Source organism: Micromys minutus, assembly GCF_963924665.1.
Source record: "Micromys minutus genome assembly, chromosome: 19".
NCBI classification, from domain to species: domain Eukaryota; kingdom Metazoa; phylum Chordata; class Mammalia; order Rodentia; family Muridae; genus Micromys; species Micromys minutus.
Window position 1 is genome coordinate 14802205 of NC_137954.1, and position 72089 is coordinate 14874293.

Sequence of the window (72089 nt, forward strand, 5' to 3'; positions counted from 1 at the left end):
GTAAAGACGAAATAAAATAGAAACCGAGGCCAAGCTCCATGGAAAAGCCCAGGCAGGAGCTTGACCTCAGCACTGACCTAAAGAAAACCGAATTTTCAAATGTTCTTTACATATGATCTTTGAATGCCGATGATAAAAATGTTAGGGATACAGGCTATGGAGAATAAAATCAGCTTCGGTGTGTCCCATATAGCAGCTTATATTTACACAGAACAATTAGCTCTCTTTCCTCGAAGTGCCTGGGAGGGAATCAGCTGCTCCGGAGCTCCGGCCCAGACACCTGCTGCCAGGAACTCATCCTGGCAGCACTCAAGGGACAGCCAGCTTGTACTCTTTGAGTGGTATTTGGCTACAAACATTGCTGCCACCGCTCTGAGTGAAAAGTGGAAGGAAGGGTTGTGGGTTTAGTCAGTGGTGGGAATAAGCAAACAAGGTTTCCACGGGGATAGCAAACAAGAAAGGTTTCCACCAAGCAGGGCATCATCCTCTTCTAATCTGTAGGCTGCTGAGTAAGGGCAATTCCTGTTGGAGACAGCAGAACCGGAGAGGACAGAAATCCATCTGAGGTTGAGTTTTGAATATTAATGTGAATTTTGTTTGTTTTGTTTTGTTTGAAATAGGGTTTCACTGTGTAGCTCTAGCTGCCCAGGAACTCTCCACGTACGCCTGACTGGCATTGAGCTCACAGAGACCCACCTCCCTCCGCTCCAAAGATGTTCTTGATAATTATAAAAGAGGCAGGGTGGGAAAATGACAAAGGAAAGATAATTTCTGAATTGATTGAAACTTTATTGTAGCATCTTATTGGAGTCTGCAGAGATGTAGAATCTGTGAACTTCTCAGCCTCTGCGGGAGGAAAAGCCCTCTAGTATGATCTAAGAAAGACAGTAAGGGTGAGAGGAGAGGTCTGGGATGCCTCTGACTGTGAGCCTGCAGGAAGCTGCTCTGGGTTGAGCTGGTCTAGAGTGTGTCCTCAGCTGCAGGAGAATCTGCTGGCTTCTGTGCAGGACTCAGAGCACTAGCATAGAAACCACAATAGCTTTCCAGCCTCAGGTTCTGTATAGAATGGAGATGTGAAAAAACAGAAGCCTGGACAGAGTCACCCCAAGTGTGCTCAGCGTGCCAGACTACCTGCCTCGCTCGCTCAGAGGACAATACTAAAGCTGCTGCTGAATGAGGCGCGCACATCAGGGAAGGGAGCAAAACTCAGTCTGAGAGAAGGAAAGACGCTGAAAGCCTCGCAGAGAAAAAAGTCATATTGCTTTTAGAATTATTCAAGTAGGTCAGAAAATATCCCCCCAGGTCCCTTTTTACAGTTTCATTTTACTAATTTATTTAGCTTGTTTGTTGTGTGCGCTCTACTTCGATCGTGGGTTCTGAGGATCAAAGTCGGACTGTTGCGCCTTTGCAGCACTCAGGTCTCCCCGGCTCATGGCCCAGGAGTTCATTAAAAAACAACAACAAACCCCAACAAAAAGCAGTGGATACTGCTGCTTTCAGAGAGAGACCTGTTAGGCATAAAGGGTTAGGCATTTCTGAAGGTTGTCTTCTGTCCCTGTCGATCCCCCTTGCCTTTGGACTGCGGATTCCAATGACACGGAGGCATATGACAACCTCCATGAGCACATGTACCTTTGATGAAGAATTGGATCCAACTTGCTCGCATAGCAAGGATTTATACTGAGCTCTGACAGCTAACTGAAGAGCCACCGTGAGCCTCGGGCGCCTGCACTTGTGCCAACCCTTTCCATAAATACAACGCTCCTAATTTAGTAGGAAGAAAGAACAGACACGAAATCATGACCTATAATTATATCTGTGGGATCAATCAGTAAGCATGTCAGATGGCGACTAAGCATTTGGCAGTAAATTTTCTTTGGATATTAGATATAAATATAATAAATATCTTACATATACTAGTAATGTTTGTAGTGTTTAAAATTATCTGTAACCTTAATTAGGTTAAAACAATTTATATTTGATAAAGAGTGAGCAACATTGATATTAACATTGATATTGAGCAACATTGATATTAAATCACTTCTTTCAGGTTTTATCCAAAGGGAGTATTGCAACCTTATAATTGCATTACATTTCAGAACATGTATTTAATTTAAGTGGATATTATTTGTGTGTAAAGACAGCTTAAGTCTGTGTGGATTGTTTTTTGAGAAATGAGTATGAAGACAAATCCATAAACCGCACTGTAGAGCGAGATGCGCGTGATGAGGAGTGCGTGTTCCTCCCTCTCCAACCTCGGCCGGTAGTCACCCCAGGCACTCAGCTGTCTTGTGTTCCTCATCATCCCTGATTGCTAGATTTAATCTCTGTTTGTGTTTAATTATGTGTTCCTGAAACCAGCTTTATTATAAGCAAATCTGTGACTACTTTAAAAGACTGGAAACAGAAAAAGAGAAATCTTTGCCAACTCAAAACAAAATATAACAAAACAAAACAAAAAAACCAAACCCAGGACCAAACCACCCAGGCATCTTGTTTCTTCCCTGTTGTGCTGTCCGAACACAGGCGCTGAAGAAACCACACATCTAAAGGCAGATAAGGGAGCCTGCTAGATAGCTCAGCGGGCGAATCAGCTTATCGCACAAGCTGCTCCCAGAGAGCTGAGTGCTGCAGCACGCTTGCACCTGCACGCACACATCACATGAGAGCGCAGCTATTACAGTTCTTTTTGAAAAGACACGGAAAGGCTGTGGACATAAGGTGTTTTCTTTTTCTTTTCTTTTCTTTTTTTTTTTTTAAAGCTGAGATGAGCTCTTCAAAAACAGGGGAGAAGGAATAATTCTGCAGCATCTCAAGCAAACCTGTGACAGGAGTTTAAATGGTGGGGAAAGCCTGAAAACCAGGCTTTTCGTGGAGCTGATGTGGTGAAAACTCACTTGGTTTGCTATTGTATGATGTATGACGGCTGGCTTGGAGCTCCAGCACCATGGAAATCATGGTAGAAACCTTCTATGCCATATTGCATGTTTGAGCACTTGTAGGTCAGTTTGGGGTACATGAGACCCAGTCTCTCAAAATAAAAAATGGAAAAAGGGTAGGGAAAAGATCTTGTGTATTTAGTCCCCTTGGTTTGCTATGCCTAGACTAGCATCTGATATGCAGAAAGAATCATTCCAAGAGTTAGTTTTACCTTCTGGAGGTTCATCTTTATGCTTAGGTAAACATAAGTTTGAACTGCTATTTGGTGATTTTCTGATTTTGTAGACATTAGCTATTGGCTTTGTTTATATGGTATGGGTTTAAGCCTTGCAGGCTTCCCCCTTCTGGGTCCTATGCTTAGTCCTGAGCGTAGGAACCAGATCCACCACATGCCCACTATAGAGCTTTCCACAGTCGCCCTTTGTCACATGCCCTTCGTCAGTCGATGAAGCAAAGGACCTATCACCTTTAAATTAAAAAAAAAAAAAGTTTACCAGTTTTCTACATTTATATAAAGATTTTTTAGTCATTCTCACCGCCAGTCCCTTCTCTCCAGTTGAAATCCTCATCAACAAGCCCCCTCCTATTTTCATGTCTTCTTTCTTTGTGACCCACTGAGTTTAATTAGAGTTTCTTGCTGGGGCGTGAGGAGGAGGTAATTTACTGGTGCTTTGGCCACTCATCAGTGACTACACCACGGAAGAAAATGACACCCTCAGCCCCAATCAACCAGTAGCTGTGGGTCAGGGAAGGGTCTGGTCTCTTGGACCTCTCTCCCGTCCATGATTAAATATAGACAGGCCACATCTTATGCCGGTTTTATGTGGATTGTTACAGCTTAGGCGACTTCGTGATTGCAACAGTTAGATCATCAGGCATAGAGACTTTTCCCATCTCCCATCCTGTGGCTCTCCTGTTCTTTCTAACCCCTTCTCCCCCAAGTCCCTTCCCAGCCTTCGAGTGGCTGATAGAAATAGCTGTCCCATTTGGAGTTGTGCACAGTCTCTTAATCTCCGCACTCAGGCCCGTGGCAGGCTTGAGCAGTATCGCTGCAGGCTGCGTGCTCTCTATCGTTTAAATGTAATTTTTGTATGTTTCTCAGAGAGGAGACAACAGGACAAAATCCCACACATTTTGTAACCAATCTCAGTTTTAAAATGATTTGGATGCAAACTGTGAGTGAATTGTTAACCTATAAAGATGACATTCACACTTTTAGTAGTACCGTGATCAAACACGGCCGTGATCAAACACGGGGGTCTTGCACACTCACGTTGGGCAAGTGCTCCACTGCCAGGTCACATGTGCTTCCAACTCTACCAACTACCTTTATTGTTTTGTTCTGCACGAGCTCGCTCCGCTCGTGTGTGTGTGTGTGTGTGTGTGTGTGTGTGTGTAGACCAGAGAACAACTTGCAGTAGTTCATTCTCTCCACCCATAAAGTGTGGGTTCTAGAGATGGGCCTCGGACTCGGGTTGTCAGACTTGGTGGCAGTGCTTTTACTCACTGACCCATGTTGAGGGTCCCTCATCCTCTTGTATGTTGGGATGACACTATACTGGTTCCCACGGTATATTCTTTAAAGTGGGGGAAATGTCAGGCTGTTGTATAACAGCTTGTAAATAGGTATGACAAAACAAGATAATACATTTTTGGGGGAGGTATAATAAACCAAGCTGATGAAGGTCTAATTGCTTTATGATTTAGCAGTGAACTCCAGATTTCCCGGACAGCTTTTCCTCATAAGGTATTAGCCTAAAATTAGCTAAAATGACAACCAGAAAGTGGATACTATAGAGATGATTTCTGCACATAGATGAGCAGTGTTCCATTTAAGGCGGAAGATCTGAGAGAATATGTACTTAGGATCCTGGTCAGGGAGGAGATGGGGTGCAAGCCAACCTGTTGACTAAGGGACGAGTTTTTCTCTGTGTACATCTCAATAGTGGACTGAAAAGGAAATGGGAAATTACAACTTTTTGATCTTCTCTTATTGATAATGAACTCTCCCATCACTCATTTCCAGGGGACAGAAATTTGATCTGAATGGGCTGTAATCCGATGCAGAATGGCATTGCCTCTAATGCTGTGGGCTAGGATTACACAGGAAGGAAAGTATGTGCATCTCATAAGACAGGGATAGCTTATTTTCTTACATGTAAAAAATCCTTCCTTCCAGACGCTGTGTATCATATATACATCAGTGTATGTAAGAAGAAGTAAAATTGGTTAAGATGTTCCAAAGAAGCTTTCTCAAATTCAGACCTTAACTTTGTGCTTTCAGTTGGCTGTTGATTGCTGTGATTTTTCCATGCAGTACATCTTCTGTGACACGAAAATGCTGGTGACAGCTGAGAAGACTCAGCTTGTCATGTCATAGAAACCTGACAACCTGAGGCGAGGCTCTTCTAGTCTTTGACTTGTTCTTTTTGACTCAGGAGCTCCATGCCTGGCATACCTACACACTCCTACTAACCCTCCATAGAATATTTAAATTATAGATATAAGTCAAAATGTTTAAACTGCTAGTAATGCACAAGATCTTAGTCACTCAAGCAGCTAACCCAACTTCTCCCTTGAATTTTGATGCTGGCACCTTCTGATCTAAGTCAGAGTGAGTGAGTTAAGGTGTTGCTATATGCCCAGGCTGGCCTCAAGTATGAGATCCTCAGGCTTCTGGGTGCTGGATTGCAGGAACATGACACCTTGCCCACTGGACGTGCTGTTTTCACTGTTCAGCTACAGGTCCCCGAAGCACTGAAGCACCGAGAACTAATTCTTGCTGAGTAGCTGGGAACCAGCGTCAAGGTAACAGATTTTATCCTGTCCTGTTATCCTCGTTTCTGGTTTAAGAAAAATGCTCTTTAAAAAAAAAATCATCCCTTTCCCTAAAAAGTCTCTTTTCGTGTTTATTATTTACACACACACACACACACACACACACACACACACACACACACACACGAGTGTGTTCCTGTGCACTTGAGCTAGCACACGCTTGCACGTTGTTTTCAAGTTTGAACGAAGAGATGTCTAATAATTCCCTTCCTTGTAGGGTTATGGGTTTCACGAAACAATGCATTTTACTCATTTTAAGGGAGAACAGTTTTGAACAGCTGCATACATACATTTTTTTTTTTTTTTTTTTTGTATGCGGAAGCAATACTGCCACCTGGCCAACAAAATCAAGAGGCCCGGGTTTTTAAAGATGCATTCTGATTTCAGAGATGTTGAAGTGGGGAAGATTAAAAAAAAAAAAAACAAAAAAAAAACAAAAAAAACAAAAACAAAAAAAAAAAAAAAAAACAAAAAACTGTGCTTTAGTTGAAATTCAGTTATGTCCAGAGGGATGGCTTAATGCGTGGCTGGGTTTCTTTGATAATTCCGAGGCTTATATGTGTACAGCATTTCTCTTAAAGACATTTTATTTTTGGTGTTTTACAAGAAGTCTAGAGACTGGAGTATAGCTCAGGGTTTGGTTGGAGCGTGTTGAGTGGCTGGGATGAGCCTCCAGAAAGGCTCCTTCTAAAGCCTTCAACAGCGCCTTCTAAAGCTACGAAGAATATTTTACACAAAGCATAGCTCCCTTGCCTGAGCAAGCGGTACTTGTACTTTAAGCAAGAGGATTAAGAGTTTGAGACTAACATGGGCTACTTAGCGGACAGCCTGTCTGCAAAAGTAAAGAAGGGAGTCGATGAAGGAGATAAATATAGCGTTGAGAGGCTGTTCTTATTTTAGGTAACGATTATTTTCTTCATAGATTCTTAGTAAATATTCAGTAGTGTCTGATTTAGCTTTGTGTGTCCGTAGCCCCCTCCCCCCCAGCACTTACATTGCTTGTTTTTGCTCATTCCTGTTTTTGTAGAAGACCGGGCAGTGAATGTACTTGAGGGCAAACAGATATTTGTTAATATTCGTAATCCTTTCTTGTGCTTATTAGGGTTTTGAATACCTTGTCTCTTTAAAAGATCCTGGGTCTCCCCCTTTGTTAAAGAGGGCTCATTGGATTCATTTTATGGTTACTCTTCAGCAGTGAAACGCAGAAACAGATAGCAACCTTAAAAGTGTCTAGCCCTGAGTAAACGGGTCTTTGAAAAGCAGCTTTTGGTTGAGCACCTCACTAGATTCTGGGCAACCGAGCGCTCCATTAACCCCTTGGACGCCATTCTCCTTGCCTGAATTCACATGTTGCTTTGCGAGCCATTTTTCATCTGGTCATTTGCGGCTTATTTCTCCAAAAGCTGAGGCTTGGCTCTGGGTCCCGGGCCCCAAGCCCCAAGTTCCCAGCTCCAAGCTCTGATTCTGGCGGGGGGGCCGCTTGGGGCGGCGCCTGCAGGAAGTGTGCGCTTTAAGAGCGGGAGGAAGGGGCTCGCGGCGGCGGCGGCGGCGGGGGCTGGCGCGGGGGCCGGGGGCGGGCCGTGCGTCAGAGGGGCCCAGTGTTCGCACCTTCGCTGACGTCAGAGCTGCAGTAGGGCTGCGGTGCCCTGGCCAGCCCGAGCCAGCCCGAGCCCAGTCGCGACTCGGAGCCCGCGTCGAGCGACACGCGCTCCGCTCAGCTCCGTTCCGACTCTGGGCGGGCGTGGCCGGGGGCCCCCGGCGGCTTCGGGACCTTTCGGGGTCCTCGCGGCGCGGCGGAACCCAGGCGGCGGGCATCGCGCCCAGGCCGGCGGCGGCCCGGAAGGAGAGAGCCGGAGGCCTCCACGGAGGTGAGTGCTGTGGCGGGGCGGGCTGGGGTGTGCGGCCCGGGAAACCCCGCTTCCTGCCCGGGAGCTGCGTGGACGGCTCGCCCGGGCTCCCGCGCTCGCCGCGACGGACTCGAGCGGTCCCCACGGCGTGCAGCCCCGGGGCGGCTGCGGAGCACGGCGGAGGGAGGAGGTGGGAGGCCAGGACGGGCAGCGGGCTGCGGTCACTCGGCGCCACCTGTCCACACACCCCCTTCCCCGCGTTGCCTGCGCGCTCGGTCCCCAGCTTTCCCCGCCGCGGAGTTGCTGGCGACTGTCGATGCTGGGGCGTGTGAGTGTGTGCGTCTTAACGATCGCTTTGCAGCCGTCGTGCAACAGTTGTGTGGAGCTGGTCAAAGACGCCATCGTCCTTACTTGCTCCCAAGAAGGCCTTTTCTAGGTCCTATGGTTTTCTGACGACAGTTGTGGGTAGCTCGTGAAAGAAAAGGAAAAGATGCCGGTCCCAAGGCACTAAAAACCGTTTCCGTCCCCAAGTGATAGTATTTTTTTTAAAAAATATGTATTGGTTTTTGCTGCAGTTATATGCACCGAGGGGCGGCGAGGGACATGAAGAAAGCCCGTAGCAAATCTCATACACTGGAGAGAGTCCATTAACAATTTCAGATTATCAGCCCCTTCTTTTTGAGAATGTATACATTCACGTACTTGCTTCATATGCGTGTTTTACATAAACGGGGGTGTTTAATTTTTGGTTTTTTTTCACTTAATACATCGAGGACTTTTTCTGTATGGTCTGAAACCAAAGCGTATAATGCTAGCTAGAAACTAGTTGAAAATTTGATTACGTATCACTGCAGTAGTCAGCCCATTGGCTGGAAAAAAGCTGAGATCAGGGTAGCAACCGGTTTCTATAAAATATTGTTTACTCTTCCTCATAATTTGGGGCACTGTTCTTCATACTGCAAATTTCTACCGGTTGGTCAGTAGTAAGACTGATGCAGTTATTCATGACTAACATTAAAAAATGAATTAACCAAAAATATAAAGAATATATACAGCTAGGGTATTGTTTTGTGAAACCTTTAAAAATTCTGTGTGCTTGCGCGCGCTCGTGTGTGTGTGTGTGTGTGTGTGTGTGTGTGTGTGAGAGAGAGAGAGAGAGAGAGAGAGAGAGAGAGAGAGAGCCCGTGCGTGTGTATGTGTGCACTCTAGAACATTGGGTTGTAATATAACAATTTTATTGTTTCCTGTGGTCTCATGCTAAGTAAACTTAAAGCCACCAAAGTACTTTGAACACTCAGAAGGAATAAATGATGGAATTAAACTAAATGTTAATTTTACCCTTTTTTGTTTTTGGAGTAGTGACAGTTGTGTAGTGTACCAAATTTGGTTGCTAATTATTTGCTTCCACCTAATATTAAAACATTTTTTTTTCTAAAAATATTCTAAATTATTTCTTAAAAAAAAAAAACATTTATAGACGTTCAGGAACTGAAGCACCATTTGCTCTGATTCACAGCCATCCTGTTTTTGGTATGAGACCTGGAACAATATTCCTCCTTATTCTAAATCTCAGTTTGCTTCCTATCTTTTGATAAGATAATGTATATGAAACTGTTGACAGCGTGCCTGGCTCACGGTTAGCTATTATTATTTTATTAGGACCCAATGGAAGTGTCCAAGATGCTTGTCGCCATCGGGAAGCCAGCATAGCATGGATAATCCAAAAGGAAAAAAAAAGCAAAGGTGAAAATTAGTTGATAGTGTTATATCAGGAAGTAACACTGAATTAAAGTGGTCTTTTTAAATATATGGCTTGGCCATTGTTATGATTATAATCGCTTCTCTTATTTCTCACTGGCAGACAGGTAATTTAGACGGGGGGGGGGGGGGGGGGGTTTGTTTGTCTGAAGTTTAACTTCTTAATGTAGTTTTTATTTTTGAGACAGTGTTCCAATATGTAGCCCACCCAGGTGGCCCTTGAATTCATGAGTCTCTGTGTCAGTCTTCCAAATGCAGGAATTGTAGGTGTGCCATCACAGCTAGTCAGAGTTTTATTTAAAAACAGATATCCTTCAATTGTCTTTTCTTTCTTCCTTTTTCTTTCTTTTTTTTTAGTTGATGTCTTTTGTCAGGCAGTTGAGAAATATTTTCTATGAGGATTCTGAGTTTTGTTAGCTCTCGTTACAATGACACAGTCAGTTGAAAGACAATATAATTTCAAACCATCTCAACAATATTGCCAAATGTGCAAGAAATATTTTTAGGGGTTGGGGATTTAGCTCAGTGGTAGACCTCTTGCCTAAGAAGTGCAAAGCCCTGGGTTTTGTCCTCAGCTATGATTAAAAGATAATAATTTTTACAAAAAAAGAAAAGAAAAAAAAAAAAGCAGAAGCATTCCAGGTAATTCAGATATCTGTAATCACTGCCCTAGATTGGTTTATACAATTTTAGATTTTACAAAAACCAGTGAAATGAGGAGTGTGAACATTGTCATTAAAAATAGTATTAGAATTTTTATAGACAATAAATGGAGTGTTTTGGACTAAAAAAATGCTTCTTTTTTGAAAGATATGAGTAGGTGTGACATCTGCAAGGGATTGGGAAAAATGGAAACAATCACAGTTCTGCTCTTGGGTTTGAAAATGGACTCAGGCTCTTGTCCTGTTGTCCAGCTGTGAACAGGAGACTTACATACTGAGAGTGAATCACAATCTGGGAAAATATGTCTTGAACACAGGTAAATTTGTCCACAAAAAAGACAAAACCTCTCCAAATATCATACATTTTAAATTAAAATATTAAGATTATACATGTATTTTTTAAATTTTTGGCTACACTTTGTTGGATAAGAGAGATTTCATCTTGTACAAATAAAATGAAAGACTAAACCGCCTTTAAATATTACATTTTGGAGTTATATGCGATGGTGTGGAAAGGTGCTTATCACGTGTGTTTAAATGAAAGCAGAGGGTGACTGCACAAAGTCCAGTGTCCTTCCCTTTCTGTACGATGTGACAAATGTGAGGAGGATTGCAGCTGATAGTCTTTATTTACGTGTTTTTACAATTGTGTAGCGAAAATGCCTTTTGTATTAAAATGGCCATTTAAAAGTGAAAACGAATGTGAATTTTTCATATATATATATATATATATATATATATATATATATATATATAATCACTAGTATCCCTCTTGTAAAGAAATCTAAATTCTTTTTTGGTTTTCTTTTTTTATTCTTTATTTTTGGTTGGCTTTTGAATATTGTCATGTCAAAACTCAACCTGCTTTTTCTGTTTTGCTGTCCCTTAAATTCTCAAAGCAAGCCTTTGATTCAGCAGAACTTACAAATTTACTATTCCAAATGTGCTTTTGTATTTTATACCTATTTCGTTTACTATTTGGACTATTTTTTTCCTAACCTTATTGTAAGATATTGTACTCTTTTCCAAAATTTGGTTAAAAAAAACTATAACCAGTTTTATCTCCTTGACCATAAATTTTCTAAGTTAATCTTGATAATTAAAGCCATTATCACGTTTTTATTATTGGGTGGCAGTGGATCTCATCCAAGCCTCTTGCATGCTAGGCAAGGGCTCTCCCACCCCACTTTACTCTCTGCCTCACGCTTACTGTTTTTACTTAGTCAGTTCTCAGATACCACTTCACACGTGTGCATTGATTTTCCAGTTCCATTTTATACTCCTTGGTGGCAGGAGAGCTTGTGTTTATTCCCTACAGCTCCTAGGACAGTTTCTGTACCAGGCAGGTGCCTGATAACATATACTTTGAGTAAGAAATGGTCCTATGGTTCTTTTGAAACTAAGTGTCAGAATTTTTCTTTACAGGTGGTCCTGGGCACAGGTCAACACCTAACCCATAATTATAAGAAAATTTAAAACTACATCATTTTGCTTAATTCTTCACCGATACAGATGGAAAATAAGAAGTAATTGTATTTTTTATTAAAACTAATATGGTAGCTGAGAATTGGGTCCTGGACCCAAACTCAGTTTCACATGTGTATTTTCCTTTGAGATTTCTCCTGAAGCTTATTTTGGTTTTGGGCAGTTTTTGTTTCCCCCTAATGCGCTGCAGGCAAGGGTGTGCCTCATCTTCCTTTACAGCTGTTGTTCCTGAAGGCCAGAGTTCCCAGTGCGTGGGGGCTCGCTGGGCCGCATTCATGCTCCAGAGTACCTATTAGGGAGGTTATGTCGTGATAGTCAATGAATGGTAGTATGTAATGTGCTTTGTGTTCAAGATTTAATATTTTCTTCTGTTACTGGGAATCATTGTGTTACTTTTAAAATGCCAGTATTACTAGGGGATGCTTGTACAGTGAACTGTGGATGTGAGAATTATTGTCTAAAAAGTTTTTTTTTTTATTTTAATTTAGAGATGCTTGTCAAGACTAATGCAGCCGATGAGATACTTGCCCCTTTCTGCTCGAGGTAAGCTGCTCGTTACTTTAAAAACAAACAATCAGCCAGATTCTAGTAGAATTTAAAATCAATATAAAAAGACCTATTGACTTATGCAAAGCTGTATAATTCTAGACTCTGGATAAATGATCCTTTTAATAATTAAAACTTAGTTCATAAAATTAGATAAACTTAGAATCAGCTTGAATTATTTTAATTCTGTAATATGTATGTGCTGTCTTTCTACTCCAGGGGATTGGATTTGGGAAGTTTTAGGTGAGGTCCTGTAGTGTGAGATTTAAACACCGCACACACTGGATCTGTTGTAACTCAGTGGCCTGCAGACACGGAGACAGCAGGTGGTGCCCCTGCAGTCCCAGTCTGGAGCGCTAGCACTCCCTCCCTTTGCCTTTCATCCAGGGAAGGTTTGAACAGCACAGTCAAGAAGTGGTTGAAACGTTCCTTATGCTGTACTTTTCAAAGTTTAGTTTTATGTGATTTATCTAACAACTGTCTTATGTAGAACTCTAATTGTGAGCTCTGTCTTATTCTCTGATATTCAGTTAATAAATGAGGTAAATTGATGAGGAAAAGAGGCAGTGTTAAATTGTCACATATATTATTTCAAATGCTGGTTTAATTGATTTATTTCCCCTATAAGTATGGGAAATCAGAAAGGCAAAGCTTCTCAGTACAGAGTAATAATAGGTAAGTGACAATGGTGATGGAATATCAACTCGATAAAGCTTTTCTATTCACATTTTGTTAGTTTTGAGGATGTCATTTCATTTCTACCATTGATTTTAGTAGTTAAATCTTTACATTGCCAAAGAGGACTCTCGCTTAGAAGTACTAAAGTCACTGAGCTGGGCTTAGTCGCAAAGCCTTGGGAAGCGGAGGCTGCTGACCGAGAGGTAGCCTGCGCAACATATGCGACTGTTTGTACCTTTCCCTCTAACTGCAGCTCATGCAGTGCTTCCGTTACGTATTTCCCACAGACTAATGCTTAAACAATAATATTAAAACAAGAAAAGCTTATTTAAAATTCTGTTTTCAGCTCTTATCAAACCAGCAAATACACTGCATCGAATTTATTAAAATAGCTGTAACTATGTCTGTATAGCTGGAAGAGAGAAAAAGAGAGAAAAAGAATTACCAACCAATTAACTGGCTGTGTGTCAAAATTAGGGAATCAATCTCTCTTTTAGTAAATGTAAATTTACTTAAACAATAAGAAAGAACTGAACGTGGAGGGGCTATAAGAGATGAATACCTTTTTATTTTTTGCAAAGCAACAAGGGATTTTATTTAGAAGCAAAACATATGTACGGAAGAGCCACATTGCAAGGTAGCAGTGTAAGATTTACTCAGGGGCCCCTTTTAAACAGTGTAGAGAATCTTTAAAAATTCTGAATCCTAGGCCTTAACTCTAATTCTAATTTGGAGTTGAGAAATTGATTTTAGCATTCAGCTTGATTTGTGAATTTAGATATATTATGGAAGACTTACAGTTTAGGTGGATAAAAATCAGTAAACCATTTATTGGTCAAGAAATCTCAAAAGTAGCAGGAGGAAGAATTCTCCATATTTATGTAGCGTGTACAGTTATTAGAAAAGTTTGGTGATTCAGAGGCCATCTTAACTGTTCTTCGTTCTAAGCAACTGATAAATTGTAACAGGGACCTCACTTATAGCCCCAGCACCAGCCTGTTTCCAGTTAGCCTTAGGAATAAACCAGTCACTGATTAAAAACACCGGTCATTCTTTACTAGAACGTTTCTGCTGTTCAGATCTCGATGGGAAATTGCAGGTTTATAATGATCTGTTTAGATAATTTCAAATAATCAGCAATGTGTAAGCAGAACTGTGGGAGATTAAATTAACATGCAGATGACGGGAGCCACACACGTCAATAAAAGGCAGTGCTCCGTCCAGTATTAGTTGTCTTCTAAAATCCCGGGGCTGGGGAAAAGAAACCTGCTCGTCAAGGTCTATCATCTTAGCACTTGGGATGCAGTTTCAGACGGACATAAATGACACAGCAAGACTCTGATTCAAAGCAAACCCTAGGTCACTGTTCTCTCATCACTCCTCTTACATAAATAGTAAGCACTAAACATTCTACTGCTGCACGGCATCTTCAACTCTCAGGACAGAGTATTAGACACCACAAGTTCAGATAACCTGCAGTTTTTGTATAAAAATTCAGGAAAACGGTTGTGTTTTGAAAGACTATACTACAGAAATATGATCTTTAGAAATCCAGTGCTGTATTTCATCCTGAATAATTTCCTAGTAACTTGTAGCTACAGAAAACTAAAAAAAAAAAATCTTACTCATCTTCAGATAACTGGCAGCAAGCTGTGTTTTCCAATGATTTGGATATCAACTCAGTAGCTTCTGCCTGCTTTTATTATTTTTCCTCACCGATAGGATTGAGACAGTGGAGTTAGGTTTGGCGGTGTATGCTTGTTATCCCCGTACTCAGGAGATTGAGCAGGATTTCCAGGTTAGTTTCAGAGTATATAGTGAATTCTAGGTCAGCTTAAGGTTTATAGTGAAATCCTGCCTTGAAAAACAAAAATGATTTTGAGCTGTTTTCCTAGTAGTAATAAGGAATTACTGTTTATTACGATTATTTTAATGCTTTATTTCTTTCTTTGCAGTTTGACTGTTCGAGGCCAATAGCCTCCTGACTGATTGCCTGACAAGACAAGATGCAGAAAAGACAAGGGTATTGCAGCTATTGCCGAGTACAGTACCCTAACCTGGAGCAGGTGAGAGGCTCTTACTGACACGATGCTGCCTGGCACCCCAGTTATGAGCTTTCCTGTTACACTGCATTAGATTCCTTTGTTCATTCACTGAATGGATTTTGTTGAGAATCTGCTGGTCTGCAGATATAGCTTACAAGTATGAGTGTAATCATGAACAAAACCAAAGTTTTTTTTTCATGGAGGTTATAGTGTAGTTAAGTAAGACAGAAAACAAGTAACCATATAAATGAGGGAGTACTCGTTAAATAGAATGGCCAGAAAATTAGTAACCATGTAAAAGAGGGATTTTTTTATAGTGACATTTAAGTTAGTATTTGAAAGAAGTTCAGTACCAGGTTTGCATATATATGGAGAAAAAAAATTCTAGACAGAGAAAATGACCCCGAGGAAGAAGAGTATCATGCTTGCCAGAAATGAAGAGGCCAGTACAACTCCAGTGGAGATTGAGTGATAGGTGCAAAGTAACAGGTGGAAAAAGGAAGAGAACAGATTCTGTAAAACCTAGTAGGTCAGCTGGATACGGTGATGTACTCTTTAATACCAGCACACAGAGTTAGAGGCAGGCTGGCCTCCCTGGGTTCAAGAGTAGCCTGATCTACAAAGTTCCAGCCCAGCCATGGCTATACTGTGAGACCTTGTCTCAGAAAATGTACAAACATTTTTATAGGTTCAGGTGAGAACATTGACTTTTATGGCACTGAGGTGGGTAGCCATCTCAGGACTACGAAAAGGGGGATTGTATTACTGAGCTCATACTTTAGAAGGATCATTCTGGCTGCTAACGGGGTAGACCACATGGTATGGAGATTATTTTATATTTATTTTCTGTTGCAATGTAATTCTTTTATCATAAACATCCCCCTTTGAACGGAAAATTAGGAATCTTTAGTATATGCACAAAATGATGTATTGCCCTATTTTCATCTTTAAAAGGAAACATACTTACTGAACAGTCAGGCTATACTCCCTTGGCTCTCTAACCTCTGGCAAACACTAATCTACTTTCTATTTCAAAAGATTTGACTATTCTAGATATTTCCCCAAAATAGAAGCTTATGCTATGTGACCTTTTGTGTCTGACTTTTTATTTAGCATAATATATCGAAGGTTCATTCATGTCATAGCATGTATTGTTACCTCATGGCTGAATAATTTCATTATAGAAGTAATACCACATTTTATTTATTCATTCAACAATTGATGGATGCTTAGGTTGTTTTTACTTTTTTTGGCTACCATGAATATTGCTGCTATGGATATTTGTGTATAATTTTTTTGTGTGAACATACATTTTCAGTTCTCTTGGGTATATATGTAGGAGTGAAATTTTTGGGTCATATGATAACTTGTTTTTGAGGAACTGCCTCACTGTTTTCCAAAGTGGCTCCACTATTTTATGTCACCTCTAGCAATGCATGAGGGTTCCAGTTTCTCCTCATCCTTGCCAGCACTTTTGTTTTTCTTAAATTATAGCCATTTTTGTGGATGTGAAGTGATTATCTCATTGTGATTTGATTTGCATCCACCAGTGTCATTGAGCATGTTTTCATGTGCTTACTGGCTGTTTGTGTACATCCTTTGGACAAATGCCTAATGAGATTCTATGTTCATGTTTTAGGTGGTTTGTCTTTTTTATTGCTGAGTTATAAGCTTTTCTTCTGGCTAGCAACCCTTACCAAATAATATGATTATAGTTCTCGGTCTATTTTTTGGCTTATCTTTCTACTCATTGATAGTATGATTTGATGTGTAAACGTTTTAAATTTTGCTAGGTGTGGTAATGCTTGCCTGTAATCCCACAATTTAGGAGGTGGAAGCAGGAACATTGCAAATTCCAGGCCAGCTTGAAAAGCATCGTGAGACCTGTCTGAAAAACAGTTTTAAACCTTGCATCTATGAATTTGTTTATGTTCTCTTTTTGTAAATTAAAGACAGTTCTTACTGTGCAGCCCAGGCTGGCCTCAGGCTTGAGGGATCTTCCTTTTTTACCTCCCAAGTACTGAGATTGCAGGCATGCACCATGCACTTTTCTTTGTATCGCTTTTGATGAAGAATTGCCTAACACAACATCATGAAGATTTATGCCTGTATTTTCCTCAAAGAGTTTCATAGTTGCTTTTACAATTAGGTCCTTTGTTCAATTTCAGTTAATTTTTATATATTATGAGAGATGGAATCCACTTTTATTCTTTTGCTTGTGATATTCAATAATCACTATACTCCTTGTTGAAAAGACTAGTCTTTTCAATTGTTACGGCTGTTGAAAACCAACTACTTATAATCGTGAGAGTTTATTTTCTTGTTCTTAGTGTTGTTCTATTGGTCTACATATGCATTGTAATGCCAGTACTATTGTCTTTTAAAATTATGCTTTAAATTGGCATACAGTAATTGTATGTACTTATTAGAAAATGGATATTTCAGCACATGTATACAATGTGTAATGATCAGATTATGATAATTGGCTTGTCTGTCATTTCTTTGTACTGGGAATATTCTCTCTGCTATTTTGAAATAGTTAATTGTTGCAAGTCATGGTTACTGTACCTGTTCTATAGAACAGTAGAAGTTATTCCAGCTGTTCACCTGCACTCCTGTATCCATTAACATCCTCTTCCCATCTCTGCCATGTCAGGCTTGCCTGACCACTCTATCTATCTGTAGACACCTGGATTAATTCCCTTTTTTGGTTCTTGTGAATATTTGGTTGTAAACAGAAGAATGCAGGTGTTGCCTTGGCATACTGATTTTATGTTTTTTAGATATGCATTAGTAGTGGGATTTTCCATTATAAGAGGTTCTTCTAGTGTTCCAAGGTATTTGTGTCCTTTACTTTTTTTTATGATTTATTTATTTTAGTTATATGAGTACACTGTTGCTGTCTTCAGAAAAGGGCATCAGATCCCATTACAGATGGTTGTGAGCCACCATGTAGTTGCTGGAATTGAACTCAGGACCTCTGGAAGAGCAGTCAGTGCTCTTAACCGCTGAGCCATCTCTCCAGCCTGTGCCCTGTGTTTTGAATGGTTCTGCTGTTTAACATTATTCTTACAGTGGTGATGCCCCTTTGTCACATCCACATTGGAACTTGCCATTTTCAAATCTTTTTATTTGTAGTCCTCCTTACAGGATTGAGATGATACTTACTGTCTTTGTATGTTTTTCATGATTAGTGATATCAATGTTTTATATATTGGCTTGCTATTTATATATTGTCTTTTAAATATGACTACACAAATTATTTGCCCATTTAAAATTATTATATTTTGCTGTTGAGTTGTTTGAGTCCCTTATATGCCCTGGAATGAATCTTTTGGGTAGCTGGGTATGGTGGCTCATGCCTTCTAAATAGTCAGAAAGTGTAAAAGTAGGAGTACGAGGGATGGAATGGCAGCCTTGGCTACAGAATGAGTTTGAGGCCAGCCAGAGATACATGAAACTGTGTCTCAAAAAAACAAAACCACCCCCCCCACAAAACCAACAACAATAAAAAACCCAATAACAGAAACTGATACTAAAGAATTCTGTGCTGGTGAAGTAACGTGGTGGGTAAAACACATCAAAACTTAAGAACTGAGCTTGAATCTCTAGAACCCCCTGTAAGCAAGGCATGAAAGAATACTGCTGCACTCTTCCATGCTTCTGTGCTCAGGGAGGAGGTAGAGGCAGGAGAATGGTGTGCAGCATTGAACAAGGTAGAAGGGCTAACTGTCACCCAGGCTTGTCTCTGACCTCCCTATGTGCATCATTGCACGTTCATATTCCTATGTTTTTTTTAGTGGTCACTTACACTTGTGAGAGTGACCTATTGCTATGGAGAGACACCATGACTAAGGCAATTCTTATTAAAAAAAAACATTAAATTGGGGCCTGCTTACAGTTGTAGAGGGATATTAGTCCACCACCGTCATGGCAGAGCGCACAGCATAGTGGCAGGAAGCTATAGTGCTGGAGAAGTAGCTGAGAGTGCTACATCGTGATTCTTTGGCAGTAGACAGGGAGACTGAGACTGGCAAAGGCTTTTGAAACCTCAGTGCCTATACCTGGTGACACACGTCTTCCCTCGAGGTCACACTCCATCCAGCAAGCTCACCCCTCCTAATCCTTGATTAGATATGTTTGTTGATTTATATATATTGAGGTATTCTTGTCTTCTGAAGTAAATCCCACTTGATTATGGTCTGTTATATTTCTTCTGTGTTGTTGATTTTGAATCATTAGCATTTTGTTGAGAATTTTTGTATCTGTGTTTATTAGAAATACATATCTATGAAGATGTGATAAAATTTATCAGGCCCTAGGCTTTTATTTATTGTGATATATTTTATTGATTTAGTCTTGTTATCAGTTTGTTGATTTTGTATGTTGTCATGGTTTGGTTTTTGTAGGCTGTATATATAGAATCACATTTCTTGTAGATTTTTCTGTCTATTGGTTTATCGTTCATCATAGATCATAATGGTCATTCATTTCCCTAACATTAGTTGTAGTATTGCCCTTTTCATCCTGATTTTATTTGGATCATGTTTTCTCTCTTCCTGTCTTCTTGCCTGCATCTGTGTGCCCATGCAATACTGCTAAACTATATTTCTAGCCCTCTCTTTATTTTATGCTCTGTTTGCTAGTTATTTCTTCTTGCTACTATAAGTTTGGTGTTTTCTTGGTTTATTTTTTAGGTTGTTGATTTGTGTTGTTAAAAACTTTTTAAAAAGTAGGCTGAAATGCATTATAAACTATCATCTGTATCATTTTTGCTTTATTCCATAGGCTGTAGAGTATGTTTTAATTTCAGTTTGTTTTAAGACACTTAACATTTTCTTTTGATTTCTTCTGTTTACTTAAAAACATGTTTAATTTTCATGTGTGTATGTAGTTTCTAAAGATATTCTTGCTAGTTTTATTCAATTCTGATCAAAGATACATGTGCTGATTTATTTCCAGTTTGTTGAGAGTGTTTCACATGCTGATGAGGATAATGCTTATTCTGAAGTTGTCGGGTGAAATAATTCTGTAAATGTCTGCTTTGTTCCTTTGGTCTATATGTAAACTGATATCAAATCAGTTTCTTTCTAGTTTTCATGTAGATATTCCCATTGATGGAAGTGGGGTGTTGAGTCTCACTACTGTATTAGACTCTTCTTTTAGATCTAATATGTGTGTGTGTGCATGTGTGTGTGTAGATACATACACACACACACATACACATTATTGTTGGTTTGTGTTAGTATTTATTTTCTTTTGTTGGATTTCTTTTGTCATAATATCTTGTCTTCCCAGTTTTTTTCCTTCAAGTCTATTTATTTGGATAGAAATGTGGGTACTCCCCTGCTTGGGTTTGTTTACGTGGTACGTCTTTTTCTGTCCCTCACCTCTAGAAAATGTATAACTTTGCTGGGGAACTAAGTTTCTTAGAGCAGTGTATCATTGATCCTTTAAAAAAAAAAACCTCCATTGAGCTAGTCTACATCCTTTTGTTTCGAGAATTTGTTTATATTCAAGTTTATTATGGATAAGTAATGTTACACTCTTGTTATACTTTTAGTGCTTTTTTTCTTCTAATATTTGGTATATTTTTTGTTCTTCTCTTACTCATCTTTGTGGTTTGATGCTCTTCTGTATATGGTTCTTCCCTTGTGTATCTGAACAACTATTGAATTTTATATTTGCACATGTTTTTGTGATAGTTGTCTTTGCTTCCAGTGTAGAGCTCTAATAGACTCTTTTTTTTTAAGGATGGGTGACAGGGAACTACTGCTTTTTGTGTTTGAAAAGACTTGCATTTCTGAGGGACAGCGTTGCTGGGTGTAGTATTGGTTGTTCCTTTTTAATTTTCATGTTTCAGGACTTTGAATATTTCTTATCCTGTAAGGTTTCTGCTGATACATTTTCTGTTAGTATCATGAGAATTACCATTTATGTGATTTGATGCTTTTGTGTTGCTTTTTTAAGAATTCTTTTACTTTTAGCAATTTGACAATGATGACTGAGAGATCATCTTTGTGTACCAAAACAAAATATTTGAGATAATCAACTCACAGAGAGGAAAAGTTTGTTTTTGCTCTCAGTTTGGAGACAGTTCAGTCTGTAATTGACAAGCTCTACCACTTGTGGGTCTGTGCTGAGACAGCACAGCATGGCAGGGAGTGTAGGAGACAAGCTGTTCACCTAATGTCTAGGATGTGAGAAACAGGTAAAGTAACAGGACTCTCTTCATAGTCACTGAGGTACACGTGACTAAAACCTCTAGTTTTAGATCCTCCCCACTTAAATCTTTTTTTCTATTGGATATTCTCCGTATTTGCATTTCAAATATTATCTGTCTTCCCCCTCCCTCCCCTTGTTTCCATGAAGGTGCTCCCTCTCCTAACCACCCTCTCCACCTCAGTGCCTTGGCATTCCCCTACACTGGGAAAACAAGCCTTTACTGGACCAAAAGCCTCTTCTATTGGTGCCAGACAATGCTGTCCTTTGCTACATATGCATCTGGAGCCATGGGTCTCTTCATGTGTGCTCAATGGTTGGCGTTTTAGTCCATGGGAGTTGTGGAAAGTTTGGTTGGTTGATAATGTTCTTCCCATGAGGTTGCAAACCCTTTCAGCTTCTTCAGTCCTTTCTCTAACTCCTTCATCGGGGTCCCCGTGTTTAGTCTGATGGTTAGCTGCAAGCATCCTCAGCTAAATCTATATGACTCGGGCAGAGCCTCTGAGGAGGCATTCATATCTGGTTCCTGCCAGTAAGCACTTGGCATCAGCAGTAGTGCTGTGTTTGGTGGCTGCATATGGGGTGGATCCCCAGGTGAGGTAGTCTCAGGATGATCTTTTCTTCCCTCCCCGCTTCTTAAAGGTTCTAATAGTACCAAACTGAAGACCAGCTTGTTAGTGTATGATCCTTTGAAGGACGTTCCAGATTTCATCTTGTTGTATATATGACCTCTTTCAGTCAAGTTTCAGAGGTCCTTTAAATAACCATACCTTGTCTAAGATAGAAAGTTTTAAGTTGAGTAGGTTCTCTTTTAGAATACCAGTAATACCAACATGTGCTCATTTGGTCATCTACACTGAGTGTCATAGACTTTATTTGTTCTTAATCTTTTGTCTAAGACTGGATTACTTCAGAAAGGTAGGGAGATTCTGATAGGGCTTGTGTTGAATCTGCAGATAAGTATGTGAGCTGAAAGTATATGTTTTTATTACATAAATCTTATTAAAAACCCTTCATCTTTGGTTTAGGCTTTTTAGTGTACTGTTTTGTAGGTTTTATATTGTTATGTTAAATTTATTAATATTTTGACGCTATTTTGCTAAACTCATTTTTAATTGTTTGTCTCTAGTATATAGACCTACAATAGCACTTTAGAGTATTGATCTTACATCATGCAACTTTGTGGAACTTAATAGCTCTAAATTTTTTTGAGTCCTTAAGACTTTTTGTATGTAAGATCCTTCCATATGCAAAGTAATCACACTAGTTTTCTAGGCTGGATATTCTTTCCTTTCCTCGAACCTCTCTCTGTAGTTCAGTAGATATCATGTAGAAGCGATGAGGATGATATCCTTGTCTTTCCTGATGTTAGGGAGAAAGCTTTCATTCTGTCAGATATGATACACAAGTGCAGTTTTATGTAGAGGATCTGTTAGACTTAGGAGATGATCTTCTGCTCCCATATTTTTGAATGTTGAAGGTTTGGTTGTCCTGTGCTTTTCTGTGTCTGTTATGTGTTTTTCCTTAATGTGTAAAGTGTATTAGCTCATGCTGCCATATTCAAACATGGCAGTGCTAGATGGTTGAGAAACCTGGATAATTTTTCTTGCTGTTCTGAAGGCGAGGGAGTTCATGAGCAAGGCACTAACTGAATAATTGATTAATTGGCTGATTGATTTTTCTAGTTTGTACTTGGCTGCCTTCTCAATGTGTCTTCATTTGTAGAGGGAGGATGATCTTTCTTTCTCTTATAATACCCACAACCATGTTGTATCTAGGACCTCATCCTTATAGTGTCATGTAATCCTGTCTACTCCCTAAAGTTGTGTCTAAATTAGGGGTTAGAAAATAAGCATATGAGTTTTACTTGGATGTAGGTCGGTCTGTAGTATAGACTGATTTTTGAGGTTACTCTAATCTTACATTCCTGGGATAGGTCTTACTTGGTTATACATATAGTTCTCTTTAAATGTTGTTGCATTTTGTTTGTGAAGGATTTTTTTGAATATATATATATTCCATATATATACATATATACATATGTATATATGTTTTACATATATACATATGGTTTGTGACATTTTGTTGGTGTCTGTGTCATTTTGGTATTAGGGTAATAAGTTTTATAGATGGAATTGAGTGGTATTCCTTTCTATTTTTGTTGTAAGAGTTTTATGAACCATTATATATAGAGATTTTGACACAAATATTCATTGTAGTGGCTACTGTTTTCTGATTAGGTTTGTCATTTAGAAGTGTCTCAAATTTTTCTTCAGGGTCTAAGCTGTAATTGTGTCATAGATGAACAGTTCATAATGACATTCTGGTTTTGTGTTGAATTGTTTTTTTTATCTTAGATGATATCTAAGATAACTGAATAATATGTAAAAATTCTGTGTGTGGCATTTGTCTTGTTTATCTAATAGAAATCACTTAATTTCATAATAATAAAAACTTTTTGTTGTGATTTTTTTAACCCCTTTACTGTTTTTCAAAGAAAAAATTTTAATGCTGGTTATAAACATGAGGCAGAAAATAAATGAAGTCTCTTTATCTCTCACTTATGATTGATAAATTGTTTCATTACTGGACTTGTTGAACCTTTGGCAATCATAAACATTGATTCTTTAACTACAGGTTCTATTTAATAAAAATTTTATTTATTTTTTATTGCTTAACATTTAAAATAATTTTTATTCATTTGGACACTCTTGAACTAAATTGGCATTTAAAAAGATTCTGTTGATGACAGCCAGGATACTTTACATTAACTTTGAGAGCTTGGAAAATATATATGTGTGTGTATATATATATTTCAAGGCTTTGGAAAACTACTAAGGCAGTGAAGAAATATGGGGCCTACATCTAGTAGAGTATTCAATAGAAAACAATGGGAGCCAAAATAAAGAAAACAACTGCCAACCTAGAATTCTCTACTCAATAAGTATAACTTTCAAACGTAAGGTAAAATAAAAATATTTTCAGGAAACAAAAATTAAGGGAATTTGTCACCAGCAGACCCTCACTAAAGGAAAAACTAAAAGGAGTTCTTCAGGCAGAAGGAAAATGTATCCAGATGGAAGCTCAGAGCTATCAGGAAGTAATGAAGAACAATGGACAGGTAAATATGTAGGCAATCAATAAATCATGTTTCTGGGATCGACAGCAATGTAGATTGGGAGGGTAGTAAGTGGAGTTAATTTCCAAGGATCCTACATTGTTTAAGGAGAAAATAAAGTAGGGAGTAATATTAGATTTTGATAGTTCAGATTTGTCATTTGTTCCTACTAGTAGACTAGGAAGAGCGCCTCTAACTATTAAGCCAACAAAATGGTGGAAATTAGAACAATAAAGCAGGAAGAAAGAAGAGAGAAAGTACCCATAAGAATATGAAACAGCAGACTATCAAGTATGCTCAGGTAAAAATAGACTTCCTGCCTGAATTAAAAGTATGTTCAGTGACTCTGTGTGTGTGTTTACTTCTGTGGTAGAGCACTTGTCTGCTGTTTATGAAACTAGTAATCCCCCTCCCCCCAGTAACTCAAAAAGGAAAAATAAAACTATTTGCTACTTTATGGAAGGTCCTATCCATAAAAATCAGAAATAAAAAGGTAAAATGATGAGGATAATTGGGTAAGAAGATAAAAAGCAATAACAAGATGATGGCCAGAAAACCAAAAATACATCGTTAGAATTGAGTGAGTTTAAAAGTGTGTTGGAACCAGTTGTGGTGGTACGTGCCTGTGGTCACAGATACCGAGGAGGCTGAACTAAGATGATCATTTGGTTCTGCTGGACATTTGAGATTAGCCTAGGCACCATTTGGATTCATTGACTAAAAAAAAAAAAAAATCAAACAATTCCCCAAGGTGGTTGGACCACTAGAAAAAGTCTTTCTTGTATATATGCAAATACTCTGTAGAAAATGAAATTTAAATATACCATTCATAATAGCATCAAAGGAAATAACACTCTGAGGAATAATTATAATATGTATAAAGCTTTTATATATAATCTGTGAATTCTGAAGGCCAACAATAAGTGATAGTGTGCCTGCTTAGCTTTGAGGTCCGGATTCAATCCCCAGCACTGGGCGCGAAAGGGACTTAATATTTTTATAGATTGAAAGAGCTAATATTAAAAACGGCCAATTTTCCCAAATTATACCTATCCAATTAAAATCCCTTACACCCCAGTGAAAATAAAACCACTATAAAATGGAAATAAAAAGAGAACTAGATGATGTTAAAGAAGACCTGAATGAGGTGTGTCCTCTATTAAGGCAGGCTTGGTGCAGAGTTAGAGAGCATAGATGCTCTGCAGAGACAGACGGGACACTGCAGAGCAGTGAGGAACAAAACGTTGTCCAGAAGATGCTGTGCTGTCAACTGAGCAGCTAGTTGGGAAAAATGATTCTGTATGTAAAAATCGTTCCAAGGGAATTCTAGATGTGAGTGTTGTAGGTAATATAATAAAGAAACTGATAACAGGAGGAACTTCATGATTTGTAAGGAAGAGCTTTCAGTCAACAAAAAGCACTTAAAATAACTATTTTGGGCTACAATGAAGTTAAGAAAATAGTAGATGATTAAGAAAGTGAGAAGGTGAGCTACAGAAAGGAAGATGATACTTGAAACAGACATAATTGGATGGAGAGATTGTGTCCAGAATAAATAAATTCTACAAGATAATGAAGAAGACATCTATTTGAGAAACAGGAAGAAGAGCTGGAATGGTGGCACATGCTTGAAACCAAACATTCTGGAGACAGAGGTAGAAGGATTCCAAGTTCAAGGCTAGCCTGGCCTGTATGGTGAAGACACTGTCTTGAAAAAAGAATTTAATTGGACCCATAATTAAGGAGCTGACTTGGATTGCCTGTAAAAATGAAAAACTCTCATCAGATTGTGGATTAAGGTCACAAAATAGGATACTGAACACATTTCACAATGCGTTCAATGTTAACACAGTCCAAAATAGCTAAAATGTAAAAACACAGTACTAAAAGTTGATGATGAAGTAGAGCAATACAAAGATATACTGCTGATTGAGGCATACATTGTTCCAACCACTTTGGAAGACTAGGTACTGAAGATGAATATACATTTACTATACAACACAGAAGGTTTACGTCTAAAAATCTAACTCCCCCCAAAATGTGTTGTCACACAAGACAAATAGCAAGGTTTTTTTTTTGCAGCGTTATGGTTTGTAATGTCAAAATGTTGAGAAAGGACCTAACTAAATTCTATCAACGTGTGAAATAGCTTAGATTCATATAGAGTGGAGATGTATGTGAAGATGGACAGAATACAGTTACTGTTGAATAGTATCATAAGTGCAGTGTTGAATGAGAGGAGCTCAGTGCAAAAGAATACATGCTGTGTGATGTCATTTATATCAACTTTAGAACCTTTCAAAACTTAGAAATCAGGGACGAGGGAAGGGATATTAGATTGGTATGGAGCAGTAAAGGGATTTCTAGGTACTTATATTCATGAATAGATGGTTATGGATGTGTTTATTCTGTGATGGTTTAGTGGGCTACATAACATGTGTGTTTTATGTGATATATATGTTGAAAAATTCTTAAGAAAGCCTGATGGGATAATGTGGCTCCTGCAGCGTATGCAGGTCGGTTCCCCATTCCCATTGCTCTTTATCTGTTTGCCTTAACGGAGAGAGGACAAGGTTGGATTTTAGATCAGTCTCTATTTGTTCCCTTGTACACCTTTTTTTTATTACCAGCTGTCTACTCTGGTGACGGGCGTTGGACAGTGTGGGGGGCGCGTTATAGCAAAGAATTTTGAGACTGTCATACTTAATTGATCTTGGGACTAAGGTAACATTGCAGAAAAATTCTTATGTCAACAGGACAGGAAATAATTTCAAGAGTTCTACCAGTAGTCAGGAGCTAGCAACCTGTGTGTGTGTTTTTTTAAAAATAATATCTTAATCATAATATATTAAAACATAATTTTCTTAATTATTTTAAGGCATGCTATATTTTGAAGAACATATATAATTAATATGCCATTTATATTAGCTAATTGAAAAAGCACGTAAACTACAGTTTGACTCATATTCAAATCCTGGCTTTGCTGTTTGCTGGGTAACAGAGCTTAAGGAGGTTTGCTTTTATTCATTTATTGTGCCCCACTCTCTTTGTGTCAAAAGAGGGCACTGTTCTTGCTGAGTGAAAACGCAGGGAGCTTTTTAGATGGATTGAATAGCCCTGTGTGTGGCATATGGTATGTTTCCCTCATGTTAGATTCCTTCTTATCCCATCACCAATCCACTAATACTAGTATCTGTGGTAAAGCTCAAGACTTTAATATGCTTACACTAATATTCTGCTAAGGCAGGATTTTTAATCACTGAAGAAAAAGAAATGAAGGTTTTTTTGTGAGTCAGTCTTTGTTCTTTTTTAATACCATAAACCAACCCTGTTCTCTCTTTTCACGTTTTTTTTCAATTGTAAAAACTTACTGGAAAATACAAACATTTTAAGAAAAATTAAAAATTATCCATAGTTATATCACTTAAAAGTGTACTCTTAAGAATAGTAGTACATTTTCTTATGTTTGCTTGTCTGTAAATGTTTTAAAACTAGTTTGAGATAGAGCAGTATGTATGATTTTTGATTCTCCAGTTCTCTCTTAATGCATAGTATTTCTTTATGTTATTATGATTTATTCTTTTAGGTAGCTGCATGGTATTACATCTTAGTGTACATTATAATGTAAGGTTTTTGGTATGACGTTTCCAGGTTTTTTGCTCTGTGGTATGATAAACAACCTTTTTGACGTCATCCTTAGGAATGTATTTAGAGAAATGTAACAATATTTAAAGAAGACATACTTTTGTGGTTTTAGATGCACACTTTAGAGGTGCTGTATGGAAAGACATTTGTATTTCTACAAGGAATACATTCATGAGTCCATCTTGTGTTACCGTGAATAAAATTACTCACTTAAAATACCTACGGTTTCTCTTTATAGCACTTGTTTAGTGCTCAGCACAGAAGCCTGACCAGACAGAGCAGACGTCGGACAGCTACCAACAACACTCTGATGGAACGCTTTTTGCAGGATGTCCTGCGGCACCACCCATACAATTACCAAGACAACAACAGGTAAGAGAGTTCAGTGGAATAGTAATGTGTGTCAGTGTTGAACTCCACCCACCTTTGCCATCTTGCTTTGTAACCCAGGACTGGTCTTGTCTGTAAATGCTGTGTAGTTCAGACGGGCTTCAAACTGTCCGTTTCTTAGGTGATGAGATTATATGAATGTGCCACTATACCTACCTAGCTTTTAAAGGCTGCATTTGAATTTTTAAAAAATGTGATGTACAAAAATAGTTTTGTGTTTATGGAACTGGGGGTTGAACCATGTCAGGCAAATACTTTACCATGGATGCACTCCCAGCTCTGTAGTGAACTGTCTTATTTAACCAATAAAAATAACTAATTGGAAGTGAAACTTAACTGGGTAAAATTTTGATGTAGGACTAGGAGAGGAGTTAGTACTCATCAAGTCCTAAAGTGAAATTTTATTTAGTAACTTCAATTTTAAATTGTTTACTTATTTCTTTAAAGATTTCTATGTGTATGTGGGGGAGGGGGTACTAGAGTGATGGCCAAATGGTTAAGAGCATTTGGTTTTGTAGAGGACTTGGGTTCAGTTCCCATCACCCACATATTGGCTCACAACCACCTGTAACTCAGTTCCAGGGCATCTGACAACCTCTTCAGACTTCTGCAGGCATGGATGTGGTATACATACATGTAGGCAAAACATTTATATACATATAAAGATAAAGACTTTTAAATTTGTTTCTTATTTTTAAAGGTGTACATGTACACATATGCTTGTGTGTGTGTGTGTTTGTGTACCTGCATGCTTAGTGCAGAGGTTAGTGTTTTCTGAGCTAAGCTGGAAGCCAGCAAGTCTCAGCAATCCCCTGCTTTTTACCTGCCTCTGAGCTACTTTTCTAGGCATGTACAGAATGCCTAGCTTGTTGTGTGGTTGTTGGGATCCAAACTTCGGTCCTCATGACTGCACAGCAGGTACTCTGTTGAGCATTCCTCCACCGCAGTTGTTGATACAGCATTTTACTCTAGGTCTGAGAGGGTAGCCGAGACCCTGTCCTCAGTCTTCAGCCTCACTAATGAGAAGCTATTCACTAAAGAAAACATGGACATAACTATGCTTTTTCCTGGGTAAATGCCTTATAAGTAATTATGTGTCATTAAGGTATTTTTTTAGGTGTGTAATAGGGTTAAATGCTGGGTGGAGGTGGAGCAAAATGTTTTGAAAGATTAGTAACAGAAAAGCTAGGTGATAATAGGACAAGATGGTCACAGTGAAAATCTAAGCCAGTTCAGTGCTAGGGAGCTGTCTGACTGAGTGGAAGAACTGTTGGATTGAAAGGTCCCTCTCAGTACCCTGTCAGTATCTTGATGTCTTTAAGACGATTTTTAGTTTATTTTTGAATTACATTTATTTGTTCATATGTCGTGTGTATGTGGAGCTGGTTTACTCTTTCAATGCTGTATATGTCTGGGAGTCAGTACAGGCTTCGTGACAAGACATCTTTACCTTCAGGCCGTCATTTTAGCCTTTGGTAGCTCCTTCCACTCAGCTTGTTTTGGTTATTTTAGTAAAAAGAAACATTTGATGTCACTGAAGAGTTAATAGTTAAATGTTTTGGGGTTTTAAAGATTAGATTATAACAAGCATACAAAATAAGCAAAGTGGGAACATGTCTGTGCAGAATTAACTGAGGTTAATTTCCAATGGTAGAAAAGGAAACTTGTGCTTTGCAAGATCCTAACCTAGAATTTAGAAATGTTGAAAATGTTTTAATGGGGATATGTTTTTTAAAATGCTTTTTCTTTTTTTATTGGATATATTTTACTTATATTTAAAATGTTATCCCCTTTCCTGATTTCCCCTCCATAAATTCCCATCTCATCCCCTCTCCCCCTGTGCTTCTATTAGGGTACTCCCCCTCCCACCTCTCTGCCCTGATATTCCCCTACACTGGGGCATCGAACATTGGCAGGACCAAGGGCTTCTCCTCCCATTGATGCCCAACAAGGCCATCCCCTGCTGCATATGTGGCTAGAGCCATCCATGTGTACTCTTTGGATAGTGGTTTAGTCCCTGGGAGCTCTGGCTGGTTGGTATTGTTGTTCTTTTTTTAGTTGCAAGACCCTTCAGCTCCTTCAGTCCTTTCTCTAACTCCTCCATTGAGGACCCCATGCAAAGTCTAAAGGTTGACTGAGAGCACCCGCCTCTGTATTTGTCAGGCTCTAGCAGAGCCTCTCAGAAGACATCTATATCAGTTTCCTGTCAGCATGCACTTCTTGGCATCCCCAATAGTGTCTGGGTTTGTTGTCTGTATATGGGCTGGATCCACAGGTGGGGCAGTCTCTAGATGGCATTTCCTTTGGTCTCTGCTCCACACTTTGTCTCCATATTTCCTTTCTTGAGTATTTTATTGCCCCTTCTAAGGACCGAAGCATCCATGCTTTGGTCTTCCTTATTCTTGAGCTTCATGTGGTCTGTGAATTGTATCTTGGATATTCTGAGCTTTGGGGCTAATATCTACTTATTAGTGAGTGCATACTATGTGTGCTCTTTTGTAATTGGGTTACCCAACTCAGGATATTTTCTAGTTCCATCCATTTGTCTAAGAATTTCATAAAGTCATTGTTTCTAATAGCTGAGTAGTAATCCATTGTATAAATGTACCACATTTTCTGTATTCATTCCTCTGTTGAAGGACATCTGGGTTCTTTCCAGCTTCTTGCTATTATAATGCTATGAACATGGTGGAGCATATGTCCTTATTGTATGTTGGGGCCTCTTTTGGGTATATGCCCCAAGTGGTATAGCTGGGTCCTCAGGTAGTATTGTATCCAGTTTTATGAGGAACCTCCAGATTGATTTCCAGAGTGGTTGTATAAAATAGTGTTTCTTAATAAAAGCTGGTAGAAAGATGAAATTAGACTCACCACAGGATCATACACGAGACTCTGATTTAAAAGCCTCATAAGCTTTTCTTCAACAAATACACCTTGTGCAACTGTCTTTCGTACCTTTCAGTTTCTGTGATAAGATACCATGAACATTAGAAAATAAATCATTTATCTTAGGACTGTCTTTTCCTGAGGCTTAGAGTCCAGCCTATCTTGGCATCATAGCAGAGAACATGACAACAGGCAGGCATGGTGCTGGAGCTAGTATCTGAGAGCACACATCTGAGTCATAAGTGAGAGGCAGAGACAGGGGTGAGGTGAGGAGGGCGGTGGGCTAACTGGGAATGATGTGGGTTTTTGAAGCCTCAAAGCCCACCCCTAGTGACACACTTCCTCCAATTAGGCCACACCTCTTAGTCCTTTCCAAATAAGTCTACCTACTGGAGACCATTTATTTAAACATATGAGCCCAAGGAATTGGGGGGGGGGCATTCTTGTTCAATCCACCATAGCAACTATTTCTGTAGTTTAATTTCACTATTAGCAAGATTTAGAACCACTGACTTTAATAAAATGTTTTAGTTTGGGATAATATACCAGGTTTACTGAAAACATTAGGAAACTGATAAAAGAAACATGTGCCCTGACTATGGTATCTAAAGCCAACACTCTAAACTAGGAACTGCTTTTATGGCTACTGCTCCTTGTCTATAGAATGCCACTGAAATCATGGCTCTTGTCCTGTGCTGGAGCCAACCACGCTCATACACTGCACTGAGTGTCCTGTCTCTTTAGTCTCCCTTCAGCTTTATCACATCATTATTGATTGAGGCTGTGAGGCATAGGCAGGTGGTAGCAGCTCACACCTTTAATCCTAGCACTTGGGGAGTCAGAAGCAGGTAGATCTTTGAGTTCAAGACCAGCCTGCTCTACAGAGTGAGTTCTAGGACATCAGGGGATATTACATAGAGACACCACAAAATACGAACCAGCCAACCAACCAAACAAACAAGACTGTGACTCTTTAGGAGCATGGCCATTTATTTTATGGACAACATCCCAGTTTATGCCTGTCTGATGTTTCTTCACGATTAAACTAAGATTATACATTTTGGGCAGTTATACCTCAGAACAGAGGTTGTATCCTTTAGGACACATGATGTCAACATTTAATTGCTGGTGTTTTTTTTTTTTTTTAATGTCTAAGCTTATTTAGTTAGGATACCAAACAGTGGTTTTCGCTGACATTTTGGCACGTGTGTGCCATTTTACTTTGCTTGACTCCACCCGTTCCTGCTCGTGTCTCCACTCCGGCAGTGCAGGCTTCAGGTGTGGACGTGGGAACGTGGTTTGCTTGGCTTCAAGCTCTACACGGCAACTTATCCACTGAGCCTCTCACTGGTGCTTAGAGTTCCCATGCAGTACACGTGTTTCTGTTTTTGTTTTTAACTTTTTAATAGTGGGATATTTGTAGGGCTTTTTGTGCCAAAGTGGCAAATGACTAGAAATTGAATTATAATTTGTTAGTATTAAATAAAAATACAAATACAGGTACAAATAGAAGCATCTAATTGGTAGTTGTCATATTGTTTTATCTTTTCTCTCCTTTCATTTTTGGATCCTTACATTTTCTGTATTGTCTTCTTAAAGAATTAGTTGTCAGTATGTTGTGATAGATTTTAAAACAAATGAAAGTAATGTAAAGTTTTGAAAATGCAGGAGGTAAAAGTGGTCCTTGTATTGTCACTTCATTGCTTAGAAGACAACATTGTCTTTTGCCATAGTGTAATATTATATTGTTAACAGGTATAATTTTTATTTTTTACATTCCAAATTAGTATTAAATAAAATGACTTATGGAGGGGATGAAGTATAATAATAATAAGTAGTATTACATAAATACTTAGTAAAATTAAATAATAATTAGTATTGAATAAAATTAGTTAAGGAGGGGATAGAGTATAATAATTATTAATTAAATAATTGATTAGTAAAATTAAGTAATAATTAGTATTAAATGAAATGAGTGATGGAGGGGCTGCTCAGCAACTAAGACAATGTACTGCTCTTGTGAAGGACCCAGAATGAGTTCTCTGCATGCATATAATGTCTTACAACCACTTTCTACTCCAGTTCTAGGGTTTCTGACACCCTCTTCCAACCTCAATAAATACAACACACACACACACACACACACACACACACACACACACACACACGTATTAGACAGACACAGGCAAAACACACACATAACATAGAAAGCTTTTTAAAAAGTTGATTTATGGAATGGCAGTATTAATTCTAATGTGTTAATAAAAGGTCAGTTTAGGAGCTTACTGTCTAAAAGCACTTGCTATGTTTGCAGAGGACCTAAGGTAGGTTCCCAGCACCCACATTAAGTAGTTCACAAAGCACCTGTAACTCTAGTTCCAGGGCCTGCAGTTCCTCTGGCATCTGTAGATACCAGTGATAGATGAGGGGCACATGCATACACACAGGTAAACCCACATAGAAAGTCCTTAGAAAACAATAAAAGCAGTTGGTGATACACGTTTTTCAAGTTTAAAAAGTACTCAGTTTTTCATTTTTTACCATTTTCTTCTTTCCTTTCTGTTTGTCCATCCGTCCTTCCTTTTTTCTTCTTTTACTTTTTGAGACAGTGTTTCACTGTGTAATCCTGGCTGCCCCAGCTCACTTTGTAGACAAGGCTGTCCTCAACGCACAGAGCTCTACCTGCCATTGCATGTACTACCACACCCAGCCGTATTTTCTAACTTGTCTAGGTATTCATTTGGTTATTACCATGGATGGGATTTGTGTATCACTTTTTATGGTAACAGATTATTTAATTATATACTTAATAAAACATCAAAAGCACAAACATAAAAATATGGAACACTTTCCAAATTTGTGTATCTTCTTTGGGCAGGGCCAATGTTATTCTTTCTCATTTGGATTTTAGAGTATGTACTGCTGAAGTGAGCACTTACTTGTTTTTGCAGTGTGGCCTTGAATTTGATATCCTCCTCTCAGTCTCTTGAGTGCTGAGATTTCAGGTGTTTGCCACCTTGCTGTTGCTACACTCTAGAGCTGTATTGTGTTTTGCAAGAGGCCAGAGCTTAATGCTGAGCTTCATCTTTGGCTCAGTACCTTATTTTTGAGACAGTCTCACACTGAACTTGGAGCTACCTGTTTGAAGTAGACCTGTTGGCCACTTGGCTTCACTCCTCTGGTAGTACAGACGTGCACTGCTCTGCGTGGTTCTGGTTCTCATGTATGTGCTGGGATCCACATTCAGGTCCTCACACTACAGCAGGCACTCCACCATAGCCATCTCTTCCAGCCTTAGGTGTAATCTTCTGAAGACAACTTTAGCAGAGAAATTAAAGCTGCCCATCAAGGAGGTTCTCATAAAGATGGGCATAGTGGTGTAGGTCTTTAATTTTAGCACTCAGGAGATAGAGGTTGGCAGATTTCTGAGTTTGAGGCCAACCCCAAAAGAAGAGGATCTTTCTAATATGACCTCACTGAATTTACCTAATATTATGTCTTAACATTAGTCTCGTACATTTGTATTAATTATAATTGTATAAACTGATAATACAGTATATAACTTGTTCACATTTTCAGTTGAATTTTCAAACTGACATTTCCTAGTTTTACCTCTTCTTTAGGATATTTACCTTACATTAACTTATCATACATTAGGTCTCTCTTGTCTATGATAGGACTAGCTTCTTATATGCGCTTCTACAGATAGAATTATTTTGACATAGCTCTTAAAACTTGAGGTTGTAGGGATCAGACCCTGGGCCTTGCACACACTTGGCAAGTGCTTTAGCAAATGAGTGACATCTTGAGCTTCTGGGTCAGTCTTTGTAGTGTTTACTGTTATCTTAGTCAAGGTTTCTATTGCTGCACAAAAACCAACAAGCAAGTTGGGGTGGAAAGGGTTTATACAGCTTACACTTCTACATCGCTGTTCATCACCAGAGGACGTCAGGACTGGAACTCACATAGGGTAGGAACCTGTAGACAGGAGCTGATGCAGAGGCAATTGAGGGACACTGCTTATTGGCTTTCTTCCCCTGGCTTGCTCAGCCTGCTTTCTTATAGAACCCAGAACCACCAGCCCAGGGATGGCACCACCCACAATGGGCTGGGCCCTCCCCCCCTTGATCACTAATTGAGAAAATGCCTTACAGCTGGATCTCATGGAGCCATTTCCTCAAGGGAGGCTCCTTTCTCTGTGATAACTCCAGCTTGTGTCAAGTTGACACACAAAATCAGCCAGTACTTCTATGATAACTGAAAAATGGATATAGAGATTAATTTGCATTTTTGCATGTTCAGAAGCCATTTATTTATAAAATATATTGGTAGAATTATTGTATCTTCTATACTTGGTAACTTTCTAAAGTGTATGAAGTGTACAATCCTCTAAGACCAGTTCATAATAGAAAGAAAACAATACTATAAATTTCAAGCAAAAATTAGGATATATTAATGTTTTCCCCCTTCCTTTGTAGATCTTCACCAAATGAGGCAGAGGCAGAGGCAGAGGCAGAGGCAGAGGCAGCGGCAGGAGCAGGAGCAGGAGCAGGAGCAGGAGCAGCAGCAGCGGCATCGGCAGCAGCAGGAGCAGCTGCAAATCCGGGATCACCTGAAGTGGTGGTTTTGGATGACTCTGATGATGATACTGCAGATAGCAGTGCAGAGAGGAACTCCGACGATTCAGGATCTGTTGAAGAGATAGATTGTAGACCTGGTACTTCTCAGGAACACGCAGAGGTTGCTGTTCGACCATCAGTTATTCAAAAACTGGAACGGGGACAGCAGCAGTCCTTGGAATTGGCTCATAAAGTTGAGAGTGGTGTGAAAAAAGTTAATTCAGTCGGTGTTGTTCAGGCTACAACTAGTGGAGAAAAGTTAGTGCGTCCCCCTGTGATTTGTAATGCTCCTGCCAGCTCTTTGCCTAGCGGCTCTTTCGAGAGACCAGTTGCGGCTAACAGTGTTCCTCGGTTAGTACTGGCAGTTGCTTCAGATTCCTTTCCAGCTTGTGATACAGAAAATCTTGAAAAATACTTTGACTCCCCAGATCAGGGCCCTAGCAACCCATCAACTCAACCCAAAACTAAAGACCCAAAAAAGAAACTAAGTATAAATTTAGACAAATTGCTTGCACAGAGAAATCTCAGAGCTGAGGGTGCGTCTTTTTCCCCTGTGGTGCGAGTCCGTGAGCTAACAGGTTCTGAGCTTTGTTCTGTAAGAGCTGAGTCTTCTTCTGAGTTAGAGGCAGGTACAGCAGGAAACACGAGTGAGACTGACACACTACCAGAACAAGCACGTGAAGGTGCCATTCCAAAGCGTCGCGAGGCACCTCGTTCAAATACAGTTCGTTCCCAAGAAGAAACACATTTGGTTCTTAACAAACCAACACTTATGAAACAGAAGCGCTCAGTGAGTTCTGAAGAGAGGTTCGGTCGTGGGTCTCTTCAGGCAGTACCTGGTCCTTCCCAAGCTGCTGTACTCGACTTAAGTCTTTTGGAGGAAGAAGAGGAGGAGGAGCAGGGAGAAGAGGAAGAGCAGGAAGATGAAGAGGGAGTTGACCAAGAAGATGCAAGCTATGAATCTAGAGGTTCTGACATGAGTTTTGATTGTGGGTCCTCTTGCCAGTCACTGAGTGCCCTATCTGATCTGACCACCAGAGAAATAAATTCACCAGAAGAAGCATATGCTGATGCACAGCCTAGGAACGAAACACCCACTGTTTCTGGAGCAACTTCAGATAATGGTAGCAGTTCTCGTCAGGTGGCTACCAGCCATCCTCAAGTGATTACACAGAACATACAACTCATTAGTCTGGTTGATGAAAGCTATGAGTCTAGTGGCTCTGAAGTGAATTTTGATGGTGATGACTTACTTCCATCAACTGGTCACTGTCCCCCACGGCCTGTGGAAGTAGTAGTGCCCATTTGTCTGGTTGACAAGAGCTATGGAAGTGGCAGCTCTGAGCCATGTGAAGATTCTGGATCCTCAGCTGATGAGACTCCAGCAGCATCAGGACAGCAAAACCCTGTGAACAGTGCCCATGCTAACCTGGTTGATGAAAGTTACGGGTCAAGTAGTTTCAGTTCTGACAGTGATGCAGCTCTTGACCATCCCCAGATGCCTGTTCAAGAAAGAAGCCCAAGAGACAGAGCTGTCGAACAGGAAAATGAAGACCAACCCAGCAGTGCTGAAACACACCCTGAACGTGATGGTTCTCTTGAGACAGCGGCTGATGAACCCCAGAGAGAAGCAGAAGAGATAAATCTTCCGAACCAGAAGAATACCAGCCGTGGGGATATGAACTGTGAGTCTCATGGTCCTGAAGTGGGTTTTCATGCTGATGCTCAATTAGAGGCTGGTCAATCTCCAGTAAATCCTGAGGAAGTAGATCTTGACCTAGAAAATCAGAGTGTTCACTCTGGCATTTCTAATCTAAGTTTTGATTCCCATGCTTCTTATCAGTCAGCTAATAATGATCAACCTCAAGGGGCTTGGGGTGAAGTAAATCTTGATGAGTTAAATGTTGACATGGAAGTTAAGAGCAATGGGTGCTCCAGTTCTGAGTTGACATTTGATTCCGATTCCCCTCTTCTGTCAGTTACTGAGCGGTCTCTGCTGGATTTTGAAGGAATAAACGAAGATGACTTTAACCTGGAAGATGAAAACTGTGTGTCAAGTAGTTCTGACATAACTTTTGATTCTGATATCCCCAATGACTCAGTAGCTGACCAACCTCAAGTAGCTGTTTATGAGGAGCCTGTTGGTCTGGAAAATAAGAGTAATGAATCTTGTGTTTCTGGAATAACATCTGATTCTGATATTCCTCTTCATTCAGGAAATGATCACCCTGAAGTAGCTGTTAAAGAAGTAATCATTCAGGAAGAGGAAAACGTTCACTTAGAAGGGAAGAATGACAATTCCAGTGGTTCTGAAATATGTTTGGATTCTAATGCCCCACTTCATTCAGTGACCAATTCTGATGTAGCTGTTAAAGAGATAAATTCCCCAAAAGAAGAGCAGGTATATATAGAACAAATTGAACAAAAGGAAAACGAACCTATTGATTCGGAATTAGATTTGGACAGTAACTCCTTTAATTCAAAGCCTGGATGTTCTGAAGACCCCATTCTATTACATGTCTCTGAAACAAGATTGGATTCCCATGCCCCTTTTCAGTCAGTTATTCGCAGATGTGAAGTAGTTGTCAAAAATGTGTGTCTTCAAAAAGAAAAGCATGCTGAATTAACAAGTAAAAGCACGGAGTCTCATTCTGAAATAAGTTCAGCTTCTACTGCTACTCATCCAGTGACAGAGCCTTATGTAGGTAAGAAAGCAAAGAGAAAGACAAAGCATCTTGAGGAAGTCAACAGTGATGATGAATATGGTGGCTCTCAACCAACTTTCAATTCTGATGTTTTTCCTCGGTCAGTGACTGAAAAACCTCAACCAGCTGCTTTGAAAGAGGGCCATGCTGACCCAAAAGATGAAAGTGCTGAGCTTAGAGAGTTGGAAGTAAATCTGAATATTGCCGGTTGTCTTGATTTAGTCATTAGCCAGCCTCAGTTAGCCTTGAAGGAAAACTGTGTTGAACTGAAAGACACAGATGGTAATCCCAGCAATTCTGAAGCAAGTGTTGATTCTGCTGGCCATTTTTACGCACTGCCTAATCAAGAGTTTGATGTGATTACAAAAATGAATGAGTGGAAAAAAGAGGCAAAGGTTCTCGAACAGAAGATCAGTGATCTTATTTATTCAAAAATAATACATGACTCTAATGTTTCTTTTCGTTCTGCAATGGATCAACTTGAAGTAGCTCTTAAACAAATAAATCTTGATAGTAATGACCAAGCAACCTTGGAAGATAATAACCAAGACTCATGTCCTGAAACAAGTTTGGATTCTAATTCAGGCCAGGCAGTAGTTGCATCACCTGAAGCAACTGTTTTGGAGCCTGAACATGTTGAACTAGAAGGTAGGAATAACGTGTCTTGTGATTCTGAAGTAAGCCCTGGTTCTGATAACTCTGTCCAGTTAGAGGCTGCTCAGCATAGTGAAAGGGGTGAAAACAGAAGTCAGAAGGATACAGATGACATGGAAGGTAAGAGGGATGACGCTCAGGGTTTTGGAAGTACATGTGATTCCAATGTCCTCCAGCCATTGGCTGGCCAAATTGAAGTAGTTCAGGAGATCGACCATTGGAAAGATCATGCTGATTTGGAAGATAAGACTGTTGAATCTAGAGACTCAAAACTAAACTTTCATTCTGATGAACCACTTCAGGCTGTGACTAATGCAACACAAGAGCCTGCTGAAGAAATAAATTTGCCAAGAGAACATGCTAGTCCGGATGGTAATGACTGTGAGCCCTATAGCTCTACAATAGTTCCTGTTTCAAATGTCATTTTTTGCTCAGTGATTCAGAAACCACGACGTTTGCAAAAAGGGGGTACCAGTTTGGAAGTAAAGAGCAGCAATCCTTGTGGTCCTGAAGTGAGTGCTGAGTCCCGTGATGGTCCTGAAATAAGTTTTGATTCCAACGATCCTTGTCAGTCAGTAGCAGGCCATCTTCAAAAACCTGTCAAGGAAATGAACCTGAAGGAAGACCATATTTACCTGGAAGATAAGAGCTATAAGCTAGTTGACTTTGAACCAACTTATGATTCTGATGATCCTGTTCAGTTTGTGACAGTTCCATCTGTGGAGGCGGTGTCTATCAAAGAAGTAAACTTGCAAAAGGAGAATCACGATGACCTAGAAAATGAGAACTTTCAGCCATGCTGTTCTGGAATAGCATATAATTCTGGTGTTCATCTGCAGTCAGATGTTGACCCACCTCAAGTAGCTTGCAAAGAAGCAGACCTTGACAGGAAAGAGCTTGACTCAGAAGACAAGTGCAGTGTATCTTGTGAGCCTGAAGTGGTGTATGATTCTGACGTCTCTTTTCAGATAGTAGTTAACCAGGTTCAGACATCAGATGGAGAAACAGATTCACCACAGGTGGTGTTTGTGGATGTTGTGTCCAGTGATAGTGATTGTGACCGGGAAGTTATTTCTGATTCAAATATCCCTCTTCAGCTTGAAACTGTGCCACCTCAGATGACTGTCAAAGAAACCAGTGATATAAACGCAGATTCTCTTGGTTCTGCAGTGAATGAAAAGTACTACTGTAAATTTTGTGGTTGTGATTATGAAGCCTCTCAGTCAGTGACAAACCAATCCAAGGAAAGTTTCAAAATAATAAACAGGAAGAATGACTATATTATCCTAGGTGATTCCACATGTCCCTCCTGTGGTCATGAACTCAATTTCACTGCTGACCCCTCTGATCAGCCCACTACCTGTCAGTTACAAGAGCCTGTGGCTAATGTTATTCAGCCAAAGGATAAGAACTATGAATCTACTTGTTGTAAAAGAAAATTTGATTGGGAAGAAACTACTCAGCCAGTGTACTCCACTCGCCAACTACAGAAAACTGGAGAAGCCACCAGTCTTCGGAAAGATCCAAAATACAGATACAAAAAAGATAGGAGCTGGGAAGCCAGGGGTTTTTCAGCAGACCGTGCTGCCTGTGCTGTGTCAGTCATCCGCCAAACATCTGTGAAGCACAACTCTCTGAAGAGAGCAGACAGAGGTTCAGACTATGATGACTCACCTCATTCTGACACTGACCAACCTCAGCCTAAGAGACCAGGCCCTCGGAAGAAAGTGACTTTTGACTTGAGAGTAACTAAATATGAATATCCACCAAACCCAATGTACGGAGAAGGAGAAGAAGTTGCAGAAGGTGTTCCTAAGGAATTAGTTCGAGAACCCTCACCTCAGGTTCAGGTTCCTCGATCATGTATTAAAAAAACATATTCTCAGGGGAGAGATGTGAAAACAGACACACAGCAACGTCAAGGCCATTTTTACAGTTACTATGATGGTGGCTCTGAGACCAAGAAAACCCTTTTGGGTGAAGAAGAAAAGGCTATCCAGTCTGACCTCAATCAGACCACCACATCAGTTCAGCATGTTGAAAGTAAAGTTGGAGACACTGGTGACTTTTCAGTGGCCTTAGGAAAACCATCTTGTTCCCTAGCAGAGGGGCTTCATCAGCAACATGGGCAGGTGACTTCTCAGAACCAGGTAGGAGGAGTAAGATGTGGAACTCGAGCAAGTTCTGCAAAGAAAAGAAAAATTACAGAACAAGAAGACGACTCACCAAAAAGGAAGCATTTCCACCATGATAGTCAGAAAAAAAAAAAAGCCCAAACTGGGACAACTGATTTGCCTGAACCACAAACGAAAGTTTTAGAGCCTGTCCAGCCTGATTCTTTGGTCTATATCTTTTCTTCTCTAAGCATGAAGGAAGATCAGTCTTTGACCCCATCTAAAACAAAGCCTGGCAGTGACAGTGACTTACGATTTCTATACAGTTGTAAAGAGCATACCTTTTCTGGCCCACGACGTAAGAGAACTGTAATTAATCCTCCACAGAACCTAATGGTACCAGACGTTGGCAGACGTGAGATAGTTGACATTGATCTTAATAGGCATGACCCAAGGGCCAATGCAGGAGAGAATGGTGCCAACGGACAAAACCTGACCTCAACATCTTTTATGACAATGCCGAAAAGATCTGTGTTAAGGTTCCACAGGACCAGTCAATCTTCATTTCTTAAGAAATCAGAAGATGTGGGTGCTACTCAAGTTCCAAAGGACAATTTCCAGCAGACTCTTTTAAATTGTGAAGGTGCCAAAAAATTTTCCAAATCAGTTAAAAAGGAAGTTTTGGAAAGTAAAAATGAAAGGAAGTTTTGGAAAAAGAAGATGGTCGCTGCAAATAAATTATGCCTCATCAAAAACGCTTATAAAACAGTGGTTCTCCAGAAAACATCAAGACTAGCTTCAGAAAAAATGGCTATTTGGATTCAACTGAAAGCGACAGACGTCATCAGGAAGTATGTCTCTAAATGCCATGGTGTAGTGCGCAGGAGGCATCAATCAAAGACTGTTCTTATAAAAATGCAACTGAGGAAGAAGAAAATAGTTGCCAGGAAGATAAAGGAAGCCAAGAAAGCAGCCGAAGCACGTGCGTGCCCGCTCCCAAGCTCGCTCCCGAGCCCGAGCCCGAGCCAGCTCCCGTGCCCACTCCCGTGCCCGCTCCCGAGTCAGCTCCCGAGTTCACTCCCGAGCCCGCTCCCGAGTTCACTCCCGAGTTCACTCCCGAGCCCGCTCCCGAGCTCACTCCCGAGTTCGCTCCCGAGCCCCTCCGTTCTCCCAGCCGGTGCTGAAGAGCAGTTAGGCACTGGTGCAGGGCCTGCAGAGCTGCCTGCTCATCTTTCAGATGCTGGAGGAATAAAGCACTACCGGAAAAGGTACTACCGCAAAAGGAAGAGACTTCTTCCTGTGAGAGAATATGACCTAAGAAGCTTGAGTTCCACACCAAATACCGACAGGATGGTGACGCGGCTTGCAAGCAAGTCGAAAAGTAATGAGGCAAAATAAAAGTGCAGATGAAGACCTCAGTCCACTTGGATGAAGACCTCAGTCCTTCACTTGGATGGAACACATTTGAGACTTGAATGCACATACTTTCCCCAACTTCGGTGGGGAAACTGACCTTACACTATTTTGCTACAGATATTATTTTTCAGAGATTTTATATTCATTTAAAATTAGTGTTTAGGGTCCTTTTTTTTTTCTTTTAAAGATTTAAAAGCAAACTTTGTCCCATTTCTGTAGAAGAGCTTCATCTTAATTTGTCTTATAATTTAGCATACTATATAGAATTTTGTCCCTTAAATCATGTCCTCTGAAAATCTTTTGTGCCAAAAAGTTATAACACTGGGAGAATGAACGTAGCAAACTTAATATCATCTTTTAAACAATTGGGACAGATATCTGTTTACTTAGTTACCACACTTCCGAGTCGAATAGCCAGTAAGTATCTAACTGGATAATAAGAAGAGCAGCATTGTGCTATCTCAGTTTTCCAACGTCTCAGTTTTGTGATCAAACAATCACAAACACACCATTTCTTCTTCTTTTAAAGGCATTCCATAAAATATTTAATCCAGTTTTTTGGAAACGCCTGGTGAAAGAAATTTTTTATTTTTCGTTTAAATTGGATCTGCAAGTCTATAGCTTTCCTATTTGGACACATCCCCACAAATATTTTTGTAATATTCTTAAATCTTACGTGGAATCGATCTTACAAATGTGATTAGGCTTTTAAACTACTTTTTTCTCCCCCTACTACTAATCTAAAATGAAAATCCAGGTAATTTTATCATCTTATTAATATTTTGGATAATATTTTAAAATGTTGAGCTGAAGTTATTGGTTTGATAATATCATGTGGTCTGGCCATTAATTGTCATTAGTGAAAAACTTTACATTTCAGAAAATTAAGTTAAACAAATAACCTAACTAAAGACCCACTTTACAAGTGAAAAATGGCTAATACAGCAGTTTATCTTAAACTAAATTATCTTAAACTAGCTAGATAGTTCAAGGCTAAACCAATTTGACATTTCATCTTAAACTACCTGACTGAGTTTAACACTTGAGATAAAGATACTTGGATACACAGTGTGAACCTCTGTGGTACTTGAGTATATTCCTTTGAGGTCAGCGACTGAGCTGGTGCAGATGCATCCCCTTTCCTTGTTCAGTCAAGACCTGGGTCTTTTTCTGTCATTGATCTTATGAGGAAACACACAGTTTCCCTTTATTGTGTAATATTTTATTGAAACTAGAGTCAGTGTTAAGACGTGTCTTGATTTCAGAGATAAAACTGTGTTACCTTAGAATTAATGAGATATCAATGTGGTTTTGTTTCAGGGGCCATTACGTAACCTGTGAGTCGTTAATGGTGATACTATTGTCATCTCTGTACTTCTAAATATAAGTGGTAATTATATTGCAGAGTGGACAAATGTGCTTTTTTAGTTGGCAAGTAACGTGTTTAAAATTTTCAACCTTGCCTCTATATTACAAGCATTTTAATTTTGATTTTTCATAAAAATATCAATAGGCTTCTAGTTTTTTTCTTAATTCTCAAATTTTAAATTAGGAAGAAAACTTTTCCACCAATTATGAAGTAAATATGAAAAGGATTTCTTTGCAGGTATTAGTGTATTTTGCAGTTCCCAGACACCATTAGTAAACACTAATGTAATGTAGGTTAAAAGTGAGAGTTCATACATAAATAACCTACCATGTCATTATGCCAGATTATATCTATTGTGTCCCTCAATGAAGATGATTTCTATAATTCACATGATCAAAATTTAAAGTTAAAAATTCAATTTGTCTAAGGACCTTTTAAATGAAGAGCTAAGAAAAAAATAATATGGAAAAATCACATCACCAAAAATATAAAAATGTCTGCTACAGAAATGATTGTTTTGCTTAGTATTTTGCAAACATTTACTAACTTCTTGTGAGGATTATTATTTTAGACAAGATTGGAAACTTAAAATTGTAAAACTTAAAAGTGAATTGTTTCAGAATTTGATAGGATATAAGATGTGCCCCTTTGTCTATAGAAATGTTGATTTAATTTTCAGGCTAGGTTGAAACAATTGGTTATTTTGTGTAGTTAAGAGTGAATTATTATATTCTTTTAATAGTAATACATCAAATTACAACCATATCATTTCATTAATCTTGTCCCTTTTAGTATCTTGAATAGGTTTTTATTGTAATTGTCCTGGTGTGTACAGTGTGTGGACAATATTGTGTAAAGAGTGGTATTTTTTTTTTTGCATTTGTGCATTTTAAATTATTTATGTAACTAGGGCTCTGAATAACACTTTTTTTTTGCTTAAAGAAAGCTATATTTAAATATTCAAATAATTATATATTTCCATGTAAAACTAATGTGAAGACCGATGTATTTTTTATAATGCAATTTAAAGTGTAAACTTGTTTTGATGTTATCAAGATAAATTTATTAAATATTGAAATTTGTGTGTACTCTCTCCTAATGTTAGAACCTTTTTCTGGAAATATTTAAAAAGAATCAGAGAGTAATCAAGGCTTAAGTAACTCTGTAAAAGGCCTGAGAGATGATAAATAAGAGAATGCAAATGTTGATGCTGGCGAGAAAATAGTTTAACCAAAGATATCTAGGTTGTACTCAAATCAGTACTTATTTCAAAAGATTAACTAATCACTAATTTGCCTGATGGCGTGATGAGGCGGCTGTGTGACCAGCACGCCTGCGCTGAAAGGATTGAGTTCAGGAGGCAGGACCCAGACCACCGTCTGATGCCCTCCATCTACCTCCCTGTCTCTTAGTGCCATAGCATCTCACAGTGAAGACAGGATGACATGGAAGAGTATGTGAGAGAGTAGTGACGTAGGTGCTTCTGACCCTAGAATTGTTGACTTAACGCTTGTCAGTCAGGAACGTTAGAGTGAGAATTATCTTACTATTTGCAATGAGAAGTCACTACTTTTTAGTAAAGGACTTTAAGTTTAGAAACATGGAATTATAGAATTATACGCTAAAATGACAACTCAAGTAAATTCAAAGTGAGGAGACATAGCATTTTTCATTTCTTAAATGAACTCAAATATTAAGGGAAAAATTATTTGAAACATTTCCCTATGTAAAGTCCTAAGTATTTTAAGCCATGGGCTTAATTTTTTCAAAATTATTTGCTTTGAATAAGGATTGAATTCAAGGTAGAGAACAGTTTGTTGCTGGATCTTTATGTTACTCCTAGGTTCATTTATTTTAATGAATTTTAAACCTAGAAGGCATTTTATTTTTCAGATTGATTATTCCCAAATTTAGTGCATGTACATCTCGAGGCGGTCTCGAGTACAGCACAGTGCCCCAGACTTAACTGTATCATGTCCCTTGATCGTTGTCTTTGGGAGCCCTGTTGGATACTATAACGATCACTATGAAGTGAGAAAGTTGAGGCATAGAGTAGTTAATTTACACCCTTAGTTATAGGCCATCCTCTAGTTTGTCCCCTTAGTCATCTCTGTTTACTTTAGATAATCAGTACCTTTGTTACTTTTTTTTTTTTTTGCATTGTTTTATCATTCATCATGATTTAGGTTTTTTGTTTTTTTTTTTTTTTTTTTTGGTTGTTTTTGAGAGTTTCCTATGTTATATGTTACAGCATGCTGAGCATTTTGGGTTTTTTTAATTACTTTTTAGCATTTAGGTTTAAATTTCCTTCAATTAATTTTTTTTATATTTGTGCCTCTGAGAGTTGAATCCAGGGCCTTGTGCATGTGAATCAAGTGCTCTGCTGCGTTGTACCTCCAGCTCTCAGTCTTTAAAGACACCACTACCAGAACCTTTCTCTTCTGACAACAGATGGGAAAGCCAGCAGGTGCGAGGCTAGCTTTGTTCCCTTCATAGCTCTTATTTATGAGCTGATTCCTCCTCAGATCCAACACTGGACAGCAGAGTTGCCTTTTCAAGTGTCTCTGTGGTTCACCTGAGTGTTTACACTCTCGTGACCTTTGACTCCCCCTTGCCTGCCCATCATGCTATTCTTCCCTGTGCTCAGTCAGTTCTCATTTTCACCATCCACATCACCTCATGCCCTCAATCCTTTCACGATGGAGTGCTTGCAGGTAACTGATATCTGAGAACGAGAACCAACAAATTGCTGGTTTTAATCCAGTTGTGCCACAGAGCCAGGAAGTGTGTTGGCAGCCTCTTGGTTAAGTTGTTCTCCTGCATATTTAAATACTGTCAAAATCAGGAAGTCGGCATTGATCTCGCTTATCTACTCTGCAGACCTTAATCAAATTTTAAAAATTATCCCCAAATGCCCTTTGTAGGTCCTGGATTATGGACTTCATGAATACTTTGTTGGTTTCCGCAATGTGGAGCAGTTTCTCGCCTGTCTGTACTTGGTAGCATGGCATTTTGAAGGTAATGGTTTATTTGTGAAATATCCTTGAGTTTGAGCTTGTCTGGTGTTTCTTTGTAATCTATGCATTTTTGGAATTCTGTGTTCTCAGTGTGTATTAACAGAAGCCATGTGATGTCAGTTTGAATAAATGTGGTGATAGAATATATCCTGTGTTTGTCTTTATTTTATATTTTAAGAAAGCCATTTGAAAACCACAGAATGGGGGGAGGGGTGTGCCTCAGTGGTTCTTAAAAATTAACACTTAATGTTTCTTGGGTCTGTTTATTGTGTTTGTTCACATGCAGAGGTCAGAGGACAATTTCTCCTACCCCGTAGGTCCCAAGGTCACGTTGGACTGGGAGGAAGGCATTTGTATTTTGCACATCCATCTCACAGATACTTTTGATAGCTAACTTTTTGGGGTAGTTGCAACTGAAAATTTGGTGTCACATACTTGCAATCCTGGCCTTTTTGAGGGAAGTTTAAGGACAAGTTTGACTGTATTATAACATATCCTGGAAACTTGGACTTAGTGTGGTGTGGTGATATTCAGGAGGCCAGAGCAGGATTACTGAGTTCCAGGCCAGTCCGGGCTTTATGGCAAGACCCCATCTCCAAAAACAAAAAAATCCATATTTGTCTTAGGGTTTCTATTCCTGCATGAAACATCATGACCAAGAAGCAGGTTGGGGAGGAAAGGGTTTATTCAGCTTACACTTCCACATTGCTGTTCATCACCAGAGGAAGTCAGGACTGGAACCCAGGCAGGCCAGGAGTCAGGTACTGATGTGGAGGCTATGGAGGGATTTTACTTACTGGGCTTGCTTGCTTGTTTAAAATTCTCTTCATGAGATATAACCAGAGAATATAGTCTATGATGGGCATCTCTGAGACTTCCTTTGTCAATGCAATTAATCTTGAGTCTTTTCACCTGAGGCAGACTCTTCAGACAAGGGCAAAAAGTAGCCACATTCTTCACCAAAATTCCAGAAAAACAGTCTCTAGGTCACATACTGAAATTCTTCACTGAAACCTCTGGGGCCAGGTCTGTACAATTAAAATCACTCTCAGTAACAATGTCTTCCATATCCCTACTAGGATAGTCCATTAATCTCCATTTAAAGCATTCTTCTACTGCTTTGCAAAGCCAAAGTCCCCAAATCCACATTCTTCCAAACAAAAGCATGGTCAGGCCTATCACTACAATACCCCACTCCTGGTACCAACTTCTGTCTTAGGGTTTTACTGCTGTGAAGAGACATGATGACCAATGCAAGTCTTACTTAAAACATTTAATTGGGATTGGCTTATAGGTTCTGATGTTCAGTCCAGTATAATCAAAGTGGGGACATGGCAGCATCCAGTCAGGCATGGTACAGGAGAAGCTGAGAGTTTTACATCTTCATCTGAAGGCTGCTAGTGGAAGACTGACGTCCAGGAAACTAGGTCGAGGGTCTTAAGCCCACAGCCACAGTGACACACCTACTCCAACAAGGCCACAGCTCCTAATAGTACCATTCCCTGGGCCAAGCATATACAGATCATCACATCCCACTCCCTGGCCCCTCATAGACTTTTTCAAACATATGGGAGCCATACCTAAACATAGCATAATGCAAAATACACTTAGCCCAGCTCCCAAAGTCCCTGTAGACTATTGTGGTCTCAAGTTAAAAGTCCAAAGTTCAAAGTCTCTTTTGAGATTCTTCAAATCACTTAACTGTAATTCCCAAAGCAAGACAGGAAACCAGCTGGGCAAACTCCAAACTCTGCACTTTCATGGCTGATGTCAAAGTGGTCTTCAGATCTCCAATTTCTTTACCTTTGTTGACTGCATCAAACTTCTTTCCCCTGGGCTGGTTTGACTGTTAGCAGCTTTCCTCAGTAGATAACACACGGCTCTGGTATCTTAAACATCCTGGCATCTCCAAGGCGACTTCAATGTTAAAGCTTTTTGTTTCAGTGTTTGGGTCTACACATGATCTTCTGGGCTCCTCCAAAGGGCTGGTGTCACTTCTCCAGCTCTGTCCTCTGTAACACTCTAACCTCCAGTTGATCCACTTCACTGTTGTAGCTGTTCTTGGTGATCATCCCATGGTTCTGGCAATTCCAATACACTGGGGTCTTCTGCTGCAACTAGGCTTCACCAGTAGGCTCTCTTCATGGTGCCAAGCCTCAAATCCTTCGCATGACCCCTTCAGTCCTGGGGTATCAACTGCAACTGGGGCTTCACCTTCAGCAATGACCTTCCATGGCCTCTCACAGTGCCAGGCCTCAGCTGATCTTCATGACACTTCTATGCTTCAAACCAGTACCACCTGGGTCACTCTTACACATTACCAAGTCCAGCTGTAGCACAAAGTACAACCTTGGCTATTGTCTTAAGAGTTTCTATTCCTGCGCAAAACCTCATTACCAAGAAGCAAGTTGGGGGGTGGGAAGGGTTTATTCAGCTTACACTTTCACATTGCTGTTCATCTCCAAAGGAAGTCAGGAATGGAACTCAAGCAGGTCAGGAAGCAGGAACTGATACAGAAGCCATGGAGGGATGTTTCTTACTGACTTGCTTCCCATGGCTTGCTCAGCCTGCTTTCATATAGAAGCAAGGTCTAGCAGCCCAGGGATGGCACCACCCACAATGGGCTGGGCCCTTTCCCCTTGATCACTAGTTGAGAAAATGCCTTACAGCTGGATCTCACAGAGGCATTACCTCAACTGAGGCTCCTTTCTCTGTGTTAACTCTAGCTTGTATCAAGTTGACACAAAACCAGCCAGTAAAATTGACCCCTTGTCAACTTGACACACAAACACAACACTATCAAGCCTCAACCCTTCCTTTCTTATTCATCCCCAAGATCTAAATAACTTTAAGAGTCCCACAGTCTTTACAAACTCTTACATATTAAAATTGCAATCACTTTAAAATATCCAGTCTCTTTTAAAAATCAAAATCAGTTTACAATTCAAAGTCCCTTAACTGTGGGCTCCACTTCTTCCTTCAAGAGGGAAAAATATCAGGGCACAGTCACAATCAGAAGCAAAATCAAATTCTAACCATTCAATGTCTGGGATCTACTCATGAACTTCTGGGCTCCTTCAAGGGCTTGGGTCACTTCTGCTCTGCCCTTTGTAGCACACACCTTGTCTTCTAGGCTCCACCTGCCTGTTCTCCACTGCTGCTGCTGTTCTTGGTGGTCATCTCATGGCACTGACATCTCCAAAACACTGCTGTCCTGGGGGCACTAATTGCATCTGAGGCTGCACCTTCACCAATAGCCTTCCATGGCCTCTCACAGTGCTGATCCTCAGCTGTTCTTCATGACCCCTTCATTCCTTCAAAACCAGTACCACTTGAATGACTCTTACACATTACCAAATCCATCCACAGCATGAAGTACAACCTTGGTTATCTCACCACTAATTTGTTAGCTCCAGCTGACCAGCATCAATAGTTCCAGTAAGGCAAGGGTTTTGTTTTAGTATTTCTGGTTTCTTGTTAATCACAGCTGATTCATCAGTGCCAGATAACCAAAACCACAGAATCTTCACAATCAAAACAGCAACAGCCCTGACAAGAGTCTTTAATCTTCCCTCTGCAATTTCACAATCCAGGCCTCCATCTTCTGCACTGTTCTCAACATTATCTCCCAAGCTCCTACAGAACATCCCACAGAGCTCTTAATATGCCAATGGCTCTTCTAGCTCAAAGTTCCAAAGTCCTGCCATAGTCCTTCCCAAAGCATGGTCAGGTTGTCACAGAAATACCCCACTCCTGGTACCAATTTGACTTAGTCAAGGTTTCTATTCCTATACAAAGCACCATGACCAAGAAGCAAGTTGGGGAGGAAAGGGTTTATTCAGCTTACGCTTCCATATTGCTGTTTATTACCAAAGAAAGTCAGTACTGGAACTCAAGCAGGTCAGGAAGCAGGAGCTGATGCAGAAGCCATGGAGGGATGTTACTTACTGGCTTGCTTCCCCTGGCCTGCTCATCCTGCTTTCTTATATAACCCAGGTCTAGCTGCCCAGAGATGGCACCACCCACAATGGGCTGGGCCCTCCCCCATTGATCATTAGTTGAGAAAATGCCTTACAGCTGGATCTCATGGAGACATTTCCTCAACTGAGGCTCCTTTCTCTGTGATAATTCCAGCTTGTGTCATGTTGACAGAAAACCAGCCAGTACAGCTATCTCTAGAACACACCTTTGTGTTCTCAGAAAACACTTCCCAGAAGATTTCACCTCAGTGATGCTGGTCTCTTCTTAATCACTACTACTTTCTTAGCTCCAGCTGAGCAGCATTAATTGTCCCAGTAGTCCCTTCTATTTTTTACTATAAAGCCTGAGCCACATCGCTTAAACTACTGAGTTCTGCAGCTTACAGGAGCTGGAATTTGGGCCCTTGATCTATTACATTATCACCAGCTTTCTGTTTCCCAGTTCCTTCACTGCCTAAGCTTGGCTGTGTGGAACTTGCTCTGTAGATTGACTTTGAACTCAGATATCTTCCTGCCTGTCTGCTAAGCACTGGGATTAAAGGTTTTTCTTTACAACTGTGTTCTAGGCTGGCCTTGAACTCAGAGATATAGTCGTTGCCCTCTGGATTAAAGGGTTATACTACCACCGTGCCTGAATTTAAATTTGGCTGGGTGGAATCAAGCCACAAGGTCATTACTCCCATCATCTGTTATCTCCTAGAACACAGATTCAGATTCATTTCACTTCCTGGTGTCCCTTTAATATTCGAACCATATATTTTATATTTTTCCTTTTTATGCTAGCTAGAGTTTTTCATGAGTTCATTAGTCCTCTTCCCGAGACTTAACCAGAGAATGAAGTCTCTGTAAGGCTCTTTTGAGATTTTCTTTGTCAATGCAATTAATAAAAATCTCTTTACTGTAGCCTCTGGTAGACTCTTCAGACAAGGGCAAAAGCAGCCATATTCTTCACCAAAATACCACAAAAGCAGTCTTTATACCATGTTCTGAAATTATTCTCCTCTGAAACCTCTTGGGCCAGGTCAGCACAGTTCAAATTACTCCTGGGAACAAATTCTTTTATATTCCTACTAGGATGACCCATTAAGCCCCATTTAAAGCATTGCACTGCTTTCCAAAGCCAAAGTCCACAAATCTACATTCTTCCAAACAAAAGCATGCTCAGGCCTATCACAGCAATACCCAAGTCCCTGGTACCAACTTCTGTCTTAGGGTTGCTTAGAAACCATGGCCAATGCAAGCTTTATAAGTAACATTTAATTGGGGATGACTTATAGGTTCAGAGATTAAGTCCATAGTCATTAAGGTAAGGAGCACGGCAGCATCCAGGCAGGCATGGTGCAGAAGTAGCTGAGAGTTCTACATTTTCATCAGAAGGAAGTCTGGAACAGACTGGGCATCCTCAGGCAGCTAGGAGGAGTGTCTTCAAGCCCACCACACACAGTGATACACTTCCTCCCAGAAGGCCACACCTTCTAATAGTGTCACTCCCTGGGCCAAGCATATGCAAACCATTACAATCATATAAGACATGTGGCAAGCTTATGTATATATTTAACAAATATGTTATCCCCTTTCCCCCAATATCCCTACATGCCTGACCCAACTGTGGGTTCCAAGAATCCAAACGTGAGTGGCAAGTGGTTTACTGAGCTGTACTGTGCTGAGATAGGTACATTCTTTTCCTACATCCTTTTAGGTCATAAAATAGCCAATTTCACTCACCATAGGTGAAATCATGTGCAAAAGTTCCTTTTAACTTTCTGGGTTAGAGAAAGACCTTTTATTAAAAAGCATAAGCACTTGGTCATACAGATTCCATGAGTTTGTACATATTCTGGAGTAACCATGAGATCCAGTTCCATTTCTTAACCCCTGTCCAGTATCCGTGACTAACATTCAACATGTGATCCTTCTGTGGATTTCCACTATACAGCACATAGAAGTTAGCATTCCAGACCTGGGTCATTTCTTTCCCCCAGAAACAATAGTTATATGGGAATTAATTTTAGAAAAATGTGTTGGTGATATCAGTGCACACTGACGGTGGTATTTGGAGGCATCAAGATTCAAGTCTTACGCTAGGACCATCCTGCTCGTGAATTGCCTCAGTCTTGAACATGTGTGATCAGGAGAATAACATACTAAGCTCACACACTGTCCATCATTTCACTTACCTATAAGTTTTCCCATAGCCAATCAACAAGTAAATGGATTTAAAATCAGTTTCATATTTACAATGAAAAAAATTTTTTAAAAAAGGGAAAAAGAAGAAAAAAAAAAAAAAGAAATTGGACAATTTAGGTCAACCTGGGAGACATTGTTCTAAATGAAGTAAGCCAAATACATATAAACAAATAATCTTATTACATGTGTAATCTAAAAGTGTTAAACTCAGAAGTGGAAAGGAGGCATCACTGGTTTGTCAGAACTTTATAGACCGTAAGAGCTGAGAGCCCGGCTGAAGTCTCACGCAGTTGCCAGTCATCATGAATAATCTGAAGTAAACTCAATCCTGTCAACTCTATCTGGGAGCAGCACAAAATGCATTTCAAGAACAATTTCATGTTATGAAGAAGCTAAGGTAGCAAGGCTCTTGCATTGTTTCTTGGGGTTTTCCCACAGGCACTTAGAATACTGGGCTACAGCCGGGGAGAATACCAGGGCATGATAAGTATGTATTTCGAAACTGAAGGGTTTGTTCAAATGGTTTCATTACAAAAGATATTTCAGGTCATGGGTCTTGATCTTTCTATTATACAAATACAAAACTATCGTTCTTTTTTTTTTTTAAAAAACAGCAAAAATTGTTAGTTAAAGCAGAAACACCCACCAGCTATAAAGAGGTTAAACTTTGTATATAACCTACACCTCATGAGGTTGACAAATAATTCTCCCATTTTCCTTGTTCCTACTCCTGTGGCCACAACAGTAATTTTGAACATCATCCCTGAAAATTTCATTTATTTCAGAGTCCAGAGCTTCTGCAATGTTAGAATGAATACCCCTGTAAATGTGTCCCCTCCTGACCCCGCTGCACCCCAAAACAATGAGAAAACTGCACAAAAGGTCAAGCCAGACTTTTTTTTTAATTGAACAACTTTATTTTAAAAAACAAAGATAAATGTACAGATTTTAAGCATTTTTGCATAAAAGTATACGAATACATTTTTGTCAGTACTTGGTTTTTTTTAAGGTTTGATAGTATGCGTTAAGATCTTACTAGTTACAATGAGCATAAAGTACATGCAAAACAAGATATAACCTGGAATTAGTTAATGTTTTCTTGGTGTGTAAAGATTAAGCATAATGGTTTTTAATTTTCTTTTCTTTTTTTTTTTTTTTTGTCCTTTGTTTTTTCTTGAACTTCATATAGTCTGTGAGTTGTTTCTGAGGTGTTCTGAGCTTTCAGGGATTAGTATCCAATTATCAGTGACTGCATATTATGTCTGTTCTTTTGTGACTGGGTTATCTCACTCAGGATGATATTCTCTAGATGCATCTATTTTCTTAAGAATTTCATACAGTCATTGTTTCTGATAGCTGAGTAGTACTCCACTGTGTAAATATACCACAATTTTTGTATCCATTCATCTTCTGAAGGACATCTGGGTTTTTTCCAGCTTCTGGCTATTATAAATAGGGCTTCTATGAACATTATGGTGCATGTGTCTTTGTTGTATGTTGGAGCTTCTCTGGGGTATATGCCCAGAAGTGGAATAACTGGGTCTTCAGGTAGTACTATGTCCAATGTTCCGAGGAATCGCCAGACTGATTTCCAGAGTGGTTGTACCAGTTTACAACCCCACCAACAGTGGAAGGTGTTCCTACTTCTCCAAATCCTCGCCAGCATCTGCTGTCATCTGAATCTTAGCCATTCTGACTAGTGTGAGGTGGAATCTCAGGGTTGTTTTGATTTGCATTTCCCTGATGGCTAATGATGTCGAGCACTTCCTTAGATGCTTCTGAGCCATTCGATATTCTTCAACTGAGAACTTTTTGTTTAGCTCTGTACCCCATTTTTAATAGGGTTGTTTGATTCTCTGGTATCTAACTTCTTGAGTTCTTTCTATACCCTGGATATTAGGCCTCTATCTAATGTGGGGTTGGTAAAGATCTTTTCCCAATCTGTTGGCTGCCGTTTTGTTTTCTTGACAGTGTCCTTAGCCTTACAGAAACTTTGCAATCTCATTAACTCCCATTTGTCAATATTTGACCTTAGAGCACGAGCCATCGGTGTTCTGTTCAGGAAATTTTCTCCTGTGCCTATGTGTTCTAAGGTTTTCCCTACTTTCTCTTCTAATAATTTCAGTGTACCTGGTGTAATGTGGAGATCTTTGATCCACTTGCACTTGAGCTTTGTACAAGGAGATTAGAAAGGGTCTATTTTCATTTTTCTGCATGCTGAGTGCCAGTTGGACCAACACCATTTGTTGAATAGGCTGTCCTTTTTCCATTGAATGTTTACAGCTCCTTTGCCAAAAATCAAGTGACCATATATGTGAGGGCTCATTTCTGGATCTTCTATTCTATTCCATTGATCCATGTTCCTATCTCTGTACAAGTACCATGCAGTTTTTAGCACAATTGCCTTGTAATATAGCTTGAGGTCAGGGATAGTGATTCCCGCAGATGTTTTCTTATTGTTGAGGATGGATTTCGCTATTCTAGGTCTTTTGTTATTCCATATGAAATGGCACATTGATCTTTCCAATTCCATGAAGAACTGGGTTGGAATTTTGATGGGGATTGCATTGAATCTGTAGATTGCTTTTGGTAAGATGGCTATTTTTACAATGTTGATCCTTCCAATCCATGAGCATGGGAAATCTTTTCATTTTTTGAAATATTTTTCAATTTCCTTCTTTAGAGATTTGAAGTTCTTGTCATACAGGTCCTTCACTTGCTTAGTTAGAGTCACACTAAGATATTTCATATTGTTTGTGACTATTGTAAGGGTATTTTTTCCCTAATTTCTTTCACCGCATGTTTGTCCTTTGAGTAGAGGAAGGCTACTGATTTGAGTTAATTTTATATCCAGTCACTTTGCTGAACTTGTTTATCAGCTGTAGAAGTTCTCTGGTGGAATTTTGGGGGTCACTTAAGTACACTATCATGTCATCTGCAAACAGTGATATTTTTACTGGTTCCTTTCCAATTTGTATCCCTTTGATTTCCTTTTGCTGTCTAATTGTTCCGGCCAGGACTTCTAGTACTATGTTGAATAGGTAGGGGAAGAGTGGGCAGCCTTATCGAGTCCCTGATTTTAGTGGGATTGCTTCAAGATTCCCACCGTTAAGTTTGATGTTGGCTGTTGGTTTGCTGTATAGTGCTTTATTATGTTTAGGTATGGGCCTTGGATTCCTGTTCTTTCCAAGATTTTTAACATGAAGGGGTGTTGAATTTTGTCAAATGCTTTCTCGGCATCTAGTGAGATGACCATGTGGTTTTTTTCTTTGAGTTTGTTTCTATGTTGGATTACGTTGATGAATTTCCGTATATAAAACCATCCCTGCATTCCAGGGATGAAGCCTACTTAATCATGGTGAATGATCATTTTTTATGTGTTCTTGGATTCGGTTTGCAAGGATTTTGTTGAGTATTTTTGCATCAATGTTCATAAGTGAGATTGGTCTGAAGTTCTCTTTCCTTGTAGGGTCTTTGTGTGGTTTAGGAACGAGGGTTATTGTGGCCTCAACAAATGAGTTAGGAAGTGTTCCATCTGACTCTATTTTGTGGAATAGTTTGGAGAGTATTGGTATTAGGTCGTCAATAAGTGTCTGATAGAATTCTGCACTGAACCCATCTGGACCTGGGCTTTTTTTGGTTGGGAGGCTTTTGATGAGTGCTTCTATTTCTTTAGGTGTTATGGAATTATGTAGATGGTTTACCTGGTCCTGGTTTAACTTTTGTATTTGGTATCTGTCTAGGAATTCAACCATTTCCTCCAGATTTTCCAGCTTTGTTGAGTATAGGCTTTTGCAGTAGGATCTGATGGTTTCTTGAATTTCCTCAGTTTCAGTTACTGTGTCTCCACTTTCTGATTTTGTTAATTTGTATACTCTCTCTTTGCCCTCTAGTTAGTCTGGCTAGGGGTTTATCAATATTGTTAATTTTCTCAAAGAACCAGCTCTTGGTTTTGTTGATTCTTTGAATGGTTCTTTTTGTTTCTATTTGGTCAATTTCTGCTCTGAGTTTGATTATTTCTTGTTGTCTACTCCTCTTGCGTGTATCTGCTTCCTTTTGTTCTAGAGCTTTCAACTGTGCTGTCAAGTTGCTAGTGTATGCTCTCTCCAGTTTCTTTCTGGAAGCACTCAGAGCTATGAGTTTTCCTCTCAGTACTGCTTTCTTTGCATCCCATAGGTTTGGGTATGTTGTGTTTTCGTTTTCATTAAATTCTAGAAAATCCTTAATTTCTTTCTTTTTTTCTTCTTTGACCCTGCTATCATTTAATAGAGCATTGTTTACTTTCCATGTGTATATGGGCTTTTTGTTGTCTTTGTTGTTATTAAAGACCAGCCTTAGACCATGGTGATCTGATAGGATGCATGGGAGTATTTCATTCTTCTTATATCTATTGAGGCTTATTTTGTGACTGATTATATGGTCATTTTTGGGGAAGGTGCCATGAGGTGCTGAGAAGAAGATGTATTCTTTTGTTTTAGGATGATTTGTTTTATAGATATCTATTAGTTCCAATTGGTTCATAACCTCTGCTAGTTTTACTGTGTCCTTGTTCAGTTTCTGTTTCCATGATCTGTCCATTGGTGAGAGTCAGGTGTTGAGGTCTCCCACTATTATTGTGTGGGGTGAGATGTATTTTTTGAGCTTTAGTAGGGTTTCTTTTATGAATATGGGTGCTCTTGTATTTGGAGCATATATGTTAAGGATTAGAGTCCCTCCTGACAAATTTTCCCTGTAATGAATAAAAAGTGTCCTTATCTTTTTTGATAACTTTTGGTTGAAAATCTACTTTATTTGATATTAGAATGGCCACTCCAGCTTGCTTCTTGGTGCCATTTGCTTGGAAGGTTTTTTCCAACCTTTTACTCTGAGATAGTGTCTGTCTTTGTCTTTGAGATGAGTTTCCTGTATGCAGCAAAATTCTGGGTTTTGTTTATGTATACAGTCTGATAGCCTATATATTTTTATTGGGGAATTGAGTTCATTTATGATAACAGATATTAAGGAATAGCGGTTGCTGTTTCCTGCTATTTTTGCTTTTGGATATAGAGCTGTGCCTGTGTGTCTTTCTTCTTTTGGTTTTCTTGCTTAGGTATTTTCTTGTTTTTACTAGGATGTAGTTTCCCTCCTTGTATTATGTTTCCCACCTATAATTTGTTGTAGTGTTGGGTTTGTGGTTAGATACTGTGTAAATTCAGTTTTGTCTGGGAATATCTTGGTTTCTCCATCTATGTTGATTGAGAGTTTTGCTGGGTATAGCAGCTTGGGCTGACACTTGTGTTCTCCTAAGGTCTGCATGATGTCTTTCCAGGATCTTCTAGCTTTCATAGTCTCTATTGAGAAATCAGGTGTGATTCTGATTGGTCTGCCTTTATATGTTACATGTCCTTTTCTTTTTACTGCTTTTAGTATTCTTTCTTTGCTTTGGGCACTTGGTGTTTTGACTATTATTTGTTGAGAGGAATTTCTTTTCTGGTCCACTCTATTTGGAGTTCTGTAGGCTTCTTTTATCCTCATGGTCATCTCATTGTTAAGGGTATGGAAGTTTTCTTCTATGATTTTGTTGAGGATATTTACTGTGCCTCTTAGTTGATATTCTTCACCCTCTTCTATTCCTATTATCCTTAGGTTTGCTCTTCTCATTGTGTTCTGGATCTCCTGGACGTTTTGGGTTAGGAGCTTTTTGATTTTTGCATCTTCTCTGACTGTTTTGTCTATGTTTTTAATGTTGTCTTCGGCCCCCGAGATTCTCTCTTCCATCTCTTGTAGGCTGTTGGAGATGCTTGCATCTGTGACTCCTGATTTCTTTTTTTAGGTTTTCTATCTCTAGGATTGTCCCCTTTATTGTTTTCTTTATTGTTTCTATTTCTATTTTGAATTCCTTCTTCCATTCCTTCATCTCTTTGGTTCTGTTTTCCTCTAGTTCTTTGAGTGTTTTTCTTGTTTCCTCTTTAAAAGCTTCTATTTCTTTATGCTTTTCCTCCCATTCTTGTTTAAGGATCTCTATCAGCATCTTGAGGTATGATTTTGGGTCTGAGTTTTCTTTTTCTGGAGTGTTTGGCATTCTGCTGTTTGCTGTGATGGGAGAGCTGGGTTCTGGTGTTGCCAGGTTGTCTTGGTTTCCCTGGGGTACGTTCTTTCGTTTTCCTCTTGCCATCTTGTTGTCTGAGATTATACGAGTTCTTGTTGTCAGTGATTGGTTCTCGTCTCTGCCGTGTGCCTGGCCTGTGTCCCTGGATCTCTGCTGTTCCTTGTGGCAGATGGCCTGAGTGCCTGTTCTGCACGCACGCAAGCCAGACTTTTGGTCTCTTGAAGTTGAAGGCTTGCTATACTATGATGAATACTAAGTAAAACCTTATAAGTCTCAGAATTGTGTGCCCTGTAGCTCTTTGAATTGCTCTCAATACATAGTCTTCATCTTCACTGTAGTCCTGAACCAGCAAATCTTGCACTCAGCTGCTCTGAAAGCTGGGAGCTTCCTTACTGCTTCTTCAAAACCCTATCCCTAGTACTGGCATTATTTGACCTGCCTTGGCAGCTTCCTGGAAAAGCCCCCACATATAAGGGATTATATTAGTTTGTTGTGGCATGGAGGTAATTTGGCTGAAAACTATCCTCGGGGCATTTCAATTGACTACTCACTACTAACATCATAGCTATCTAAGATAGCATTGCCAGGTAAAGCAAGTAAGAGCCTAGTGAAATACATGCAGTTTGAGAAGTTTTGAAGTAGAATCAATAGGAACTTGCAAGAGCCTTGGTGATTCCTGGTGGCTTAAAAGGTTACACGAAGGCTGAAAGCATGCCCTGAAAAATTTTGAGAAGACCTCATGCATCTCCGACTGACCAAAGGCTCATCTGAAGTGGGAAGTTAGGGCTGAAGCAGAGTTGTGAACTGGCTGAGCACTGAGGGAAAAGCCTGTTAACAGGCACGCAGAGATAGTTCTCACAGAGTTTTAGTTCTGACCTACCATCAGCTGACCGCTAAGCTCCAAGGACGCAGAAGTGAGTGGCTGCACTGTGCAGGGAGTGCAGGCTTTTGCAGAAGCAGCTCATGGAAACCACCAAATTGTCAATAGGAACAAAAAACCAGCCAGAGCTCTCATATATAAGATACTGGTTTGAGGGCTGGGAATGAGGCTCAGTATAGAGCTCTGGGTTTGATCTTCAGCAACACAGCATTGAATACCTGTTCTTGCTCTCTCTTCCTCTTTCTCTCTCTTCCTCTCCTTCTCTTCCTTTCTTTCTTCCTCTCTGTTTATTTGTCTCTGTCTGTCTCTCTGTCTCTGTCTCTGTCTCTGTCTCTGTCTCTGTCTCTCTCTCTCTCTCTCTCTCTCTCTCTCTCTCTCTCTCTCTGTGTATGTGTGTGTGTTGAGAGAAGGATATACATATTCCCATGTGTGCATGTGTGGATGCAAGAGGCAGTCTAGAAAGCCTCCAGGATCCTCCTGTCTTCCTTCAAGCCTAATTGTGCCTAGCTTGGTTTTCTTCTGGAGTGCTGAGAAGTCACACTCAGATTCTATGCTTATGTAGCAAGCAGCTTACATACAGATGCTTCTCCCCAACCCTAAAATGCCTATTTTTTAATTAAAAAATTGAAACACTCAAACAGAAAACTATGACTATACATAGAAGAAAATGTTCTTGAGGGGTGAACTAACAATGAAGACATTAAGCCAGCTACTAGGAATATGTAATATATATTATTTATAACAATCAATTTTAAAACAACCAAAAGAAATCATGAGTGAGATGTTAGGATTCTCTGGGGTTACAGAAATTATAGAATCTTTCTCTATACACATATATGTATAGTTCTATGAAGAGAATTTCTTAGAGTGACTTACAGTCTGTGGTCCAGCTAATTCACAATGAATCACTGTGAAGAGGAAGCTCAATAATCTGGTAGTTGGTCAGTCTACGAGACTGGATATTTAAGCTGGTCTTCAGTATACACTGGGATTCTGAAGAAGACGATGATTCTAATACCAGTGGAAGAATGGACTTGGTGGGTTGAGGACAAACAGGCAAAGAGTAAAAGCTTCCCTCTTCTATGTCTTTAGATAGACTTCCCACAGAAGCAGTCCAGATTAATGGCATGTCCTCAGGATCTAGATGAGAAATGGATCTACCTACTTCAAATTAAGCAAAAATCCCTCATAGGTGTGCCTTTTATCTTGGAGTATTAGTTAATTCCACGTTGACAACCAAGAACAGCCATCACAGAAAGTACGAAGCTATTTTTCCAAACAGTACCAATAAAGAGAAACAAGAAAAAAAGGAGAAATTCTGTAATTGAAAAGCCATTAGATATATTTTTTTAATAAAATGTGTATATTTTGTTTTTATTGCTAGATTACATGGATTTGTAAAGGGGGTAATAATTATATAAGCATACTGCATTTGACCTTCACCAAATACTTTTCCCTAGTGCTTGGTATAATGTGTGCATATGCTGTTCTATGTGTCTGTTTTCCTAAGTAGCATATACATCAGAATTGGGCCTCATCTACTTTATGCACCACCATTTTCATAGCCTCTAACTTGATATCTGGTTGGCAATAGGTTTGCAAAAAATATCCAGAATGAATTATAAATGAGTTAATGGGAAAGCACTAACAGCCATATAAAAATATTATTGTTGTTTTGGCTTTTTTCCCATTGATTTATTTTACTTTTGTGCACTCAAAAATTTCAATATATGCCCATAATGACATTAACAACTCCTCTAAAAAGGCAAAGCTGAGAAGACATATGTCATTAGCAAAAGCAAAAATGTGTTAATGACTACAAACATTTTAATTTGTAAAATAGTTTTCTATTCTAATGTCTCCTTTTAAATCTTCCTATTTTCAGGAACCACAGAATATGGTTTTGTTTAGAATATCAGCCCTCTGTGTTGGGTTACCTGGTGTATAGAAAATGGTTTAGTACTCTAACACTAACATAGCCTTAACGTAATTCTAACCTTAACCCTCTAACCCTAACCCCAAAATTTAACCTAAACCTAGTCTCACCCTATCCCTAATCCTAATCCTTTGTGTTTGGTTACTTGTACCATACACAGTTTGGATAGGAAGAGGGATTAGGGAGATTTTGTATTTAGGGGCTCTAAATGCCAAATTTACTCATGGGTATAACAGAAGGTGTTCGATCCCAGCTGACCTCACTGATTCCTTGACTGCCCATGTATATATACCACTTTCCCCCAGATACTGTCTTTATGGTCGTGAGTTTCCATATACTGGCTTCACAGACTATGGAACTCATATAATGACCTGGATACCTCATGAACATTTTTAGTATAGTAAGAGATTCTTTACCCCAATATCATCTAACAACATAGCAACACACCACCAAAACTGTGGTATAGGCTGTACTTTCATGAGCTGACAAATGAATAGCTCCTTTGACGGAGGACTCATTTCTATAATGACAAGAGTGTCTGTCTTACCAGCTGATCTTCAGCCATCACCCATTTCTCCACAGCCCATCTTTGAATTTACTGCATCTTCAAACCTCACTTGCTCAGTGTGGCATTCTTACATGCTTGTTTTTTAATGGATATTTTATTTATTTACATTTCAAATGTTATCCCCTTTCTCGTTTTCCCTTTGGAAACTCCCTATTCTATACTCATCCCTCTGCCTCTATGAGGATGCTCCCCTACCCACAAATTCACTCCCTCTTGCCTCCCTGCCCTGGCATTTTCCTACATTGAGGCATCAAGGCTTCCCAGGACCAAAGGGTTCTCCTCCCATTGATGCCCGACAAGGCCATTCTATGCCACATATGTAGCTGGCGCCATGTGTCCTTTTCCATGTGTACTTTTTGATTGGTTGGTGGTTTAGTCCATAGAAGCTCTGGGAGGTCTGGTTGGTTGATATTGTTGTTCTTCCCATGGAGTTACAAACCCCTTCATCTCCTTCAATTCTTTCTCTAACTCCTCCACTGGGGACACCGTTCTCAGACTAGTGTTTGAGAGCATCCACCTCTGTATTTGTCAGACCCTGGCAGAGCCTCTCAGAAGACTCCTGTCAGCATGCACTTCTTAGCATCCACAATAGTGTCTGGGTTTGGTGTTTGTATATGAGTTGGATCCATAGGTGAGGCAGTCTCTGGATGGCCTTTCCTTCAGTCTCTGCTCCACACTTTGTCTCTGTATTTCCTCCTGTGAGTATTGTGTTGCCCCTTCCAAGAAGGACTGAAGAATCCACACTTTGAACTTCCTTCTTCCTGAGCTTGATACAGTCTGTGAATTGTATCTTGGGTATTCTGAGCTTTGGGACTAATATCCACTTATCAGTGAGTGCATACCATGTGTGTTCTTTTGTGACTGGGTTACCTCACTCAGGATGATATTTTCTGGTTCTATCTATTTGCCTAAGAATTTCATGAAGTCATTGTAATAGCTGAGTAGTACTCCATTGTGTAAGTGTACCATACTTTCTGTATCCATTCCTCTGTTGAAGGATATCTGGGTTCTTTCCAGCTTCTGTCTATTATCAATAAGGTTGCTACGAACATACTGGAGCATGTGTTCTTGTTGTATGTTGGAGAATCTTTTGGTGTATTTGCTTATTTTTGTTCTAGGGCTCTCAGGTGAGCTGTCAAGCTGTTAGTGTATGCTCTCTCCAGTTTCTTTTTGGAGAAAAGCTACGAGTTTTTCTCTTAGCACTGCTTTAATCATGTCCTATAAGTTTGGGTTCATTTTCATTAAATTCTAAAAAGTCTTATTTATTACTTCATTTCTTTCTTGACCAAGTTATTATTGAGTAGAGTGTTTTTCAGCTTCTATTTGTATATAGGCTTTCTGTTGTTTTTGTTGTTATTTAAGACCAGCCTTATTCCATGGTGATCTGATAGAATGCATGGTATTATGTCACTCTTCTTGTATCTGCTGAGGTCTGTTTTGTGACTGATTATATGGTCAGTTTTGGAGAAGGTACCATGAGATGCTGAGAAGGTATATTCTTTTGTTTTAGGATGAAATGTTTTATAGATATCTGTTAAACCCATTTGGTTTACAACTTCTGTTAGCTTCATTGTGTCTCTTTTTAGTTTCTGTTTCCGTGATCTGTCTATTGATGAGAGTGGGCTATTGAAGTCTCACGCTCTTATTGTGTGAAGTGCAATGTGTGCTTTGATCTTTAGTAAAGTTTCTTTTATGAATGTGGGTGTCCTTGCATTTGGAGCATAGATGTTCAGAATTGAGGGTTCATCTTTGTAGAGTTTTCTTTTGATGAGTATGAAGTTTTCTTCCTTATGTTTTTGATAACTTTTGGTTGATAATCAATTTTATTCGATATTAGAATGGCTACTCCAGCTTGGGTCCATAGATGTTAAAAGATATTAAGGAAAAGTGATTGTTGCTTCCTGTTATTTTTGTTGTTAGAGGTGGAACTATGTTTGTATGAGTATCTTCTTTTGGGTTTGTTGACAGTTACTTTCTTGCTTTTTCTAGGGTGTAGTTTCCCTCCTTGTGTTGGAGTTTTCCATCTATTATCCTTTGTAGGGCTGGATTTGTGGAAAGATATTGTGTAAATGTGTTTTTGTCATTGAGTATCTTGGTTTCTCCATCTATGTTGAGAGTTTTACTGGGTATAGTAGCCTGGGCTGGCATTTGCATTCTATTAGGGGCTGTATGACATCTGCCTAGGATTGTCTGGCTTTTAGAGTCTCTGGTGAGAAGTCTGATAGGTCTGCCTTTATATGTTACTTGACCTTTTTCTCTTACTGATTTTAATATTCTTTCTTTGTTTTGTGCATTTGGTGTTTTGATTGGTATGTGATGGTAGGAATTTCTTTTCTGGTTTATTCTATTTGGAGGTCTGTAGGCTTTTTGTATGTTCATGGAAATCTCTTTCTTTAGGTTAGAGAAGTTTTCTTTATAATTTTGTTGAATATATTTGCTGGCCCTTTAAGTTGGGAATCTTCCCTCTCTTCTATACCTATTTTCCTTAGCTTTGGTCTTCTCATTGTGTCCTGGATTTCCTGGAGGTTTTGGCTTAGGAGCTTTTTGCATTTTGCATTTTCTTTGACTGTTATGTCAGTGTTTTCTCTGGTATCTCCTGCACCTGAGATTTTCTCTTCCATCTCTTATATTCTGTTGCTGATGCTTGCATCTATGACTCATAATCCCTTTCTTGGGTTCTCTATTTCCAGGGTTGTCTCCCTTTGTGATTTCTTTATTTCTATTTTCATTTTTAGATTTTAGATGGTTTTGTTCAATTTCTTCACCTATTTGCTTGTGTTTTCCTGTAATTCTTTAAGAGATTTTTGTGTTTCCTCTTTAAGGGCTTCTACTTGTTCACCTGTGTTCTTCTATATTTCTTTAAGGGAGTTATTTATCCTTCTTAAAGTTCTGTATTATTATTATGAGATGTGATTTTAAATCTGAATCCTGCTTTTCCAGTGTGTTTAGGTATCCAGGACTTGCTATAGTGTGAGAGCTGGGTTCTGATGATGCCAAGTTGCTTTGTTTTTGTTCCTTAAGTTCTTGCACATGCCTCTCACTATCTGGTTATCTCTGGTGTTGGTTGTTGTCTCTGACTGGAGCCTGTCCCTTTTGTGAACCTGTGAGCCTGTGATGTTAGGTGTGTCAGCACTCCTGGGAGACCATATCTTTCTGGGTGGGATTTGGGTTCAGAGAGCCATGCCACAGGATTAACTCTGGGGTACAGCTGGGGACCAGAAGGATCTTGTCCCCAGTTGCTCCATGGTTCCTGAGACCTGTGATCTCCTGGCAGGTCCCCCTTTGGCTAGTTATTGGAGCAAAAGTGGCGGTGTCACCTGTGAACTTAGAACTGACAGTATTTCTGGGAGACCAGCTTTCTCTGGGCATGATTTGGATCTAAAGAGCTGTACCACAGGGTTAACTGTTGGGTGCAAATAGAGACCAGAAGGTCTTACATGCTTTTAAGCCCAGGTGACTCACAGGAAGTTCACTGGTTCTAATTTGCCCACTTCCAAATTACTGACCTCTTATAAACCCAACTGTATTTTCTATATCCACTTCAGTACACAAGATCCAAAACTACACCCTTTATCCAAGTAGCTGACATTTTCTTAAAAGGAAAAAAATACTAATTTGATATCTTTTCTTGATTTCTGGACCCAAGTTTCCAGTGATGATCGAGTTGGTTACAAGCGATTTTTAAAGCTAGTTGGTTATATTGCCCAGTTTACTTAGATAATCTTTTCTAAGATTTCTCTCCCATTCACAGCACATGTGATGTAGCTGTGGCATCTGTGTTGATAAGAGTCTACAAAGCAAAGCAGATCTGTGGTTATATGGTGGAGTCTGCAGTTGTTTTCCATCAAGGTAGGGGTGACAGACACAGGAAAGGGCAAGGCTGAGGTACATCAGCTGGGAAGAGAGACAAGACCTTGCTTGAGTTTATGTCAGATTCATAGACCAGCATCTATGTGGGACCTGTAGGGGGACAGCTCTATTCTGACACACCAGCAGCTTTCACATGGTTTCATGTAATACATAAGCAGCAGGCAAAGGCATGAACCAAAGGGAATCACAGCCTTGGCAGAAGTTTTTGTTCTACCAGAATACAAGTGGGTGACTATCATCCATGAGTTTCTCTCTCCAAAAAAACCAAAACCAAAACCAAAGTGTTTCATTTATTCTTTGAGAAAATACAATAAATGTTGGTCATATTCTTCCCTTCCTAGATGCTCCCTCAGCTTCTTACTCATTGAACGTCATGTTCCCTTTCTTAAAAAACAAAACAAAACAAACAAACAAAAAAACAACAAAAAAAGTGGACTATAATTTGTGCTGGCCAACTATTTCTAAGCATGGATCCTGCCCATGAGCCATGAGGTTTTTTTTGTTGCCTTCTAGGATGCTGATAAAGTTTGGAGCTTTCTTGTTTATGAATTTGTTTGTAATATAGAGACTTTATAAACAGCCTGTGGCAGTCTCGAATTAGCTTCCTGTGAATAAGGTCTCCCAGGGCGCATCAGCCAGCTCTTTTGTTTCTGAGTCATCCATTTTGTTGTATGGGAAAATGGCCCCATGAAACTGAAGCTTACATCAACCCTCCACCTATGTAAGCAATAACGTGTCTAAATCTCAAAAGACCTGTATTTCTTCTGATTGAACCAGTCTACTGGGCCTTAGTCATGCCTCATTTGCTTCTGAATATTGTATACAACTCCCAGAATGGGAGTCCTGTTATTCCAGACTCCACTCTTACACTCAGGCTGTCACTACCCTTAGAGTCCAGGTGTCATTTCCTTTTTTCTTTCTGATTCACCTTCAGAACAATTTATATAGAAACAGAGAATGTCAATTTATATGTGATAAAATTTAAGTATTATACACTGGAATTCTGGAAGAGTTACTCTCTTGCCAATTCCCATACAGATTTTGCCTTCTTAATATGCAGAAGAGGATTTTTCACTGAATTTCAGGGGATTAATTTATGCCCATCATGACGGGGACCATGATAGCAGGTGGGAAGACACAGTGCCAGAGCAGTAACCACCCCCAGTGACATACCTTCTCCAAAAAGACCATACCTCCTAATTCTTCCTACACAGTCTATCAACTGGGAAACAAACATTTAAATGTATGAGCCTACTGGGGTTATTCTTATTCAAACTACCACAGAGAACATCACCCAATAAGTGTGGGTTGTCACCTGTGAAAGGTTTGGTCACAGACTGCCCCTCCTCATTGTTGGTCATGATTGGACATAAAATCTATTTTTCTCTTATTACTTAGTCTTCTCGATGCTGTGACAGAATATGTGAGGAAAGAAGCTTAGGGAAGGCTCATTTTGGTGTACAGTTAATTGGTTTGTTTCATCACCACGAGGTAGGTATGACAGACTCTAGCTTGAACAACAAGAGTCTAAGATGTCTGTGCAGTCAGAAAGCAGGGAAACACATGATGGTGTACAGCTTGCTGTTTACTTTTTATTTAGTCCAGGACCCTAGTTCTTAAGGCAGTGATTCCTGCATTCAGCATGTATTTTTCCTCATTTAAGCTCTCTGAAAATTCAGACATGTCAAGATGTATACCTGTGGGTGATTCTTAATCCAATAAAGCTGACAGTGATGATAACATCACAATTCACCCCTTATTTATCTGACACCCAAACACATAATTTTTAAATAATAATCTTCCACCCTTGGCCTTTTAAATCTATGTTTGCCTGCATCTACGTATACCATGTGCTTGCCTGGTGCCCATAAAGGCTGGAAGAGGGAGTTGGATCATCTGGAATTGGAATTAACAGATGGTTGTGAGTCATTTGGGTGCTGGGAATTGAACTCAAGTCCTCTGCAAAAAGAGCAACTGCTCCTAAGTACAAAGCTATCTCTCCAGATACATATGGACAAATTCTTAACTGAGTTCCTATAAACGTAAAAAGTTATATACTTCTACTATTTAATAATACAGACTACGTACTGCATTCCAAGAGGAAGGAATAGAGGTATAGTAAGGAAAGATGGAACCAAAATCAAACCTAGATCCATCATAGACAACACCAAACTTTACAGGAACATGTTCAATATCTGGAGTTTGTAGAGTGATCACCTGGGTTCCAACAGAGTTGGGTTACCATACTTTAGAACTCTGCCACCTGTAGCAGCTGTGACCTTTCTCTCAGCCCAGCTCCATTCTTCATCTTAAGCCTTCCTTGGCAGCTATCTCATGGTATGAAATCTCCCAACATTTTTATGTCTCCATTACAACCTAACTTGACCTTCACAACTCTACACATTGGTCTCTTAGGACTTTCTTGATAGGGACTCTAACCTTGCCATTTCTATCTAGTAAAGTAGAGACTTAAAGAGTTCTTTGGGAAATCAGTTGTGTTGGATGGGGTTTTTCTGGGACAAACATGTCAGAGTGTTTTCCTGAAATGGACACAGGTGAAAGATTAAGGAAGACTTGTGAAAGAATGTTTTACTGAAGCAGACACTGGAGAGAGGATGTTCTGCTAAAGCAAACACATGAAAGGACATGTGAAGAAGGACTCTTTGCTAACAACACACTTGTATTGGTCTGTCTTACATTTTGTACTTGAGTTCACTTTGTCTGGACTTCATGGACTTGGGCTGATTAGATACATGTGCTGAGGCAAGACATGTGGAGGACACATGATACTTGGAGGGTATAAATAGGACTCAATGGAGTTACAGAGACAGAGCTTGACTCGTTGGTACAGCTAGCTGTGCAACGCTTGTGGGTCTCAGAGTCTTCGATGATCTTTGCTTCTCCAAAAGAAGCATAGCTGAGAACTCCTTCTGTTGTTTCTGCTGGTCCCTCCTGCTGATTCAAGCTAAGGCTGAGTCCCAGCTGTCTCTGCTAGGTTATGTCACCACTGTTGCTAACCTGACTATATCAAACTGGACTCCTGGTGTATCTGTGAAGGATCAAGCTGAAACTGCCTGATAACCTGTGAACTGAACTGTCAATTTCTAGACAACACAGATGGAAGTTGCTCCAAAGAACCTTTCTAAAAAGGTCCAATTCTCCATAGCCTCTCTTTTCTACCACCTCTGGTGGTCTAATGGATGTTGAAGGGTTTAAGAATCATCATTAAAAATATGATTTGAAAAATTAAAGTTGGCTCGTGGAAAAGGTGCCCCCCCCCGGCCCACAGTAAGAGCTTGGCCTCTGGCAGAGGGACTCGGGATCCACCCGAAAAGCCCGTACTCGCGGACTAAACGCACAGGCCCTTTGCAACCCGGACCAGCAGAGATCTGGGAACACAGGCCTGGTGAGATTGCGCTGTGAGTACCAAAGCACAGAGAGGGCTAGGCAGAGCTCGTGGAAAAGGTGCCCCTCCGGCCCACAGTAAGGGCTGGGCTTCTGGCAGAGGGACTCGGGATCCACTTGGAAGCCCGTGCTTGTGGACTAAACGCAAAGGCCCACAGCAAGGCACAGACCTTTGTCAGTGGGAACTGGGGTCTGCCCAGGAAAGGCAGTGATTAAAGATCAGCTCCACAGGCCCTCTTACACCTGGATCAGAGGGGAGCCTGGCACATAGGCCCACGGAGAGCACACCAGGAGTTCACAGAGAGCAGAGAGTACTATGCTATCTGGAAAAGGGTCCGTTTTGGCCTAGATAAAGTGCCAGGTCCCTGCCAGTAGTACTCAGGACCTGTGAGCAGAGGGCTGAGCTCCCAGAACAGCCTCACAAGAGCTCCCACATGTGAGCTCACAAAGACAGAGCTGAGTCACCGCTACCAGAACTCACTGCTTACCCACTAAAAGCCGAACACTTAGAAGCAATATTCTTCCTGAGCCCACAGGCCCTCAGATCCACAGGAGAGTCAGGTGCTAGTCACTGACAGCAAGACCACGTGTAATCACAGATAACAAGATGGCAAGAGGAAAATGAAAGAACTTAAGCAATGGAAACCAAGACAACCTGGCAACATCAGAACCCAGATCTCCCACCACAGCAAGCAGTGGATTGCCAAACACTCCAGAAAAAGAAGACTCAGTCTTGAAATCATACCTCATGACGATGATGGAGATCTTCGAGAAGTGTGTGAATAAGTCCCTCAAATGAGCACAGGAAACACACATAAACAAATAGAAGCTCTTAAAGAGGAAACACAGAAATCACCCAAAGGACTACCACAGGAAGACACAACCAAACAGATGAAGGAATTGAAAATGGGAATAGAAATAATAAAGAAAACACAAAAAGAGACAACCCTGGAGATGGAAAAACTAAAAAAAAGTAATCAGGAGTCACAGATGCAAGCATCACCAACAGACTACAAGAGATGGAAGAGAGAATCTCGGGGGCCGAAGGCAACATAGAAAACATAGACAAAATAGTCAGAGAAGATACAAAACCCAAAAACTTCCAAACCCAAAATGTACAGAAGATCCAGGACACAATGAGAAAACCAAACCTAAGGACAATAGGAATAGAAGAGGATGAAGAATATCAACTAAAAGGCACAGTAAATATCTTTAACAAAATCCTAGAAGAAAACTTCCCTACCCTTAAGAATAAGGTGACCATGAGCACAAAAGGAACCTGCAGAACTCCAAACAGATTGGACCAGAAAAGAAACTCTTCCTGACACATAATAATCAAAACCCAGGTAGGAACCAGCCAGATTTATTTATTTAGTTTATTTATTTATGGCCAGAATGTAACACAATGGGCTCTGGCTACTTCTGAAAGCTTGTGAGCACCGCTTTTGTTTTCTGCCTTTCTATTCTAGGCCATTCTAGTCCTCCACCATTCTAAGGGCCTGCTTATCTTTCCCCAGAACAGATTATTAAGTTTGGCCTACAGCATCCTAGGCTTTCTCTAACCCTAAGTTTTAAACCATCCCACACTCTACTTAAGAGACAGTTCCACAGCCCTACAGAACACACAGTCAGGACAAACCCACTTCTTGGTTCCAATTTTCAGTATGAATTACTTTTCTCTTGCTGGAAAAAAAAATGTGAGAAAAGAAGGTTCAGGAGACAAGGAGAGGTTTATCTGAGTTCCAGTGTTCAGTCCATCACAATGGTAAAGGCTTTGTGAGAGCCATTGCAGAAGCATGAAGCACACAGTTGTCCTGTATCCACAGTGAGGAAGCAGAGAGGAATGAATGTTGCTGCTCAACTTGATCCCCACTTATCTTGCAGCTCAGGTATCCAGCATACATCCATGTAACAATTAATCAAGTTTCTCCTTTAGGCCACTTAGTTCCCAACAATAATGACTCCGAGTCATTATTTTGTAATAAATGCCTAGGCCATAAGCTTCACCTTGTTCTGACTTGCTCTTAACTTATTAATCCTCTTATTTTAACCAGACTTCAGCTACATGCTGGTTTTTGTCTATCTCCTCAGTGTTCCAGCTTGAATCTCTCATGCCTGTGACTATTCCCAGAACACTCCTCTCTTTCTTTGCCTGATCTCCCACCTCCTATTTTTTGCTTCAGTTCCTTCGCTATAAGCATTTTTATTGACAGGTGTTGCT

General features: G+C 39.7%; 1 protein-coding gene across 1 annotated transcript; it reads left to right on the forward strand.

Annotated features, from left to right (window-relative positions):
• Positions 1 to 14760: 14760 nt before the first annotated feature.
• Positions 14761 to 42550, forward strand: ZDBF2 (zinc finger DBF-type containing 2; the record flags this gene model as incomplete). The annotated part of the gene is made up of 4 exons (XM_080932897.1): positions 14761 to 14820; positions 28023 to 28156; positions 32660 to 32703; positions 35643 to 42550. 4 exons carry the CDS (start codon positions 14761 to 14763, stop codon positions 42548 to 42550), a joined length of 7146 nt encoding a protein of 2381 aa, XP_080789023.1.
• Positions 42551 to 72089: the final 29539 nt, after the last annotated feature.